Source organism: Leopardus geoffroyi, chromosome A2 (assembly GCF_018350155.1).
Source record: "Leopardus geoffroyi isolate Oge1 chromosome A2, O.geoffroyi_Oge1_pat1.0, whole genome shotgun sequence".
In the NCBI taxonomy this organism is placed as follows: Eukaryota; Metazoa; Chordata; class Mammalia; order Carnivora; family Felidae; genus Leopardus; species Leopardus geoffroyi.
The window spans coordinates 166,690,394-166,759,575 of record NC_059331.1 but is presented as its reverse complement, the minus strand read 5'-3'; the positions used below and the strand labels follow the sequence as shown (position 1 = coordinate 166,759,575).

The 69,182-nt window shown below is 58.0% G+C and overlaps 1 protein-coding gene and 2 long non-coding RNA genes across 4 annotated transcripts; 2 read left to right on the top strand and 1 right to left on the bottom strand.

The window, feature by feature from the left end:
* The first annotated feature begins 19,320 nt into the window (after positions 1 to 19,320).
* On the top strand, positions 19,321 to 22,451 carry LOC123607719. The gene is made up of 4 exons (XR_006716867.1): positions 19,321 to 19,660; positions 19,744 to 19,915; positions 20,173 to 20,433; positions 20,724 to 22,451. It is a non-coding gene; the product is annotated as an uncharacterized LOC123607719 (long non-coding RNA).
* Positions 22,452 to 27,275: 4,824 nt separating this feature from the next.
* On the top strand, positions 27,276 to 29,594 carry LOC123607718. 2 transcript variants are annotated; one of them, XR_006716866.1, is made up of 3 exons: positions 27,276 to 27,979; positions 28,287 to 28,468; positions 28,920 to 29,594. It is a non-coding gene; the product is annotated as an uncharacterized LOC123607718 (long non-coding RNA). The 2 variants fall into 2 exon arrangements; XR_006716865.1 differs by having other exon boundaries at positions 28,891 to 29,594.
* Positions 29,595 to 40,288: 10,694 nt separating this feature from the next.
* INSIG1 (insulin induced gene 1) lies at positions 40,289 to 52,943 on the bottom strand. Its single transcript, XM_045496278.1, has 6 exons — positions 52,808 to 52,943; positions 51,991 to 52,419; positions 49,533 to 49,657; positions 47,934 to 48,100; positions 47,485 to 47,584; positions 40,289 to 42,114 (listed from the first exon to the last, which is right to left on the bottom strand). The coding sequence occupies exons 2-6, from the start codon at positions 52,391 to 52,393 to the stop codon at positions 42,085 to 42,087; spliced, it is 825 nt and encodes a 274-aa protein (XP_045352234.1). The 5' UTR covers positions 52,394 to 52,419; positions 52,808 to 52,943; the 3' UTR covers positions 40,289 to 42,084.
* Between the last annotated feature and the right edge of the window lie 16,239 nt (positions 52,944 to 69,182).

The window sequence follows — 69,182 nt, the reverse complement described above, 5'->3', positions numbered from 1 at the left end:
TATTGTAAATTCGGAACGGCAGCCAGGAGAACAAAGGGGTTCACGCACGCGGGCTGCGCGGCGTTTGGGGAGAGAGGGGAGCTGGGGTAAGCGTCCGTGTCCTCGGGCGAGGCTGCGGCCGTGCCGTCCTGTCCTCCTTGGCCACACCGCGGGGGAGCGCTCCTCCGAGCTGGCTTTCTGAGGCGTCAAGTGCTCACACGCCCGACTTACTGGAACCGAAACGTTGTGGGCAGGAAATAGCACTTGCGGAGGGTGCTGCCTGGGGCCTGCCGGAACCTCCCCTGCGGGGATGCCCTTCCCAGAGTGTGAGTAGGGAGCCGTGCCATTGTCTCTGGAAAGACAACCGTGGGCGCCCCAACAAGGGTGGGTGCTAAGGCGTCCCCCGCGGCCTGCACCCAGGCCAACAGCCTCGCCCGCCTTGGGGCTCCTCAGCCCCTCCATGGTCTCCCCGTTTCCTCCCCACGGTCCCTGTGGTCCTCGAGGGGCGGAGAGTTGATAACAGAGCAGACTCGGTCTCGAGCGGCTGTGTGTGGTGGGCGGGAGGCCAGTGCACCCCCTGACCACGGGCCGGCTTCCATCGAGGGACGGGAGAAGCGGGCAGCCCTCCCTCCCGGCGGCCAGGATCTCTGCCCCCTGGAAGAGACCACCAGGGGTCCCTTCAGGGCAGTGATCTCGACATCGCCTGGATGGCGTCCAAAGACCAAACGGCGCCTTTCCAGAAGCAAGTCTGGAAAAGGCATTTCAAACCCAGTTTGTACAACAGTCGCATTTCCCTCATTGTTTCAGACACAGTCCCCAAGGCCAGGACCGCGGGAGGCGCCAGCTCTCGGGTCGCAGGTGAAACGGGGGAGGGGCGGCCCCTCCGTCCCTCCTGGGTGACTGCGGGGCTTCTCAGCAAAGCAACTAATTTGGTATCTAAGGAAAGTGTGGTCTGTGCTGCTAGGGCGATGGGCCCAGAATGGAGATTCTCAAGGAAGCGTCCTTCATTTAAAATTAAATTTTAAATGATTTTTTTCCCCGGCTTTCAGAGCCCGGGGCCGATTCCTAGAGCAACGCAGAGCTGTTTTTTTCATACTTTCTATGGAAAACAAACACATTCATTTCACTCTCACTTCTGACGGGTGGTGGATGCTTTTTTTTCTTTTTTACTTTCTACACTTGTTTATTTTTTGCACGTGTTCGTATTTTTACACGTCTTCCCAACGTTGGGAATGGAAATTCTACAGACCGTACAGAATCGCATAGGGCCCTGGTTCCTGATTTTGAGAGCCCCGTTCAAAGAAGACGAGCCTCTAAACCCAGTGGTCCACAAGCACCTTGACTCTGGGCTGTTCCGCCCCGTCGTCGGGGGATCTCCTGGCTGTCCGCCCCTTCCCTCCCTCCAGAGGAGCCCTGCCCTCCCTCCCGGCCGCAGGGGCCACGGGTGGAAGGTCGCGGCCACCAGCCAGGGGAGCGTCTGGGCCGGGGTCCCCAGGGCTCCCTAGAGCTCAGCCTGTGAGCAGACGTGTCGGTCCTACCCCAAAACACCACGCGTCTCCCACCGCATCACTTTGCTGCCGGGCCTGGCGTGGAAATGAAGCCGCAGACAGACTCGGGGTTTGCACACGACTCTACACACCGCACCCCTCCTGCCCGGGGTTGGAAAGCGCGTGACTTCAGGCCGCAGCCTTGCGGGCTTCCCCGGCCTCAGCGGCTGCGTTTTGTCGGCACGACCCGCGACCGTGAAGGAGGATGCTTTATTAAGCCCGCGTCCCAGGCCGTGCATATTGAGAGTGGCTCTCCGACATTTTAAACACTCGGGCAGCCTTGGGCCCGGCACGCGGGCAGGGTTCTGAGCACTGGGCGGGGACCGTGAACTCTCAGCCCAGCCAGCGGCAGTCGGCCCGCTACGCTCCCACGTGGCGGGGCGGTGGCGGCGGGGGGGGGGGGGGGGGTCACACTCATATTTTAATGAAATGGGAAAATACAGGCTTTATGCTTTTCATTTTGCAGTATTTTTCAAGAGACACCATACTGTGAGTTTTTATAGTTAACGACTTCCCACTCAAACATACATGACCTGCGATCATCCGCTCACTGTTCTCCAGACAGAAGGTGAATAATGTTAATTTGAATGTCACTGCCATTTAGTCACTTGCCTTGATTAAGACCGCCCCCACCCCACCACCGCCCTGCCTTCCCCCCGTCCTGGGTGCATGGAGTTGGCGAGAAGTTTGTCGGTGTCCCTGTGTCCCTCGGGCTCCGTACCTCGGCGTCTCTCACGAAGCCGGGTAGCGCTGAGGAACGTGTGCGCCCACACCTGGGCCCTAAGCTTCCAGCCACGGCCTTTCTGGATTTCCCTTTACTTCGCAGCCAGAACGCAAGGAAGGGACCCACCGGAGAGCCTGGGTCTCCCTTGCTTCGTTCAGAGAGCGTATCACTCAGCGGCTGACATGGGAAGGGGGGGGACCGCACAGGTGACGGTCCCGGGACACACGTGGTACCTCCTACTCCACGGCACCCACCCCGGCCGCTGACGAAAGTTAGTGGCCTGGGCCGTTTGGGATCTGGCGGGAGGCCCGGCGCGATTCTGGGTCACGCGCCTCCGCAGGCTGGCCCCACCGCACCCTGCACGACGTGCCTGTGACGGGGGCAATGAGGGCAGTGACGTGCCAAACGGGGAGCGTGAACGGAGCCCTGTGGGTGGACAGAGGCCCCTCGACACGGGCCAGAGCTCCCGCTGGTTGGTTTTCTCTGAATAAATCACCGGAGGGCTGTTTATGCCGGACCAGGGTGGGGGGGCCCTCCGGGACTCATCTCTATTCATGAACCGGGGACGGAGGGGTGGTAGGCGCGGGGGCTTCCCCGTCACAGAGCGGGGGCCACCTGGTCCTACGGCCTCTGGGCCGGGTCGTCCCCACCTGCCTGCCCTTCTCCAGCGGCTCTGCGCCGGGAGGAGCTAACTGGGCAAACCCAGCAGCTGCCTTGGCCTTTGGCTCCAGTTGGGTTTGAGCGGTGGGAGGTCAGCAGGAAATCAGAGGTGTGCGTCCCCTGCTCCTTGTCTGTCCCCTCTCCTCTAGCATGAGGTGACTGCCCCTAAGCCACAGGGTGGGGGCTGCTGCCTGCCATCACCGGCCCAGGCGTCCACACCCGTGTCCCCTTCCACGGGCCACCTCTCTCCCCTTGGGGACTCGACTGACGCTCGCTGCAAGCTGACCGTGAACTTCAAGCCGTTCCCAGACAACCCGCTGTGTTCGGGATCAGGGTCCAGATCCGTCACCGGCCCTCTTCTTGCTTTTCCAAGCGGCCTTCACTGCCCACCAGTCCCTTAGCCCCAAGCTGGAGGAGGCGTCCTCTAGGTGGCCCCACGGGCCAGCCCTGTCTTCTCCGGCCCGCGCCAGCGCTCTTCTGCTGGACTGCCCCCTGAGCCCCCACATAGCTCCTTTAAGGGCCCGAGTCTCAGCTCACTGGCGTTCCGGCCAGACCCCCCCGCCCCGCCCCCTGCCTGATCTCAGACCAGGCAGGTGCTCGCCAGGCTCACACTGGCCTGAAGTCCACACCCTGGAGGCAAGCCCTTGCATGGTGCGCCCGGCAGCCGCATTCTCTTGCTTCTGGAGACCCCTCTGCATCAGGGCTGGCTTGTCTACTAAGGAGAAGGGGTGTCTCAGAGGCGCCCACACCAGGCATTACACCTGCACCGGAGGCTGATGTGGCCTAGGGGTGGAGCGCTGGCAGGCTTTGGCCTCAAGAAGCCAGATTTAAATTCCGGCTCCGTGCCTTACTGGCTGGTGACCTCCAACCCATGATCTGCCCTCCTGGGCCTCAGTTTCCCTGCGGTGAAACGGGACAAGAGCTACCCTACAGTGCTGTGGGGGTCCCAGCGGCTCCCACCCAGCCCCCTCGGCCCAGCCAGGAGGCAACGTGGCCTCGGGGCCCGGGATGCAGCTCACTGCCAGCCCCCCGCCCCGAGACCTGGCCAGCTCCTCAGCCTCCGGGTCAGCACCGCCCCTCCCACGGGAGCAGCTCTTGCAAAGTGGTAAAGTCAATCTATAGCCGGGAAATGTTGGGGGGCTCTGCATAACAGGGGTGATCTCTCCCACCCTGGCCGCTGACCGTGTTTGGCCTCCTCGAGTCCCCAAGATGAGAGCGGCCAAATGTCGGGTTCGGGGAAACCCCTGGGACACCCGTGCTGGGGACCGTGTGAGAGAGGACAGCGCAGGCTGGGAGGGAGGGGTGCAGAGAGCCCGTGTGCAGGCTTCCCAGGGACACTCAGCAGGTGCCCGACAGGGCAGGCCTGGCTGTCTGGAGCAGGGGGACCGGCACGCGCTCCTGGAGACGGTCAAGGCCTGGTGTCCTGCAAACCCTGAGAAGGCCCCGCCTCCCCAGAACTCCCGCTGCACCGGCACCGACCACGAGGACAGGGCACAGCTACTCACTGGCCCCCAGCCTTCCGTCACTGTGACCTGAGCGCTGGTGGCGCTCTCCTAACGAGACCGCCACATTTGGGGCAGGACTCGTTAGCCCAAACGCGCGCGTTGGTGAAATGAGTAAGAGTGGGACAGACAGACTGAGAGTGTAGTCTGGGGTCTCGGGTAACTCACCGGACCACTGAGAACCCCGGTTTATTCTTTCCGACGCTACGGGGCGGGAGGCGAGTCTGCTGTTTCTCCCCGCGAACAGTGGGGGGCACACCCCCCCTGGTGCCGGGGCACCTGTTCCCCCGCTTTGGTGGGAGTGTTGCCCCCCTAGGCCTGGCCGTCCCTTCCTATCTGGCCCTGTCTCACAGAGGCTCCACCCAGCACCTCCTCACCCAGCAGCCCCCCAGCCCCCGGGCCCCCAGCCCCAAGGCCTCTCCAAGGCCACGACCGCACCCCCGAGGAGAACACGCTGGTCTGCAGGTGCACGGGCCGCGACCGTGAGCGGGGGACTCGGCGGAGAAAGCCGAGGACCCCCTCTCTGAGGGAGGAACAGCCTCCTACTCAAATACGAAACATCAAAGGTTTTGAGCGAAGGGGACCTTAAAATAAGCTGAGTTTGTAACACACCCTTTGACGAAGCAGAACACTTAAAAGGCTTTGACAGGCTAAAACCCAAATGGGCTGACTCCTGGCCAGTTCTCTTTTCTCCGCGCCGGGACGAAGGGCTTTGTTTTGGTCTAAGCGACCAGAACCTTCTGCCCCAGGTTTACTTGTGTTGTGAGGGTGTCCTCGAAGGGGGCTCACTTTCACGACAGCAGATGGCGGCCTTTGTGCATTGCCCGGCACTTTTCAAGGGAGCTTCCATTGTCCCCGTTTGGATGGTCCCCATGGCCCCACAGAGTTGACTTGCAGTGGCTTCCTTGTACAGATGAGAGAGCAGCCTGCGTGGGAGCTGACACCCAGAGAGATGAGTTGCCCCAAGCCTCCCCTACCTAGATGAGGGGCCAGATGCCGCGGGCCTTAGTCCTGGGCTCCTTCTGACACGGCGCCCCAAGTTCTGCACGATGCCCCTGTGCCGATGGGGCCGGGTGGGCCTTGATCCGCACACAATGTGCAGGACGCCCTCCAAACGACCTACAGCTCACCGTCTCGGGGAGCGGAGGGCGCGTAGAGGTGTTCACAGAGGGGCAAGCTGAGTGGTCTGCCCAAGGACGGAGGCTTGGCCCCTCCTCCCCAGTGGCCGAGCAGACGCTGACCCCCCCATCTGCTCCGTCCTGCAGAGAGTGGGGATGACGAAAGCGCCACCCTTGCAGATTCGACGTGAGGATTGGCCGGGTGCGTCCCGTGAACCACCGCGCCTGGCACACGGTACCTGCCGCCCGAGGGCCTGAATTCCTGTGGTGCCGATCATTTCTTCAGACACGCGTCCACTCAGCGTCACGTGGTGCACAAACCAGCCTCACCATTCCTGCAACTAAATTGACGCAAAGGTCAAGGAAACCGGGGGCCTTAAGGTGCTGGCGGGAAAGGCGGGAGCGCCGGCTCCCTGCTGAGGCTGAGGGGGCAGCAAACCCTCTGGGAGGTGCAGATGCCTGGTGTGACATGGGAACATGCCCGCGGCCTGGGGCTCCGGGCAGACCAGCAGGAGCACTTCCGGTCTGCAGCCCCACCCCACCCACGGCGGGATACGGGCCCCGGCGACCACACGCGGGAATCCCGAATTCTCTGCTTGGGGGTCTTGGCTGAGTTTTAATCCACACGGCTTCCTTCCCTTTCCCCCTGTAGACGAAGTTTGGGTAGAACGAGGGACGCGTGGATCGTCGCCACAAGTCCTGTCTTCTCGGAACACAACTTGCAGGAAAAGGGGCTTAAGTCAGGGGAGTGCTCCCTTTATCCCCATCCAGGGAGCGGTGGCCAGAGACGCGTTCACTTGCATTAATTAAGTACCTACTGCACACGGGCCCGTGAAAGTCCCGGTCACCCAGGGACACAGACACAAAGGCATCGCGTCGGGATTTCACACGTGTTAGCATGGAGCGGGCAGATTGGAACTGGTGTGGTGACAGACCTCGGGCCTGGTGTCACAGGATCCAGATGAGGGACACACTTCCTGGCCTGGAATTAGGAGGAGGTGGGGAAATAGTGCAGGGAAGGGCATCCTGGGGGAGGAGGCGAGCTTTAGCCTGTAACAGGTTCCAAGGTCTTAGAGCTGAAAGGGACCGACAAGGTTGCAAGCACAGTGACTGCCCCTTCCCTGGCCTGAGATCCCAGCCATACGCGAGACCCACTCACAGCCCGAGGGCTCGGTGGAGCTGAGGTTTTCCAGGGGCCCTGGAACCCTTCACTCTGGAGGGCGCCACAGAGCCCCAAGCCTCCTGGGGATGCGCTGTTCTGTCACAACCCCTTTGGGGAACTGCCAACGTCAGCCACCACTCTCAGTCCCCGCTCCATCAAGCCTCTAGCCCCGAAGGGAAGGGAGGAGGGGATGGGGTGAGGTCAAGAGGGGGAAGGACCCTGATCCCGGGGCGACACGGCGATCTGCTGGGAGGAAAGAGCCAGCCAAGATGCCCACCTTGCTCTTGTTCCTCAGGAACAGAGAGGGGACGTGCAAGGCTCCCCGGGCGGTGTTGCTATTCTGTTCCCGCTGTCCCCTGGCGGCCTCTTGGGCCGCTGGGACCCATGGTCGTCTCTCAGGGTCCCCCCAAGGCCATCTTCAGGCCTGGTAGGAGCAGAGGCCTCTGCGGGCACTGAGGGAAGATGAGGCCAGGAGGCTCGCAGGGAGAAGAGGGCCATGTGACGATGCGGGCTTGGAATGCTGCAGCGCAGAGCTAAGGAGAACCAAGAATTCTCCAGAAGCTGGGGAGAGGCAACGAAGGCCCTGCCCGCACCTCAATTTCGGACTTCCAGCCTCCAGAATCGGGAGAGAATACATTTGCTGTCTCAAGCCCCCAGCCTGCAGGACCCTGTTATGGCCTCAGGACACTGACAGAGATGGGAGAAGTCACCGTTGGGAGGGCAGGGCTCCAGAGGCGGGGGGACACTGTCCAGTCCACCTTCACTCACCCCACGGCTAGCGAGGGGCTCCTCGGCCTATCTGGGGTGGAAAACAGGCCTCCCAAGCCCCGTCCCGGCCGCGCTCCGCCCGCCGCTCTCCTTCCCCAGACGCCGGGGACGCTGCACACGCCCCTGTGGCTGGAAGACGTCCACCTGCCCACGTTCTGCTGCAGGTGTGTGTGTGGGAGGGCATTCTGCGCTCACGGCCTCCTTCTCCTTCCAGCCCGCCCCCTGCCCGTGCTGAAACTCAACTCCGCGCCCGGCGGAGGAGGGAGGAACAAAACCACGTCCCCGAGTGCACCGTCCTCCCTCCGAAGCCTGCCTCGAGGCCCCGCCCGTCGCCTGAGGTTCCTGCCCGCTCGCCGGGCTCTGCCTGCAGGGCTCCCCGGGCGCGCGGGGCCCCCACCTCCCCTCCCCGCCCCGCCCACGCCGCTGGGCCGCCCTTGACCGTGAACCTGGGGAGCAGCTCTCAGCAGCCGCCAGCTCGCTTCCCCCTCGTCCCGCAGGTGGAGCGGGGCGCCCAGGGGCGGGAGGCCGCGCTCGCTCGGGCTGGGCCAGGGGGTCGGCCGGCCGGCAGCGGTCCCCCACCACCCCCGGAGCCGCCATCGCCCCACCCCCCAAGCCCAGGGCCACCGGAGAGAGATGCCCCCCCGACACTCACCCGCACGCAGTCGGGCGCGCCCGCGTTCTCATCGGTCTTTTCGGAACCGAGCAGGCCTCTTGTCCCTCCTGGAGCCTGGCGCCGGCTCGCCGCCCGCCCCCCCCGCACACTCACGCGCTCGTGCACACTCACACGCTCGCACAGACTCACACGCGCTCCTGCCGCAGGGCCCCCGCGGCCCCAGCCCGGGGAGGTGCGGAGGGAGGGTCTGCAGGTCTGCGCGGGGGGCCTCGGAGAGCAGGGCCCGCCGGACCCGAAGGAAGCGGGGGCGGGCTGGGGGGGCCCCCCAGCTGCTGCGCTGCGGGGAGGGGGCGGGCGCAGAGGGAGCCCCGGGGGCCTGGGGTGATCGCACCGAGGGGGGGGGCGGGGAGCCTGCGCTTGGGCTGCGGGGCGGGGGTGGGGTGGCTGGGACCCCCTCCCCCCCAGGGGGAGCGGGCGGCGCGGCGCTGGACACCCCGGCTGTGCCCAGATGCCCTCCGAGGCGGAGGGTGGAAGTTGGCTTTTGTCTGACCCGGTCAGACAGAGCCGTTTTGTGGGCGAAAAGGCTTAACGCTCGGTGCACACGCAGAAAAAACTCGGCGCTGGCCCTCTGACAATCCCATTGTCTGGGGCCTGAGCCCGCGGTTGGGTCTGAAAGCGCCAAGTTCATGACATTTCAAAGAGAAATGATACTGGGGGGGAGGGGGGCGGGTAGGGAAGGGTGTGCAGGAGAAACAGAATCCTAAACCGCCGGGGCTCCTCAGCAACGCTCAGACCAGGCCCCTTTCTCAGGACAGATCCGGACGGGGGAGCCAGGCTGATGTCAGAGTCCCCAGAAGCCGCTGTTTGCAGGGCCAAGGTGCAGGAAGGCGCCCAAATAAGCAGTGTGGAAGCTTCCAGAACCATTAGCGGAGTGCAGCAGCCATTAGCACAAAGCTCCCATTGTCTGCTTGGCCCTGCCTGATAAGAATTTGCCAAAAGGACTGTAGGGGACAAATTGAGTTTATTTTTTAAAAGATAGGCTGCCATTGTTTTCTTTCATTTTTATTACTGTTATTACCATAGCCTTAAAGAAAAAACAACGACGATGTTCTGAGCCGGGGAGGTTCCGTGTTTAGTGTTTAATTTGTTTAACGTGCCCCCGCAAAAGCAAATAATTCGGGAGAGAAAGCCGAGGAGTCAGGAAATTGAATGTGTTCTGTCTCCAGCCAAGTTTCCCTTGAGTGATTTCGTTTGCTTTCTGCACTCGGACATCCAACCTGCTGGGCCAGGCGGGCAGCCCGCCATCTCCCCCTCCCCACCTTAGGCGGCCCGGGTGTGTGTGGGGGGGTGCTCTGCACCCCTTGGCCCACCGGCCAGGTAAACCATCCTCCCGAAGAACAAAACATGGCCTTGTAGAATCCTTCTCCTGCGAGGAGGAAATAGGATTAGGCCAAAGTATCAGCAAGGTAAGTCGGATTATCAGCAATGTTCAATACAGTCTGGCATTCTTGCGTGATTTTTAATTGTGCGAGGGTATACGTTTCCCTTCCCTGGTTTCATTTAAAGAGGATGTTTGTTTGTGCCCAAGAGGTAAATGATGAGCGATAAGGCTCTGTGTGGAATTGGAAACGTATAACCTTGCAAAATGACATTTCGCCCTGGAAAGTGACACGCACGGGCAGATAAAGGCAGCGCGTCTACGCCCGTTCTTTGTTAACGCCTCTTGCCCCCTGGCGTCCCTTTGATGGAAGGACACCCCACGCGCTGCAGACAGGCTCCTTCCCCACAGGCAGCGACAGCAATCGATTCATTTTTTAAATACCCAGACAGATTCGGTGTTTAAAAGCAGAGAAACGCAGACACTGCAGAACTCCATGGCAAAGCCTGTTGTTTCTACTATTGAGAAAAATGCGTAGATCTTTATTGCATTTCGCCACATGCAGATTTAGTCTCGATTTGTTAATCGGGCTCCCGTGTGTCATACATTAACACGATTTCTTTGGGGCAAAGCAAGGGAACGTTTCTAATTGTTTCAGTGTGTACAGCGCTGAGCCGTGAACTTTGGGGGCCCCGGGGTGCGTTTCCCGAGGTAGCCACGGTCAGTTCATGAACCACTGGGAAGTCATTGAATCTGACTTGTCTGTGGCATTTCTGAGAGCGCTTTTCAGGATGAGCTGCAGACAGAAAGCCAGAGGGGACAGAATTAATCCAAAAGGCTTCTGAGGTTCTGGCATCCGTCGAAGGAAGCTCGGGGGGCCAAAGGAAAAGAAAAGTTCTGCTTGATCAAAGTTTCCCCCTTGAGGGGAGGGCGGGGAGAGAGGCCGGCCAGGGGGTTCTTTCGGCTTCCCTTGCAGACGGCACGCGGTAAGCCGGGGAGGGCACAGATCTGGAACGTCAGTTTCTATAGGGAGAGACAGGTGTCCCCAGAAGAACTGTGCAGGGCCAGAACGCTGGGTAGATGTCTGCCCATGTCTGCTCACAGAGGCAGATTGGCTGTGTCCTGTCCGGGGGAATGGAAAGAGAAGTTTGCTTCGTCTGAGCCCTGGCCTCGCCTACCTTGGGTAACTGCTATCTGAGAGCTTCCCCGTGGGCAGGCTGGCGAAGTCCTGGGTGGCGCGTTTTCATAGTTTTCTTGGGTGATGCGTTTAGGTGAATCCAAGAGGTCTGTGGTTCCCTTTTGATCAATCTGGTGGGAGTGCAGTCAGGGATTTGTTTATTTTTAAAATGTTTCCTGTTTCCCATATGTAAGGTAGTGTGTGTGTGTGTGTGTGTGTGTGTGTGCATTAGCAGTAACAAAGCCCTTTTGCAAGGCCGCATCTCACTGATTCCATGTTTTAATGGCTTGCTTTGCGAATTCATGCACGGGTGCCCCTTTAAAAACTAATCAATAATCTCACTTATTGCTAAGGCTTCAGGACCCCAGGGCCCGTTATTTTCTCATAGGTGGGGTAAGACCCACGACCTCGTTGGTCTGAACTCTGGTCTGGTTCCTCTAGTGAACACATTAGACACATGAGACAGTTGACGGTCCTAAAGGCCCAAAGAATCGGACCCTTTTTGCCTCTTCTCCCCATCTTTATCACATTTGGGGGTTTTCCTTTACTCAGGTCTGTATCTCTTAGCGAGGTTTTCATTCTCCCAGACGTCTGCCATCGTTACCCGACCCCCCTACCACCATCCCCCCCCCCCAGGTGCTGCATGACGGGAGGACGTGGGGCACACCCCTACCCTGCCCTTCTCTGGCTCATTCTGCTGAACCCCAAGCTTAAAGTGACACAGAGGCGTCCCCAGACCGGGCCAGGCTAAACAATTGTCAACATGGAGGACAGGGACAGCGGGGGGGGGGGGGGGGGGGGGAGAGTTCCACAGCAGCTGCGTGTTGACCGAAGATGTAGAAAACATCAGAACGTCCCTTCACTCGCACACCTTTGTTTGGGCCTGGGATGTACACCCTCTGCTGATTTTCCCAAGCTTGTGCCTAACCAGCAGGTGTATGTGTTAGAGGGAGACTGTCTTTATCCGGATGAATTATAACATTTGTTGTTTAGCCAGAAATTACAAGTAGGGGTGAACCCTCCTCTCAGGTGAAAGAGGAAAGAGCTTAGGTGTGGGGGCGGCTCTCCTCTCCAGGGTATCCCTAGGAGGGGGCAGGGCGGCCTTTCCTTTTGTGCCTGCAGGGGCCCTGGAGAAACCCAGAGACCGGCCTCTTCCTTCAAGCCATTTAGTCTGCACCCCTGCCCACCCCACCCCCGCCTCCCCATCTCCGACCCACAGACACCACGAATAATAACCACTACAGACGTGAGTGGGCTCTCACTGTATTTGTGCCTTTGTCGGCCTTGGGACTGGCAGCCTCCAGCTCGAAGGATGGCGGTCTGCACCGGTGAACGAACGGAGCTCAAAGGATCTGGGGCCCAGGGGCGGGACATGAGCTGGGGTCGCACCGAGGCGGGGGAAGGGCGAGCTGCTCCCTGGTTCCAGGAGCGCCGCTTACCGGGGGCCGGGGCCCCACGGCCCAGGGAGCTCTGCCAAGGCCCCAGCCCCAGCAGAGCCCTGGTCAGGCCGGAGCCCGAGCTCCTGGCTCGAGGGCTCTCATGTTTTTGTGCGTGTTGGGAGAGGGGTTTGGAGTGCACATATTAGGATGTTTCTGGCCAGAACTCAGCGCTCGAACCACGGAGGCCAGCTAAGCTACGTTTTAGGGAGGCCTAGCCAGGTGTGTGCTGGGACCAGAAGGGACATCGTGTTAGGGCTTCGGGGCGGCCCCCACGTTAGAAACCTCCTTCCTTTGCTCACTTGGAGGGGCTCGGAGCACACAAGAGGCCGTCCAGCGAGCCGCGAGGTTCCAGTTCTTGCTCCCCACTGGTGACCTGTGTAGGGGAAAGGAGATAAACCCACGCACAATCACAGAACACTCGGGGGGAGGGGGAGCGTGAGCCCCAAACAGAAAGGGAGCAATGGAGACCGGAGAAGGGCAAGTGCATCCCCAACAGACCGTAAAGTCGGCGTGGAAGAGAACAAAGCGGGAACGGTTAATGTTTGTAAGTGTACGTATTTATTCAATATTTGTCTTCTCTAAATATAGCATCTAATAAAAGACGTCTTAAAACCCCTGAATTGGGCAGAGTCCAAAAGCTGTCTCTTGGCCAAGTTCGCACACATCAGCTCCCTCCCCGGGCATCGTCACACGTTTTATTTATCCTTCAGTTTATTCAAACTTATTTTTGAGCCACACGAAGGCCGTTTTATTTGGCTAGTAAAGATTGTGTTTAACTCATTGAGTATGCATTGTAAAAGTTTTGCAGTCAAATGCCAACCCGAATTCCAAATTGGGAAGTTAAATATTTGTTTTTAATTTTCTGGCTTAAAAATGTTAACTAACAGAAATGATTCTTTCTGCTCTGATGTGCTTGCATAAATGGGGTTGTTATTGGAATCTTCCCCTCAAACAACATTTGCTTCCTGTCCTGACACATCGTGTGCGGAAAGTCCACTCTTAGGAGCAATTTTAATATGTAGAAATAAAAAGCAAGTGCTTGACCTTACAGTATTTTGGCTCAGAGGCTTAGAGGAGGCCGACACGATGAGGACACAGCATTCATATGATTATTCGAGAAGCTCCATGATAGACAAGTTTAAGTAAAAGAATGTATTCTGTGGGAATTTGTAAAAGAGCTTGCTTTCCAAAAAATATTGGCACCAAAGGTCCCTTTGTCCTTTTAATAGGATCTATGTTTGTCCTTTTAATAGGATAACTGAAGATTGAATAAATAACTTAAGATCCAGAATTTGGTAAAAAAAAAAAAAAAAAAAAGTCAGATTTAATTGGCCAAAGATTTTAGCTGTGTTGCCTTAGCCTGCGTTTACCTATTCGTACAGGTTACTTCCTTCAATTGAGCAAAGTGCTCTAGCCTTCCCTGGGCACAGGTACCTGATGGGGAGGACAAGGAGGTTTGGAAGTAGCCTCACAGGCAGCCGCTCGTGGGGGGAACGGAGCTGGAGGAGGGAAGTGCGTTTCCAGGTAAATCAAAGTGCAAACAGGTTTAACCCCCCTGCTGCAAAGAGACCCGCAGACGATGGTGGAAACGAACCATCTGACCATAAGCCAAGACGGGATGCATTGTGGACAGTCAGCACTGCCACAGTCCTCACATCTGAGTTTCTTTAAAAGCATGCTTTCCGGGGGAATAGATAGGGCTGAAGCCTGGGGAGGTGAGAAACGCATTAGCAGCCACGACAAGCAGGTGGTGGCCGCGTCTTAACTCAGAGCCATTCACCTCCACTCCGCTCCACCTCCTCACATCCAAAGGGAGCGGAGATGCCTTCTTGTCCCTGCCTTTGGGTCCCCGCCAGCCACCAGCCACAAGGGAGAGAGCAGCGGAAGCTCACTGGGTTTTCTGTGGGTCGCTCACCAAGGACCCTCTCTTCCCCTGACCTTGGCCTTGACGCCCGTAAGTAAGCGCACGCTGCACCTCCTACCGCGACTCGAACCCCTTCCATCTCCTTTCAGCCAAGCAGGGTTTGTGCAAAGTCTGCCTTCTATGGCATCCACAAGGCTCCCGCGAGAGACACATGTCCGGGGGACGGCCATGTATATACCCAGAGCGTCACAGGTTTCTGAGGGTCAGATACAACCATTCGATGTCCCCCCCCAAGTGTGAACCCCATGACCTTCCTCCTCCTCCTCCTCCTCGCCGTGGGAACCCCAGGAAGACAAGGGAAGAGAGGTGAAGTTCTCTGGTTGCTGCGGTGGGCAGGGATGGAGGAGTTTCCAGGAGGCAAATTTTTACTTCCCTTCACCAAACTCAGGGAATTCGTTCCACCCTGTAATCTGGAGCCAGCCCCGTCTGACATTTCCCCGGGAGAAACTTTTGGGTGACCTTCTGGGTGTCCTTCCCTGCTCTGAGCTCCAGGACCCCTTCGGGGAAGCCCTCAAGGCCACCCAGCTGAGGCAGGCTTTCCTCTCTGGGCATTGCCTCTCCTGGATCATTTTGAAATCTCCTCCCGTGGAAGGAGTGGGCTTTGCCTGCCCCAGCCCTCTCCTGTCCTGGCGGTCCCGCGGGAAGGGACAAGGAGATGGTCCCTTTTTCATTGTACTCAATGCTTCCTCTGAAAAACAGCGGGAGGAGAGACCGCGGTCTCGCCTGTTGGCTTGCCACCCTGTCGCCCTCCCCTTAGCCAGAAGAGCCCCTGTCCTTGCAAAAGCGACCTACAACCCCCTCCACCCCCGGAAGACCCCCGGTTCTCCACCGCCAGGGTGGAGGAGGTCGCGCGGGGGGGGGGGGGGGGGGGAACCGGTCAGAGGGGGGAGAGGAGAGACAGTTAGGACTTGTCGGGGGCCTGCCCTTTCCCACCTTCCCTAAGTGACCTTTAGGCCCGTGGCGGCGAGGAAGTGAACACTATTGATTGGGTTCCACGGCGCCGCGCTCCGCTGTGCAAAATGAACCATTAGTGGACGCTATTGACCCGGCGCGCCAGCGGCCTCTCCCCATTCACGTGTCCCCCGCGTAATGAATTCGTCCATTTAGAAACATTACAAGGAATATTGGAGATTGACTGCCAGAGGAAGTGACACTTGACCCTTGCATCCTGCGCCCCGGAGGGCACAGCCGCCGATTTCAAAATAGGAGTCCTGGAAGCAGCGCCGCCGCGCTCCCGGGCTTCTCCGGGGGCCCCTTCCCCGCCCGGGTCCCCTTCCCTCTCGGCGGCCTCGCCCCGCCCGCCCCGCGCGCCGCGCGCCGCGTTCCCTGCTCGACACCTTCTCGCAGCCGCGTTTCAATCAAACGCACTGGGACGGCACCGAGCAGGCGCCAGGGACAAGGAACACGGCGCGGGCGACAACGCGCGAACAAGCCGAGCCGCGCGCTCCAGCGCCCCCACTGACGCGCGCTCCGCCCCGGGGACCCCCATCCGGGCCGCGCCGGGGGCCGGAAGGAGCTGGGGCCCCCGCACGGTGGCTGCCCCTGGGCGGGGGGAGGGGGACGAAGGGACGGCGTTCCCCGACCGCCCCGCTCCCCGCTCCGCTCCCCGTGGGGCCCGGCGCCAAGAGCGGCCGGGGAGGCAGAGAGGAGGCGAGGAGGGCAGGAGGGCCCGGACGCCCGGCGGGGTGGGCGAGGCCGGGGCGGCTCGGGGGCCGCGGGGCGACGCTCTGGGGCGCGGGAGGGGGGGTGGGGGAAGCTCGCGGCCACAACCGGGGCCCCCGATTTCGAGGTCGGGGCGGCGTGGCTGGGGCGCGCGGAGCCCGGGCCTCGGCTCGCTTGGCGCCGGCGCCGACCCGCCGCGGCCGCTGGGCCTGCGGGTGCGGCTGCGCCCTTTGTTCCGGCCGCCGGTGTCATTTCACGTAAAATGCCCGTTAGAACCACCGCGGCGGCGACACGACTTTCCCCTTGTTTGGCCGCCAACTAACAGGATTAGCCAACAAGAGCGAGATTTCAAATTAACCATAAAAACTACAAATTGCAATTCATTTAGCTGCCCGTTGACGACATTAAAACACATAAATAAATGAAGCTGCGCTTTCGGAGGGTTGAAGCGCCCGCCAGAGGCTGCGCGGCGGGGCTCGGGCCCGGAGACCGGAGCGCCCGGGCCTTGGCGCCGGGATTCGCACTGCGCTCCCGGGACCCGAGAGGCGCCGCGCCCCCTAGCAGCTCGCTCAGCGCACTCGGACGAGGACCGAGCCTGCCGGGCCCGGCGCGTTTGGCGTCTGCGCTGTTCCCTAGGGCTGCGCGGGGGGAGCAGTGGGGCGAGGAGGCGAGAGGGCTGGCCGGAAACCAAGCCTCTCGGGAGGGAAGCCGCGGAAAACCAGCAAAAGAGATTTGAAAAAATCCGGGGTCGGAGCGGTTCTCGTTCGGTGCCTGGAGCCCAAGGAAGGAGACCGAGCGCGTTTGGGCTGCGGGCGGGAGCGGCCGCGGCCAAGTCATTCCCTCAGTCCCTTCCCACCCCGGGCCACTTTTAGGGAGCAGGCCTTCCTCTGGCCTTGCGGGTGCACGTGGACCCGCAGATGCCTAGGACCCTGGATTCTGTCTAAACGGGAGACCCATTGGGAGACCTGATTTCTGGGGTCGCCCGCGGTCGAGGCGGGTCAGCAAAGGGGGAGGCGGCCTGGGCAGGGGACTCTCTTCCCCACCGTGGCCATATACCAGTCAGAGGGAACGCTGACCAACGCTTGCGTCCCGCCAGGCTGGTTTTTGTTTCGTTCTGGAGATTTCGTTCCGAAACCAGGCGTCTTTGGCCAGGGACACATGCCTTTCTCCTCTCCGCCTTCTGAAACGGGGCCTCCCCAGGGAGGTGGCATTGCCCCCGCCCCGCGCAATCAGCAGGGGGCGCGCTGAGCCGCCCCGTGGCGCCAGCCTCCAGCTCTGGGGGCAGCCGCGGGTGGGGAGCCCCGAGTTTCTCCCCACAGGAAGAAGGGACCCCGCAGGTCTTGGGCTCTGCCGGCTGTTCCCCTACCTCAGGAGCACCTGCCCTCGAGCACTTCCCTGATGGGGGAGGGCGCGCCAGGGCGGGCGGAGGCAGGGGCCGCCCGGAGGGAGCCACGGGCGGGACCCGGAGGCCAGGTCCGGAGCCCGGCGTCTTGCGCGGGACGGGCTCGGCTCCAGGGCTCCGTCCCAGGATCAGAAGGAGTGCGGCTTCCGTCTGCTCGCTGCCAAGGCGCGCACCCTAGTCCTTTCAGACCGTCTTCGCCACTCCTGCCCTAAACTCTTGGCCCGGTCCAGAGAAATGTGGTTTCTCCCTTGAACCTTCTCGAATAAATGCAGAACAAGTAGTCCGAGCCCACCAGTGCATAGGCCTCCACGATGAGGCCGGAGTAAGGTCAGACGTGGAAGGATTCGAGTGGAGGCAGGGGCTCGGGTCTGCTTAGGAGACCTTCCTTGGTGCCGGCGCGCCGCTGTCCCACCCGGTATGATCTCTCTCCCCAACGGAACCTGCTCAAGGGGTGGGTGGGGCCCACAGAAAGGGCTCCTCCGGCTCAGAGAGGCCAGGATGCAGGGCCATAGACTTTTCCAGAAGCTCTTGGGAGCTGTGGGACCATGGGCATCACCTCAGACAAGGCTTTGGCGCTTTCGATGGCTCCCAGGATAGGGCGGGCCTGGCCTCCGGGCTGCGCCCCATACGGCGGAGCGACGCTCCCCGGGCCCCCAGATCCCGCCCCGCCCCTACCCGCAGCGCTGCGCCCTGGCGGCCTCCACGCCCCAGGGGAGAAGGGCGCACCCAGCCCACGCCCGGCAGCTCGTGCTGGAAAAGGGAGCTAGGCGACAGAGCGAGTCAAGAAATTGTTTTCCTGTTCCCCTGGCTGGCTTTATCACTCTCCTGCACGGAGCCAGAAGACACAAAGGGGAGTTTGTTCTTGAACTCTCCGCCAACAACCGCAGCCAGATTATGTTTCCTTTTCCTCCGCTCACGGTGGTCTAGTTCCCGGGTGCAGGGAGCGGGGAGACGCGCCTTTGTTCGGCTGACAAAGACCGGAAATCTAGCCAGGGACTGTCACAGGTTGGATGGGGTCCCCACATTCTTCTGCACGTTTCAGGGCTGCCGGCGGAACCCTGCGGAGAGCTTAGGGGGCAGCTCCTCGGATCCTGACGCTTTTCTCTTGGGGCCCTAGACGCTTCCCTGGAGCCTGCCTGGATGCTTGCAGAATCTTAGCAAAAAAGACCCAGCTGCGTGCAAAACAGGACCTTCGGCGAGAGTTGAGGGGCCCGGGAATAATGCCTGTGACCATGGGAGTCGGCCTCAGGGCCCCCAGGCGGAGGGCGGGCCGTGGCCGGGCGGTGTAGCCAGGGCCTCCTTTGTAACAATAACCACGAGACGGGACGGGCCAGGTGGCTTTGAGCGCTCTTCGTGGATTATTGTGGCTAATCTTTTCCAACGAGTCAGTGAGGCAGGTCCGTTTATCCCATCCAGTGAGGAAACTGAGGCACAAACAGGGCAACAACTTTTTCAAGGCCACACAGCTAGTAAGTTGGTCAGAATTTGACCAAGATCTGCCTTGAGAACTGACATATTCTGCCGACCACTTCAGTGTGCCCGTGGGGAGCCCGCTCTGCGCAGGATTTGGGGAGGTGGGGGGTCTCAGATGACTGGCCTGTAAAGTGATGATTAGCCGACCTTACTCCCTTCACCCTGGAGCGAAGAAGCCTAGACTAAAAAGGGATGAGCAAATACTCATTTATACGTTTCTTCAGAAATGCGTAAATATCTCAACGCATGACGTTTGCTCTTAGTGGTGTGGGGCGGGACATGTTTTGCTTCCTTGTGGCCCAAATGGCCAAGCGCGTGTTGGATTCTGCCCCGAGCACTTGCTGTGGCCGTGCCCTTCGGAGCAGGGGGGCCGTTGTCAGATAAGAGAGCGCTTTGCGCTGGGATGAATTTTAACCTGCTGAAGTGATCAGAGACCGTGTTTCAAATTTCCGATGTGAGTGAATGAGTCACGGAGCTGACTAGGAGGAGGTGGGGTCGAGTCCTTTGGGAGAGACAATGCTGGAATCCAAGATCTCTGGACAGCAGTGCTCAGCAAATTTTATCAAGCGCCTGCTATGAGCCAAACATGGTTTTAAGTGTGCCGAGGGATATGCAGGTGCATGGGCCCTGTAGCCCCCCAGAGCTTGCCCCACTATGTGTGGTGGTCTTTAATGTTTTTATTTTATTTTGAGAGACAGAGACAGAGCACAAGTGGGGGAGGGGCAGAGAGAGAGAGAGAGGGAGACCCAGAATCCAAAGCGGGCTCCAGGCTCTGAGCTCTCAGCACAGAACCTGACGTGGGGCTCGAACCCACGAACCGTGAGATCACGACCTGAGCCGAAGTCGGACGCTCAACGGACTGAGCCATCCAGGCACCCCACGATCTGTGTGCTTTAACTCAAGGAAGGCGGCCTCCAGCATAGTTTCCTAGTTACTGCTTGGATAAATGGGGCACCGATAGGCCTATCTAGAACCTTCCACACTATGGCAAAAAAGCCGCTCAACTCACTCCCCCATGTTTACTGTCCACTTCCTGTGGACGGCTTCCCTCAGCTTCGAGCCTGGATCCAGTGCCCAGCATGTGAAGACGCCTCCTCACCTGTGCTGAGCTGGGCCAGTGAGAGAACGACAGGTGAGGGAGATGTATCTAAACGCACATGCACAGGACAATCATGCTCTAGAACATCCCGTGGAAGGCCCTTTTTATACTTGCAGGGGTCTGAGCAGACCGTGCTGCCTCGCGCAAGCCTCTGCCGTTCTCACCACCTCTGCACCTGCTCTCCTGACCCCTTAGGACCACATCCTCCGGGGGGCAGAGAGGGGCTCCGGCCGGGGCACGAGTCCCACCTCCCACCACCTCCGGTCCAAAGGTGCATCACCTTTGCAGGTAAGAAGCCTCGGGAGGGCAGGTGCAAGGTGGGGGCGGGGTTTCCCCAGGGCCTTGCCAGATGAAATGATCGACCGACCATCCACCATCGGAGGTCAGCCACGGGCGGGCCGGGAAGAGGGGAGCCCCGGCAGCTGATATCAGGTGTACTTGGGGAGCACTCCCTGAGCAGCGATCACCGTGCCTGCCGCTTCAGGAATGCAGCCTCCCAGCGAGCCTGAGGGATAGGCTCCAGCCTCATTCTTCCCATTTCACAGAGGAGAAAGCCGAGGCACCGTGAGGTTTGGTGACCTGCCCCAGTGACGCGCCCCCAGGTAAGCGATGGGGGCTTTGTCTCCAGACGGTCTGGCCCTGCACAGCGTCACCTTCACAAAGAGAGGCCCGTCCTGCCCACCATCCACTGTCGTGAGAGGACAACGGACGGACGGGGAAGGAGGAGGCAACGGAGGTCCGGCCACCCACCTGGCTGCTGGGACCCGGCCTTTCATACTCGGAGCCTCCTGGTCCCCGCCCTGAGGGTGAGCTGGAGGAAGCCTCCAATGTTCCCAAATCAAAGAGCGCAGCTGGCCCCACATGCCATTTGTCCCGTAACCCCTGCCGGGAGAGATTCCCGATGCTGACCCTGGGCCCCACCCCCCCGTCCTTAGCTTTGATCTAATGAGACTTAATCCCCGCTGGCGACCTGGCCTCCGTCCATCTGCTTCTGTCCACCATCCGGGCAGCAACGCCAGCCTCTTTGGGATTCTTCGGCCTAAACACCTGTTCCCACTGGCGACCCTTGTCCCCCGAACCTCCTGTCTTCCCACAGGGCGGCAGAAACACAGCTGGACTGAAGCTGTCACCGGCCCCGTAAGTGAATGTCCCCCAGCCCATCCAGAAACAGCCACGCCTGTTTAATACACTGCGACGAAAGCTCGGGAAGTGTGTTTAGTAACGGATCAGACGATTCCCTCCAAAGTAGGGAAAATAATATTAAAGTGGAGAGGCTTTCTTATTAAGGGAGCCTACCTCACCTGCCCGGCTTGAAACCGTGCCCCTGTTGTCTCTGGAACAAAACCACACTCACGTCGGGGTTCCCGGCTTCCACATTTCAGGGGCTGGGGGCACGGACAGCCTGATGGAGTTTGGGGAAATTACCCGCTTCCTGCGAGTTTTCCTTTACCCCAGACCCCATAAACGGATGGATGCTGCAGGTGTTTGTGTTAACCAGACCATCTGAGACCTGAAGACACACGGGCAGGTCTGGGTTTCACTGTCATGAGCCTTTTTTGCAGACTCCTCTGAGGAGGGGCACAGCCGCTCCCGGGTGAAGCAGGGGCTGGGGGTCTCTGAACCCCAAGATGGCGTGGCCCCCGAGTAGCGGCTGTTACTCGCCCGCGGCCCCCGTGTGGTCTGTGCTCTACAGGAAACGAGCACTCGTGAGCATCTCTCCCAGCCGTCCTGCTTCTGGGGTCACATTCACCCAGCCTCCAACGACCTGGCCTCAAAAACAGCCCTCCTGACATTGGCCTCATCCACAGCTGCTGCAAAATTGAAGTTGAAACGAAAGGGGAAGGACACCTGCAGGGCTGGGGGCCGGGGAGCCTTTGAAGTGTGGGTGCCGAGCGCTTTGCCACCTTTCAGGTGGCAAATGGATTTTCCTTCAGAGAAAATCAAATCCTTTGAGAGGGTGCCTGACCGGAGAAGTTGGGGACCGAGGTGTGGGCCGCCGTTCCAGACGGGAACCAGCTCCCCGGGTAGTGACGCTCGGCCGAGGAAGCACTACCCAGCCCTGCCCGCCTCTGCTGACCCCCTCCCCCATGACCGTCCCCACACCGAGTGGATGGCTTTGCTGCAGAGCTGGCTAAATGCACCCTCCTTGCAGCGTCCAAATCGGAACGTGGCCTATAGATGCAGTGTTTGCCCGGGTCCCGGAGGCGCCCCACAGGGTCTCCGTGGCACCTGGAGGCTGCGTGTCCGGCAGGCTTTTCCCATACAGCCGGCCCCGTTCCGATGACCCCCCGGGAGCGGGGCATCCTGAGGGCAGGCCCGCCCTCGGTCACGTGTCACGAGTGGCCGGACGAGGGGTAGAGAAACACCCACAGCCGTGGGGTGAGAGCACCCGATCTGTGTTATCACCTGTGCCAGCCACGCGTGGGTCTCTTTTCCCCTGGTGGCCCCTGGGGCGGACCCAGGATGAGCCGGTGTCCCCGCTCCTCCCCGGGAGCACCTGCGGCCTCAGCTGCAGACTCTCAGCAACCCCCCCCACCACCTTGGCGTCCGCACTTCCTGAAGGGCCCGAAGAGCCTGAAGGGCTGCGGGGAGGCTGCGTTCTGCAGTAACCCTGGAGCGTCTGACTTCATCTGACTCTCAGGACTCGCGATGAGCGGTCCCCACCCCTGGGTGGTCTGAGCGGTGTGCCGAGAACCCGGGGTCTGGAGGGGACGCACTCGCTTCAGCGTGTCGCGTCCCAGACCAGGCACCGAGAAGAGAGCGGGACGGGCCTCCCCGGCTTGTGGCTTGGCTCCCGCTGGCTCCGGCCCCAGAGGACACAGCCTTGCCCCATGTCACACTTTGGGGTCTCTAGCCTGCCCCTCCCTTAGAGGAGGGGAGAGGACTGTGGTGGTGGGGGGGGGGCTTGAACAGACAACGGTTGTACTGGGGCGACAGGGTCCCGCCCCGTCACGTCCTTCCCAGACCCTCAGGGGTCTTTGCACCTGTCGTTAGTCATCCTGGAGCAGGGTGGCCCTGTAGACGTTGACTGGAGGACAGGAGGACACAGAGACATCCAGAGAGGAAGGCCACATAATGACGGAGGTGGAGGCCGGGCCGAGCGTCCGCAAGCGGGGACCAGGGAGGCCCGCAGGCTCCCCCAGAGGCCCGACGAGGCAGGGGGCCTCCCCTGCAGGTGCCAGCTTAGCCTGGATCTAAGGCTGGGAGAGGGTCCACTTCCGCCGCTCAAGCCCCCGGCCTGTGGGACCCTGTTTCTGCAGACTCCGCAGGAGGAGGGGGGTGGGGTGTGGCAGGCCGGGCGGCAGCCAGGCCGGGGACACAGGAGCCCCCTCCCACTGCGGTGCTGTTCCCGATGCCTGTGTGTCCTCGTCCGTCTGCCCTGACGAGGGGGGCCGGCAGGGCCCACGCGGGACCAGGGTGTGCTGGGCTGTGAGGGTGCGGGAAACTCCCTCCGCCCTTTCCTTCCGTCTGGTCCCAGCCCCCACCCAAGAACATCCGCCTGGGCTGCTGCGTGTTCCAGAAGCTTCCGTGTGGGCTGGGGTGTGGCGAAGGCCGAGGGAGGGGATGAGAGCCAGGCCTGGAAAGAAGCCGCCACCCTGAGGGGTGGCCACGTGCCTCGCGGGGCCACGGGGGACGCAGGGGCGGGGCGGGGCGGGTGGGCAGAGGGGCAGGAGGGAGGCAGGGCCGAAGCGTTCCAGTGGGTTCCAAGCGCTGGGGTGATGACGGCAGAAGAGGGTCGCCTCCGGGGGCTCGCAGGCCAGACAGGGGCGTGTGGCTCTGTGGCCGTGGAGTGGCTGGTTTGCGATGGCTGCCCCGGGGCAGAAAGAACACACGCTGTACGGAAAACAGCACGGACCCGCTCCCGCAACGCTCGTCTGTCCTTCCTCTTGACAAGCCCCACATCCGAGCAGGGACGACGCGGGATTGCCCGCCAGCCGCCTGGGTCACCCAGCCACGCAGGTGTGCCTGCCTCCCCAGGGAGGGAGGGGGTCCGAGGCCCGGAAGAGCTGGCTCCGGGGAGGGGGGGGGACCCGAGGTCAGGTGGAGGGATCGCAGGGAAGAGGCCAGGCGTGTGAGCTCTGTCTGAGGCTTGTGCTTTATCTGCAAAGCTCCGCCTGCAGGGGAGCGTCAGAGCTCCACGGGGGCGCTCCGTGCCCACGGTTCAGAGACCACGGGGGTCCTTGCGTGTCACCGGGCGCCCGAGGACAGGACACTGCTACCCATCTGCCGTTGCCTGCTGCCCAGCCCTCCCCCCAGCCGTCCGTAGGTGTTTGCTTAGAGCAGGAAGGAGCTGGGGCCCGTGACCTTGAAGGGGGGAACACAGCTTTACAACGTGCCGGGCTCCCTTCCGGGGGGCCACGCGGGGCCCGGCCGCACATCTGCCCGGAAACCCGTGGTGGAAAAGGGCTTCTGTCCGTGCAGTGACAGCACAGCCCTGAGGCCAGGAGGACAGGGCTGTGCACGCCGCGTCCAGCCCCGGTCCCTCCTGGTCCCTCCTGGTCCCTCCGTGGCCCGGCTGCCGCGGGAGGGGCAGGGGGAGGGGGTCCGCTGAGAGCTGCAGAGGGCGCAGAGCGGTGCCACCCCCGCACCAGCCTCCCTGTCCCCTCCCCGTCTTCCTTTCCCTCCCCCTAGACCACTCGTCTGTTCCCCTTTCTCTCTTCCTCTTGGAAGGCAGGAGCTGTGGGCAGAGGTAAGTGAGGCAGAGTGTGGCCCTTCTTTAGCTTTTGTGGACCAGGGCCCGGAGCCTCTTTATAAAAACGACGGGGACCGTCACTCGGAGCCAGGCTACGCGTAGGTGTCCCTGTGCCTGATTGCCTCCGGAAGTGACATGCCTCCTGGGAGTACCAGGCAGAACTTCCCGCATGGTCCGAACCTCGGGGTCTGTGTTTCCCAAATGGTGTTCCTGGGAATGTCAGTCTCTCTAGGTGTCGATATCCTGTGCCTTGCAGAACGGACGAGGGGGTTCCGTGAAGAAACAGTCGGGAATACCACCATCTGGAGCCTCCTCCCAGAGCTGAAGATCCTCGTGTAAGCATAATAAAGGCTCTGACAAGTCCTGAAATGATAAACCTGTGTGGTGTCATTTAACCAGGCATTTCCCCCGGAATCTCTCCCTACGTAGCTCCTACTGATTCCTCGGCGTCTGGTGTTCTGGAACACTTTGGGAGGGTCCAGTTTTACAGCATCGGGGGGAAATGGTCTGGGAGCAAATCAACAGTGCCCATGGTTTCCATTTTTGTGACCTAATAACCGAGGGGCTTTGCCCACTGACAGGTTTGAGAGTGGTTGTCTGGGCCAACTCCTGGGGAAGACGGGACGGTTTGTCTTCAGTGTCCTTGGCCTCCCCTTCTCGTCCGCTTCTTCCCTGTCAGCGTCCCCTCTCCTTGACCTGCTCACATACCCAGTGTTCTGATTCTGCCTTTCTTTTCTGTCCTTGAAATGTCCTTCCATGACTACGACAGAAAGCTTGTTTATACTAATGTGTAAATGGCTACCCGGCTGATATCACTTACATTCCTTCGGGCAGGAAGCTTTGTGTGCGCTGCCCACGTGCCTGGGGCGTTTGCCTTCTAGCCGAGGACCATCTCCCTATTTGCTTCAAGTTGAAGGTGTCCTCTCTAACCGTAGAATTTCAAAGACGGCAGAGTTGCTTAGAGTATCTATTTACGGAAGCCTTCATCCATTCAACAAGTATTAATGACACTGTTATGAGAAACCCGGTCCTGTTCTGCACGTAGATGCAGAAACTACCCCACAGGTTGGCAAGAGGGATAAGACCCCTGGGGCTTAGCTTCCGTCAGCAGAGACAGAGAAGACCAAGGTAAAGAGGTGAAGTACGTTTCATTGTAACCGAGTTGCTCTAGGCTAAGTGAGGAGGGATGGAGGCTGTCACTGGGAGCCAGTCTACACCGTCCAGGAACTAGCAGCTGCCAGAGCGCGTTCCGCGGAGGCAGGAAATTAGAGATGCTTAGATCCGGGTGGGCGAACGCGTTCTACAAAGGGCCTGATAATAAACAGTGAATTCGGCTTTGAGGCCACGCAGGGTCTCTGCTCGCGTGCTTTCTTTGTGTTTTTTTTTTTTTTAATTTTTTTTTCAACGTTTATTTATTTTTGGGACAGAGAGAGACAGAGCATGAACAGGGGAGGGGCAGAGAGAGAGGGAGACACAGAATCGGAAACAGGCTCCAGGCTCTGAGCCATCAGCCCAGAGCCCGACGCGGGGCTCGAACTCACGGACCGCGAGATCGTGACCTGGCTGAAGTCGGACGCTTGACCGACTGCGCCACCCAGGCGCCCCGCTTTCTTTGTGTTTTGAAAACCCTTCAGAGACGGGAGAACCACAGTCACTCACCCCGGGGCCAACCTGGTCCAGATCCCCGGCTCAGTGATGGAGTTTTGCCCACCGGAGGGCCCTGTTTTTAGAGAAGCGTTCTGGGTTCCTTCAAAACAAAGCAGAGTAAAACTGTAACGAGCATTTGTGTAAGTCTGGGGGATAGAGGAGGAAAGTGCCTGAGGTTACGGTTGTCAGTGGTCTGTGTCCTCGGGGCCAGCCTCTGGCGCCCCAGCATTGAGTCCGACACCAGCCTGGATGCTGCTGTGACGGTATTTTGTAGCTGTGATTAACATTTAATCAGTAGACTTTGGGGAAGGAAATTACCCCCCAGAACATGGGTGGGCCTTATCCAATCAGTTGAAGGCCTTACGCGCAAAGACGGCTTTCCTGGCGAAGAGGGAATTCTGCCTCGAGACTAACATACTCGTCCTGTTTCCAAGCCTGCCGCCTTTCAGAACTTGGCCTCGAGATGGGGACACCAAATCTCACCTGAACTTACAGCCCCTACAGTCAAGTGAGCCCATTTCTTTCCTATTTTTTTTTTTTAATGTTTATTTATTTTTGAGAGAGACAAGAGTGTGAGCGGGGGAGGGGCAGAGAGAGAGGGAGACACAGAATCCGAAGCAGGCTCCAGGGTCTGGGCTGTCAGCACAGAGCCCGACGTGGGGCTCGAACTCACCACCTGCGAGATCGTGACCTGAGCTGAAGTCAGACGTTTAACCGACTGAGCCACCCAGGCGCCCCAAACGAGCCCATTTCTTAAGTAAAGGTCCCTCCTTACACACCTTCTTGGTCCTGATTCTCTGGAGAACCCAGATGCAGCAGCTTCGAAAATAGTTGTTAATCCGAATCACCTCTTGGTAAATCACCCCGGGCCCTTGAACCTTCCCTGGACGGCTGCAAATGGCCTGTGGCGTCTCTGGCCCCACCCTTCCCAGGAGGGAAGAAAGAAAAGACTTCTCTGGAAAGGCATGGGGCCAGGCAGCTGCAGCGTCCTGAGCGAGGGGTGCATGGACCTCTGTTGAAAATCAACAGCCAGGGGCGCCTGGGTGGCGCAGTCGGTTAAGCGTCCGACTTCAGCCAGGTCACGATCTCGCGGTCCCTGAGTTCGAGCCCCGCGTCGGGCTCTGGGCTGATGGCTCGGAGCCTGGAGCCTGTTTCCGATTCTGTGTCTCCCTCTCTCTCTGCCCCTCCCCCGTTCATGCTCTGTCTCTCTCTGTCCCAAAAATAAATAAACGTTGAAAAAAAATTAAAAAAAAAAAAAAAGAAAATCAACAGCCACTGTGAAGACATCCCCCCCGCTCCTCTCTTTCTTGCCCCCTGTCCCTCAGGGCCACCCAAGGGTGTCTGGACCGGCCCAGGAGCACGGCCACCTGCCTCTCAGGGTCATGTGTCTCAGGTGTCGGGAGGGGGGCTGGGGGCTGGGCCCCTGTGCCTCCACCTACAAGGTCCCTTCCCTTTCCTGGGCTGTCCTTGAGGTCTGACCCCAATGCTGACCCCCTCATTTGGCGTATGGAGGTCCTGAAGGCTTTCCCTTTCCGAGTCCCGGGTTCAAGTGCAGATAGGCCCTAGCGTTTCTTTTCTCAACTGTGTCTTATGGCGTAGGATCAACCACGAAGAAGGGCTCCAGAGGTTCTGGCTCGGCGCGGTAGAGACGGTTAACCGTCCCTCCGGACACAGGAAGAGTTCCCGGTCTCCTCTGGATTAGGTGAGGTCGGGGAGGGTGGGACGGGGGTAGTAAGTGGAAGGGGTCCTGCCCTCTTTCCATTGCCCTGTGGCTGGTGGTAGGCCACTCGCCCCGGAGGACAAAGTGACCGCTAGGACGCGCAGCGAGGCGGCACGCGGGAGGCGCCTGGGCCCCGGGCAGCCTTGGGGAGCAGATCCGCCAGACCTCAGTCTCCACCAGCCCCGACTCCTCCTTGGGAGACGAGTGCATCTTCGCCGGAACCTTCCTCCGTTCTTGAGAACCCTGCCTGAATCAGCATCGGCTCACGTCCTAGGCACCTGCCCACACCTCGGTAGGGACCCTGTTGGCCAGCTGCGGGGGGAGTGGCATCTAGGAGGTTTGCAGGGGGAGGGCGAGGGTGTGGGAAGAGCCCCGTCAGGTGACGGTGGGTTGATGGGGGGCCCATCCCGGGGGTCCCATACTCCTATAACCCGTCTTCGCCTCTGTGGCCACGGGTGGTCGCTAATGGGGGCATCGGAGGCCCTGCCTACCCAGCAGGAGAGGCGGAGCTGGGGCTGTCCTGGGTCCCCAGACCAGGAGGGGGAGTCCCCAGACCTTGGATTCTTGCCTTTCTGTGCTATTGGTCTCCCCGGAGGCAGCACGGGCTCAGAGGAAGGGCCTGAACGTGCGTGTGCGTGCGCGTGCGCGTGTCGGTGCGCGTGCGCTCCGACTGGGCCTTCCCAAGCCAAAGGGGCGGACCCGTTCAACGCGGCCAGAGGACGGATCCGTGGAGTGCGCACAGAACAAGTCAGACCTTTCTGAAACATGTGTTGCCTTGCTGGTGGGTCCAATGGTGTTACCTTCTGTAAACAGAGCTGCGATGGGCGATTGGGATGGGGGTCCTGGGGCCGGAGGGACGGGAGTAATTGGCCACGTGAGAGACACTCTCCTCATGGCACAGCAGCAGCGAGAGCCTCTCGGAATTATTATATACCGGGAATGAATTTTAAAAATTCATGCTTCCCCGTCTTTTTCTCTTCATCACATGGTTCTTTAAGAATATCATCCTCAAAAGGCAATCTTAAATATTTAACAGGATCATTCTTGATTAAAATCTAGTAAAAGGCGGGGGCTGCCTTCCACACAAAATGCACGCGCGCAACCCAAGGAGGGGGGAGGTAGTGCTCCAGGTGGGGTCCCCCTTCTGTTCCAGGTCTCCGAGGGGCTCATGTCGCGGGTCTTGCTTCCGTCCCGCGAAGGCAGGACCCCTGCTACTTCCCTGCACTTGGCAGGTCTACACCCGCCTCCAAGGATGGGGATCTGATTCCTGGGTTCTTATCCCGACTCCCCTGTGAGCAGCTGAGGAGACCACATCTACCCAATGGCTCGCCTAGCACGAGCGATGTGGCCCGTCGTGCCCAGCCCTGGGCTGACCCGGCGCCCAGCCAGCCACGCAGAAACTCAGCAGGGTGTCCTGGGGGGGGGGTGGGGACGAACATGCCGCCGCTCCTGGTCGTTTCCAAAAGTCGAGGACTCGTTTACGCCTGGACATCGTCTGTGCGTCTCCGGGCGAGAGGGTTTTTGGTCTGGAGAAAGACAGAATCTGCATTTGAGTGTCGAGAAAGCACCATTTAAGTGACACTCCGTGATGCCTTGTCCCGTGAGTGAAATGCACTCATGCTTCGCCGGTGGCTGGTTTCTGCCCCCCTTCGTCGCTTTCAAATTGTTAAAAGCATTAGAATGACTGGTAGCTCGGAGGCTTCAAACCCGTTCCCCCCAGGGCCCGGGAGAGTCCTTGCAGCCTAAGAAACGGGATGGGGACAAATTAAATGATAATTGTGCACCTGCTCTGGTCTGTAATTCCGGCTCCTGTCATGAAAAAACCATGGATAGCTTGGCCTTTCTTCTGTGTCGAAAGCTTTCATCGCAGTTGTTCAGGTTACAAATAAAAAGCCACAGGCCCCCCACCAGCAGATCTCTTCTTTCTGCCCCCGGGGCTGCTGTGGGTAGACACGGAGTGCGTTTTCCGAGCCGGAGCCCCTCTTCTCCTCCGGAGGTTGGACGGGCTCCCTGCTCCCCTTGAAAGGCTCCCTCCATGGTGCAGGGTGATGACACTTCATGCCGGTCGGGGTTTGGCCTGCACGGTGAGATCCACCCTCCCCCCCCCCCGGCCCCCGTCACGTCTGTGTCCCTGTGTCCCTGCAGGATGATGTCCTGTAAACAACCTGGCCCAGAAGCTTCTCAAGTCACTGCGCTGGCCCATGTAGTGCTCACATGGCTCCCTGTGGCTGCGAGGGAGGCTGGGAAGTGAGGTCTTCTGCAGGGAGTTCTGGTGCAGCCTGGGTGTTCTGGAAGGTTCTGAAAGGAAGAGAGGCTCCCGGGGACAAAGTGTGGTGTCTGCCATGGCCACGGGCACGGAGCAGGCACAGAGAGGAGCCGCGTGTCCACCTGTGAGGGGACGCCTGTGTCCTATGATCACTCCTTGGCACTGAGCTTCCCTCTGACCCCAGGGCTGGTGTCGGGACGGACGAGAGAGAGCTCGTCCCTTCCACTGGGGTGCGAGGGAGAGGCCCCCGCCGCAGGCTGTCCCCCGGGCCCCCTGGCCACCCCACCTGCATCTCAGGCACCGGGCCTCCCTGCCCCGCCCCCCACATGGTGTGGGGCTCACACACCAGCACATTCCCGAGGGTGTGTGAGGATCAAGACGGACGAGCGGATGCCCAGCTGGGGGTAAGGCCGCCAGATCACAAACCAGGGGCTTAAGCAGCAGAAATGCATCGTCTCTCAGGCCTCCTCGCGGCCCGAGATCCGCTGCAGTTGCCGGAAAACACGTGCTCAAGCCACCGCCCCCCCCCCCCCACCCGAGTGTGGTGGCCCCTGGTCCCCGGGCTTGTGGCAGAGAACGCCCCCGCCCCCCACCCCCCTTCCTGTCGGTGTCCACACTCCCCTTCTTATGAGGACGCCAGTCACACGGGATTAGGGCCACCCTGCTCCCGTGTGACCTCGTCTTAACTTTCCAAGGAAGGTCACATTCGCAGGCACTGGGGGTTAGGAGTCCAACAGATCTTTTTTGGGGGGGACACAGTTCGACCCACAGGAAGGGTTCTGTCCAAGTTGAGGGGAGCTGGGGAGAGGCGAGCAGGAGGGGGAATCCACGGGAGGTTAACTGTTGCAAGCTTTTATCTTTTAATAGGGTGGGGACAACAAGTGCCTTTTTATCATTCTTTGCAGTTTTCACTTGTGGTAGAAAAGGAGTAAACCCACAACAATAGAGCAGGGGAGGAAATGACGCCAGAGGGCCATGGAGGGGTGTCCCAGGGAGGACGGAGTGGGGGAGGAGGAGGGCCGCCCAGGATGGGGGCGGGGTGCCCGGAGGAAAGACAACCAGTGCCGGCTGGGGGTGGGGGGGGATTTTGTAGTCCCCACAGGTACCGCGGGGGCAAACAAGCCCTGTAGAAGCTAACTTAGAGGGGAAAGACCGTCATCAACATCAGGGAAAGTAACACTTGGCACCAGGGGCGCCTGGGAGGCTCAGTCGATTAAGCGTCTGACTCTTGCTTTCCGCGCCTGGTTCTCGAGTTCCAGCCCTGCATCGGGCTCTACGCTGACAGTGTAGCACCTGCTTGGGATTCTCTCTCTCCCTCTCTCTGCCCCCTCCCCGGCTCGCTCTCTCTGTCTCTCAAAATAAATAAAAGTAAACTTAAAAAAAATTGCACCAGCAAATAAACAGCTTACCGCATAAGGGAGCGAGCTATGAACAATATTAACACAACCATATGCTATCGCAAGCATCCGGGATCAGTGTGGGGGGGGCATGTATGACAGGGTTAAACCACGGTTCCCCATAGGAACCAACGAGGTAGCTATTCACAGTATTCATCCGCATGACGAAGGCTCTAGAAACAACAGCCAGAAGAGATGGCTGTGGATGGCTGTGTCAGCACAGAAATTCCAAGTGGTGGGGGTGGGGTGGAGGGCTGCTATTCTGTTATAAGCTGCCCAACGCATTACTTTTTTTTTTTTAAGGTTTATTCATTTTTGAGAGCGAGAGAGCGAGAGAGAGGACGAGCTGGGGAAGGGCAGAGAGAGAGGGAGACACAGAATCCGAAGCAGGCTTCAGGCTCCGAGCTGTCAGTACGGAGCCCAGCGTGGGGCTCGAACTCACAAACCGCGAGATATGACCTGAGCCAAAGTCGGACGCTCAACCGACTGAGCCACCCAGGCACCGCCCCCCGCCTTTGACATCTTTAAAAAGGTATACGTGTCAGAACATGGCACCAGTGGGTGAAACTCAGTGTGGGAACCCCAGGGACGCAGGCACGGAGGGCTGGATGGGCTCCTGGCCGCACATAGGGGCCAGTCGGGGGCGAGTCATCCCTTGTGCTGGGGACCGTCAGGCTTTGTGGGAGGCTGTCCCTCCAGCTGCCAGCAGCGTGTCCCTGGGGGGTGGGCGACAGTCGGAGCAGCTGTCCGGGGCGCCTGAGGTCCCCGCAGGCCCTGTGCCCGCGCTCGAGACCCCGGCTGGATGCCTGGCTCAGCTGGCAGTGTGCTCCGGAGGGAGACAGCACCTGGGGAAGAAGGCAGGGCCGCCGGCCTGGTGGGGCCGGAAGGGGACATGTTCGGGCTGGGGAGATGCCCTAAGGCAGCCCCCGGACCAGCTCCCCCTCTTCTGCATCTCAGCTCCGGTCTCCATCCGGCCACAGACTGCTGGGGCTCTGGGCCTCGAGGGGCGGCCCACACAGCCGTGCCTCTGGCCAGAAGCCCACTCTGGACCTTTCGGGATGCACATCTGCAGAGACAGTCTCTCTGGTACCCGGTTATACCTGCAGCAAGGGACACGGGGGACAGCAGGGCCTGCCTGGGGCGACGCGGCTTGCAGGGGCCTCGGGCTGCCCTCTGCGGCCTGAGGGCCTGGGGGCAGCATCGCGGGACCCCCATTCCTTCTCTCAGAGAGCCCTTCCTGTTCTCAGCGGCGTCTGTGGCCCCCAAACGGCTAAGGGCCACCCCCTTCGAGTGGGGCTCGGCCGGGCTCTGTCGGCCTCTCCAGCCCACAGATCTGTCCTCGGCCACAAAGGGCAAAGCTGTGGGGTGACAAGCCAGGCTGGTGCCGGAGGGCAGAGCGGTGTCATCACGTCCCTCAGGCATCGAGGGACGACGTCTCCTGGACGTCTGTGCGTGGAAAGAATTCCCCACCTCTCCTCTGTGCCTTCCCCCCACTGATCTGGCTTCCAGCCGTTTATGCCCATGAATGAGGGGGAAAAGGGTATTTTTCTTCAGTAATGTGCCTGCGACCAAAGCGCCTCATTTAAAAATTCATTTCGGCAGAGGCCGTGGCCTCTGTTACCGTTTTGCCTGGGCCCCGGGGGTGAAGGCTCTCACCTTGCTGGCTTCAGACGGTCCTGCTCGAGCGTCCCGTTCCGCTGCCAGGTCTCAACAGCAGGCAGGAGCAGCCGGGGGTCACCGGAGGCCCCAGTTCCCCGCCGGGTCAGACAGACGGGTTTGGGAGCCAGAGACGGGAAGGCAGGTGTGCGCACCCGGCCGGAGCCCTGCTGCCCCTTCCTCCCGTGCCCGAGCCCTGACAATGCCCGCTGCACTGATCCACCGGGGGATCCAGACCCATTTTCCTCCCCGAGCACTGGGGGGCGGGGGAGACTGAGTCCCGGAAACCCCTGATGAGGCAGTTTGTAAACGGGCCGTGAGCCGCCAGTTAAACCACCAGCCGACCAGAAGGTGACTGGGGAGGGGTCCGGGGGGGGCCCGGTGGCTGCTTCCACAGCATCAGGGACTCTACCTTCTGGTTGTCGACGTTTTGGCCACCGACGTGGCACCCTTCCCACACTGTCATTTTCAGCAATCTGGAGAACTGGCCCCACATCCCAGTCCCCCGTGACCCCAGCGAACAGATTGTCTAAAGCTCTGTCGTGTTTGTCTGTTTAACAAAGAGAACACGGTACCGACAGCCAAACTGCCACCGGGTTGGCCTGGCGGGACACACCCCCGGCCCCCTTGGCCGCTGAGGAGGGCGCGCGCCCGGGAGGACGCAGGTGCCGCAGTGGCCACCAGGGGGCGCGGGCGCCACTTGGAGAACGTGACCAGGCGCCACCGGGAACCAAGGCGGGCACACAAAGGGCCTCCCCATCCCAGCCCCAGCAGGGACGGCGCCCCCAAGTGTAGGGAGCATGTGTCTGTGGAAGGTGTGGCCCGGGCCACAGCGGTTCATTCTAGAAGGGGGGGTGGGGGGTGGGAGTGGCGTGGAACCTGGGGACAGAAGCAGCCCTCGCCACAAGCACAGCCACGTCTGTTCCAGGAAAGGCCCCACGTGCAGGACACGCTGGCCACAAGCCCACATCAGGAGGAAACGTCTGGCGACCGTGGGAAGGTCTTTGAACCAAGGTGGGGTGCTTTCCCGACGGGGGTCCCCATGGTAGCCAGAAGTGGTTTCCAGAAGGCTGATCTTTGGTCAAGCAGGCTCCCCTCCGCTCCCCCGGTGTCTAGGGGGGCAGGCAGGTGAGGCCCAGGCTCAGGCTATTGTTGGGGTTCGGGCACTGGCTGTGGAGGGGGCTGTGCCAGGCAGGGACGGCGAGTGAGGTCGGCACCCCGCGCTTCAGTCCCTGCGACTTTGATGTGGGGACATGTTTGGAAAGGGGGGAAGGCGTCACTGGCGTTTAGTGGGGAGGGGCCTCCGTGCCCCGTTTCCTCCTCCGGCTGTGGGAACAACCCCAGTTCATCGGCTGTGGGACAACAGTGGGCTGACACAGGAAGCCTCAATGGGTCAATGGATAACGGCCGTGCTGTGATGCTCACCACCCTTAGGAGGAGGGGACCGGGAAGGCCATCAGATGGTGCCACGCGCTGGTTGATTCCAGGCTCTCGGCTCAGATCGAATTTCTCCCGGGTCTGTTTCCACCATTTCACCTTCAACAAAATACCTGATCCAACAGGAACATCCGATTGCTCGGTTCTCCCAGTCATTTGTTCGCTGGCTCAGGAAACTTTATTGATTTCTGGGCTAAGTGACAGAATAATGTGTTGCGTTCACACAGCGGAAGGGTCCATCCTGGGGATTGCTCTAAAAACTGAGAACAGCCTCTTTTGGAGGACATCGGACAGGGCCCGGCCGCTTCAGGCAACTTTCACACAACCTATTCTGGCCCATCTTTACCATACTTGACCTTTGTAAAAAAAGACTCAGGAACCCAGAGAGGGCGCCACACTGGATACGACTTGTCACTCCAACCCAGATACTGCAGGGTGAGGAGGGCTATTACTAGCATGGGTTGCGCAGAAAAGACAAAGACCTCACTTTCCTCACATACAAAGAGGCCCTGGAAGTGAGAAAGCGGTAACAATTAAAAAACAAAAACCTTGGGAGCGCCTGGGGGGGCTCAGTCGGTTAAGCGTCGGACTTCAGCTCAGGTCACGATCTCGTGGTCGGTGAGTTCGGGCCCCGTGTCGGGCTCCGTGCTGACAGCTCGGAGCCTGGAGCCTGCTTCGGATTGTGTCTCCCTCTCTCTCCCTGCTCCTCCCCCAATCGCGCTCTCTCTCTGTCTCTCAAAAATAAATCAATGTCGGGGCGCATGGGTGGCTCAGTTGGTTAAGCGTCCAACTCTAGCTTTCGGCTCCCGTCATGATCTCACGGTTCATGAGTTCAAGCCCTGCATGGAGCTCTGCACTGACAGTGCCTGTTTGGGCTTCTCTCTCTCTCTCTCTCCGTCTCTCTTCCCCTCCCCAGCTCTCTCTCTCTCTCTCTCTCTCTCTCTTTCTTTCTTTTTTTTTTTTTTTTAATTTTTTTTCAACGTTTTTATTTATTTTTTTTGGGGGGGGACAGAGAGAGACAGAGCATGAACGGGGGAGGGGCAGAGAGAGAGGGAGACACAGAATCGGAAACAGGCTCCAGGCTCTGAGCCGTCAGCCCAGAGCCCGACGCAGGGCTCGAACTCACGAACCGCGAGATCACGACCTGAGGCAAAGGCGGATGGATGCTTAGCTGACCGAGCCACCCAGGCGCCCCAGTAGCTTAAAATCTTTTCGATAAAAGGGCGTGTGGCCATTAAAAAGAGAGAGAGTGCTCTAAGGGGAATGCGGTAAATCGTCTGCATCAGACGGGACTCCGTCAACCTCGCCTTCTCTCAGATCCCTTACCCGGCTTCTGAAATGGCCAGGGGGTCCCCCCACTGCCTGAGGTTGGCCAGCTACGCCTTGAGTCTCCGGTTCCCACCGCCCTTTCTGGGCTCGGATGAAGCACCAAGTTCAAGGACATGGGACCTGGTTCCCGCCGCAGCTGACAAGGTAGCTAAGGGACACAGCCCGGAGACAGGGGGATAGCTGCAAACTTCAGTTAATGGAGGAGGCGGAGAGCAGGCAGCTGGGTGTGTCGTGTGTGCTGTCTCCAGTGCCCGGTCGTCCAGGCGTGGCTTTTCCATCCAACCTGCCCGGAGGTCTCCCCCGTGGCTAAAAACCCAGTGTTCCTCTCCACGGCCTGTGACAAAGCCTCAGCAGCCCCGGGGCGGCTTGGTTAGCTCTCCGGGAGCCCACACCCACCTCTCCACCCTTCCTGTCCTCGCTACTGTTGCCCAGGGGTTACACCTCCAGGAAGGTGCTAGCACTTATGCCTCTCCCTGGCTTTTGTTTTCTAGGGAGCGTGAGCTAAGCCAGCTTCCAAGTGAGGCGTGTGTCTGTTTGTTTGCTTTCAGAGCTTATTTATTTATTTTGAGGGGGGAGGGGCAGAGAGAGGGCGAGAGAGAAGCCCAAGGAGGCTCTGCACCATCAGCACGGAACCTGACACGGGGTCCGATCTCGCGAGCCGTGAGGTCGTGACCTGGATGCTTAACCGACTGAGCCACCCAGGTGCCCCCACGGTGAGGTTTTTATTTCAGACATCCTACTCAAAATTGCAACCTCACTCACTTCCAGCCTCACTCCTAATCCTCTTTACTTTGGGGGGATTTCTTCCCCATAGCACTTGCCATCTTCTAGCATACTGTATCATTTGTTTGCTTACTAGTTTGGTGCTCAGTGTCTGTTGTCCCCAGCTGGAAAGGACACTTGACGGAGGGTGGGGGGGGGGGGGGGGCTTTGTTTTGCTCAAGTGCCTGGAACAGTTCCTGGGACACGAAAGGCACTTACAAAACACTCGATGGATGAATGGATGAATGATTTGTATAACTGATATCAAAATACATTCCTGATATCCCGTTGGGTAAAAAGCATAGTTTTCAACATCCTGTGTTCAGGGATTGGCAGACGTAAGGTGTCAGTACCACCTAGAGTGATCTACAGACTCGACCCAATCTCTATGAAAACACAATGGCATTTTTTGGTGTTTTTTTGCAGAGATTGAAAAAAGTCATCCTAAAATCCAAGTGGAATCTCAAGGGACCCCAGAGAGGAAAAATGATTTGGAAGGAAGGAAGAACAAAGTTGGAGGACCCAAAGTTGGGTGTTTAACAACCTCCCTCCCTCTTTCACTCTTATGAAAACACCTACCGTCATTGTCATTCCTGATGGTTTTCAATGACCAACGGTACACCTGCAAATGCCTGTATGTGCCTCTTAAAAGATGCAACAATTTCAATGAGAAGCCCCCAGACGGGGCTGCTTTGTGTGCCCAGATTTTTAAAAGGACTGGAAGCTTGCTGCTAACCCCATTATGGGAAATAACCTGCAGACTCTCCCTCCTTTGGACGCGTGAAACTCTGAAATGATCTTTCCCGTGACTTGTTGGCATGCTGACCTTTTTCCAGACGGCTCGGCCAGCTGGCGGGGCGTCCGAGGGAGACGGATAGTGACGTGTGATGGAGCGGGAGGACGCAAACCCCAGAACCGGCCCGACAGGCCGGACTTGTGGAGGGCTATTGATTCCAGCAGGCTGTCTGAGCAGGGCTCGCACCCCTCCCTCCGCACCCCACCACCCCACCCCCCCCCAGGCCGGCTGCAGGAACCAGGAGTCAGGGAGGAAGCCGCTCATTAGGGGCACAGCCGCTCTCCTCACCCAGAGAGCTTTCTCCCAGCTCAGCCCCACACCTGCCCTGCCCTCGTTGGGTCTTTGCAACAAAGGTGACTGACAGGAAACTCGGGGGCTGGTGATGCCAGCTGCTCAGGCTGGCAGGGGGCACCGGGCCCACGTGTGGGAGAACGAGGCCAGGCACGAAAGCAGGCAGATGGCCCACGAGGCACGACGTGAAGGGCAGCCTCAGGCCTCCCGGGAGCCAAAGCTCACAGCATGGAGCCCAGAAAAGGCCAGTCGTGAGGGTTTCCGTGTGCACGGGGGACGGGCAGGGGTGCGGTTAGCGGAGGGAAGGGGGGCTCCGGGCTCTAACGACTTTGAGTCAGCAGCCACAGCTGCCCCGCATTCGATCCGGCCAGCGCAGCCGGCTGTGGCTGGCGGAGGCCGGCGGCGCGGACGGCCCAGCGCAGCCCGGCCCGGTGCCGGGAAGAATCACCCGCGGTGCCACCACCCTCGCTGACGTGGGGCGTGTGGCAACACGGCGGCCCAGGGCAGCGAGCCAACGTTTCGTCACGCGGACGTGACCGCTTGCCTCGGCGGAGCCCTCGTGGAAGCGCCACCGAGACCCTCGCGAGTTCAGGATGGCGTTGGCAGGTTGGCGAGCCCCCGCGGGAAGGGCCGGGCACGGCGGCGCGTGGGCTGACGGGGGTCCGAGCGAATGAATGAATTCGTTTACTCGGCATTCCTCCGGCCGAGTGTCCGAGGCCAGGCCAGGCACGGAACAGGACGGCGGGGCAGCCTCCCCCTGGCGGGCTCACGGCTGGCGAGGACAGGGCCCTGCGGCCCCAGGAGCTCCAGGGAAGGATGTGCTGCGGGAAGAGGGCGACGCTGGCCGAGGTCTGAAGGATGAAAACGCTAAACCGCACGATCGCAAACGGACGGCTTCTCAGAGACACAGCGAGAAGACTCCTTGAGTGGACTGAGCGCGTGTCTTCCCCGTGCCCCTGAACTTGAGAACGTGCATCGGAAGGAACGAGGCGCCGTGGCGAACTAGGAAAACAGGTGCCAAAACACTTTGCCAAGTTCAGTGTCCAATAAACGGACATGGTAAAGAAATACCACTTGTCGGGGCGCCTGGGCAGCTCAGTCGGTTGAGCATCTGACTTGGGCTCAGGTCATGATCTCACGGTCCGTGAATTCAAGCCCCGCGTCGGGCTCTGTGCGGACAGCTCGGAGCCTGGAGCCTGCTTGGGATTCCGTGTCTCCCTCGCTCTCTGCCCCTCCCCCGCTCACACACACACACACACACACACACACACACACACTCTCTCTCTCTCTCTCTCAAAAATAAACATTAAAAAAAAAAAAGAAATACCCTTTGTCACGTGGGCCATTTTGTCTTCAAAATCAGGAGTCCGGCAGGACCCCGCCCCCGCAGCACTCTGCCCACTTGTTCTTTCCAGCCGACCTCATGCCCAGCACTCGCAGGTGTTTCTAGAAATGCTCGGGTAAATCTCTCCGGCGTGAATCTCATGAAGAAAATCCACAGAGCACCAGGATTAGGGGTTGGGATTGGATACGTTTCATGTGTCTTTCTCTACATATTTTGGCCGTACTCAGGGATCAACAGGAAATCCCTCCTGTGGCCAATTTATTGAGCATCAACCCACCTCCTTGTCAAGGGCAAGCCTGACGGTAGCTTCGTGGGGAGTGGGCCAGAGACTTGGCGCATAATATATATTGGAGCCGAATTGTAATGTCCGTATTAACAGTTCACAATATAAAGACAAAAGCTGAAACTCTCGTACAGCGAGTGTTGTTAGGTCTATCTTAACACACAAAAGAGAAAAGACAGGTTTAGATTTAAGTGGGTCCCCTTCCCTTTTTACCAGCACGGTGGTGGGGGTGCCTGGAATTCAAGGCCACGGGCAGTGCCGGGACACTGGGCGACTTGAGTCGGGTGCCGGTCTTCAATCTCCAGAAACACTCTTTACGTGAGGTTATAGGGGACTCTGAAAACCAGCTGAGTAAACACAGCACCTTCGTGCCCGTCCCGGGTTCCCGCACTCAGCCTTGCTCGGGCCTCCGACAGTGGGGACGAGGAATCTGCGTGACTGGGTGCCCGGCCCGTAATGAAATGGGACGACAGGATTCCTCCCTTGTTGACCAGATAGATGGTCCAGGAAGCGCCCCACTCCCCGGACTTCCCCTCAAACACAGGTATGGACGGGGTCGGTGTGGCCGATCCCATGTTGGAGCCACATGAATTGGACTCAGGCAGCATTTTGAGTCTCTGTGGGGAGGGACAGGCCTGCCATGCTGGCGGGCACTCAGCACGTTCCCCTTCTTCCCGGGCTCTGTCTGCTGGGAGCCCAGAGGCCCTTGGACACCCATCTGAATGGGGAGAAGGGGCCCTGTCACCCCAGGACCGTGCACAGCGCTCCTGGGAGAGGGCAGAGGAGGGCACAGCAGGTGCCTGGCTTTCCCCGAGTCAGGGAGGAGGGCAAGGGGCGGGGGGCGGGGGGTGTGAACACGGCCACTACTGCCCGTCGCCTTCCACCGTGACAGAAAACACACTCAAGCGGGGTTTTCCCAAGAGGCTGTACAGAAACGTAGTCAAATTTGAAGAGCTATAAAACAGTTCTCCATTTCACCTTCTAACATCCTACAGAGAGGCCCCCCTCGCCTTTAAAGAAAAACTCATAAATATGATGGTTGGTTTTGAACCTTTAATAAAAGTAACAAACGAATGGAAAAAGAACACAACGCTGAAAACTTAGCGTGAATGTGAACCTCACTAGATGTCCATATCTCAGATAGTGCAAATTTTGTTCATAGTATTTTACATTTTTACAAACTCAAATCACTTTGGTTCATATACTTGCTATAAAGTATTGGCAAAAAAATTCTTCGGATTCACATTTTTTTGGCTACATTATTTCTAGCAGAGATTTACTTCCAGTTTAAGAGGAAAAAAAATACTTATTGTTTGTACATGATCAAGTATATTTTAAAGATTCAATTACTGCTTTCACCTAATAACTTCTGGTTTTTCAGAAAACGCGTAGGGGTCATTTCGAGGTGCGGAATGACCCCGTTTTCTTTTAGACAAAATTCCTTGAAAACAAATCAGCTACACAGCCACCTAAAATTTACTCCAAGGCTTTTTTCGCAGAACAAAGGAACCACAAACCCATCGCGCGGACGAGGCCAAGCACACGTGGCCACAGGCGCCAGGGGCGCCGACCCCCGTCCCGCCGACTGCCTGCGTCTAGTCAAAAGGAGTCTCTTCATGAAATCGCTTCACAAAAAATTTAAAACAAAAACATTTAAATCGCAAAATACAAAAAAGGTAAATTTGTCAGTAAAAATTACAAGTCTACTAAACCCACAAAACTGGAGTATTTCAAAGGACCAGGGCTCAGTGGAGGGCACAACAGAGTAACTTCGTAACTGAAAGAAATTATTGCTGAATTTTGCCTCCATGCAGCACTGAAATGAATGGAGAATCCCTCTTCAACATCTCATACGTTAAAAAAAAGAAAATAAATATTTAAGAGAATACAAGGCTCAGATTGGTTTTCAGATACATTGCACTTGAAGTGTGAGACCCAACCCTCGCCAAGCGGGTCTACTATGGTCGATGCCATTAAGTGAATACATTGTGCTCACCGAGATCTTTGAGTATTTAGAAACACCAAATGTTCAACGTGGTGATATGTGCACGGTTCTTTTTACAAGGCAATCACAGATTGCAAATTCCATAGGGCTGCGGAAAAATCGTCATCTCTGCTCTGGAGGATTAAAGAAACGACAGACAATTCTGGCTAAGAATACACGGCAGACAGGCGTTCCCTCTTAGAGGATTGTGGATTTGGGATGAAACTTCGCAAATATGGAGGTGAGAATTCCAGCAGGTCACAGTGGAGAGCCGCGGCCTTCGCTGCCTTCTGTGCTCGGTGAGATTGTCTACACAGGGCTCCGCGGGGGGGAACGAGGGCGCGAAGGGTCTCCGCGCCGCGACCGCAGGAGCGGGCCTCCCGGGGCTCCCGGCCGCTTCTCTTTTTACACAACCCTATTTAAAAAAAAATCTCTTGGATAAATACGGTTCCTATTAGACCACACTTCACCTTTGTTAAAGCACCATCAAGCTATCCCTTGTGGGCACGGATACGAAACCAAGAGCTGGTAATTAGGCTTTAGTTCAAGGCTTTGAAATATGGCAACTTGCTTTTAATAACATAAATGAGATCGAATACTCGGGAAGCCGTGCCTGCCTGAACCCCCGCCCCGTCGGAGCGGACGCAGGCACGGGCGTGTGGCGCAGGTCCGCTTGGACATCGGCGGTTCCCCTCGCTTGCCGCTCTGGAACAGGGGACTTCTTTTTCCGGGAGTCACGGGGACAGTCACCCAATCTAAACAGATCACGGAGGAGAAGGATCATCTTTGTCACAATCCAAGGTCACAGGTTTTCTTCCCAAATCGTGCTTTCCTTCAGTGGCTTTTGAGACTCAATCGCTGTGTGGCTTCTCGGGAACACCCTGTGTGGAGAAAGAGTGGCCGCTGGTCAGCACCGCGTGGACCCTGAGAGGCCAAGAGACACCGCCTTGACGCAGGAGGTGATGGCGACGGAAGTGCGGGAGACAGCGGCCCAGGCCCTCCTCACTGCCCCCGGCCGGGAGCTACCTGTCCCACCTGGTGGATCAGGGACTGTCAGGTGACACGGGCGTGGACAGCCCTCAGTGAAGCTGCTGTGCGGGTGGAGACCAAACCCACACCCGCAGGGAGGCAGCCGGCGGTGGGACGGGGCCCGGGGGCTGTGGCTCCCTGAGGTCTAAGGGAGCATGCTGTTCTGTGCAGGATGGGTCTGCTCCCGTGAGGGAGTCTCTGCCCCCCACCTGCACGGACCCCCGCTTCTCCGCTGCTCCTCTCCCCTCCGCCGCCTGGGGAGACAGGGGCCCGCAACAGGTGTTGCTTTAGGACGCAGAGTGACGACTCTGCCTCCCTCGACACAGAAACACTCTGCACCCCACTTCCTCACGGGACCCTCACCCGCAGGTGCCCACCGCCCCCCCAGGCCCTGCCAGGGACTCCTCCCTGGAGGACGGGCGTCCCGCTGATGGACGAGCAGGGCCGATGCTGTTCCTGAGGCCACAAAGCGATCGACGGGCATGGGAACACCCGCAGGGAACGCTGCTTGCCCTGAGTGTGGGGTGCCCGCCGGCCTCCCCGTCTGGCAACCAGACCGCAGGGCTGACCATTACGAGTCAACTACAAAAGGTTGAGACCTTGCGTGTATCCGGACCCGTGGGGAGTGCCGTGGGGGTGTGGAGGCCGCCAGGGGTTCTGGGGTGCTCATTCCTCCCCCAGGGAAGCACGACTTCCGTTCACAACTGGTCACCCGAAAGCATCACGAATTGACAACCACAGACACGAGGACGGTCCCGGACAAACGTCACCCATGGGAACCCGGGGGCTGACCCACCACGCGCTGGGAGGAGGCCCATGCTCCTGCCGAGACACACAGAGAACAGGCCTGGAGTCCACGGCCCACGGGAGACTCAAATTAGGTCTGGCGTTTCTGTACGAACCCAAGTGACCGCTGGCGAGAGGTAACGGGTCAGCCTGGGCCGGGCACCGCACTCGCGCAACCCGAGAGCAGCGTGTCCAGGGGCGGGAGGGGCCCCGCCCCACGGAAGAGCCACGGGGAGGGCTGCCGGCTGCCGGCAGAGGCGAGCAGCGCGCAAGAAGCAAGAAGGGCGGTGTGGCGCGTACTCCCGCCCAGCCCGCCTCACACCCCTGCGCCCACCGGGCGAGCTGTTAACCTTCCCAAGCCTCCGTTTCCCCATCTTTAAAATGGGCTAACACCAGGTCCTGCTTCAAACCGTTGTTATAAAAGGTGAAATCAGCCGACAACGAAAGTGCACACCCGCGCACAGCGAGTGCTAATTCACCCTCGAACAGAACACCCGCGTGATCCGTGTTGCAGCTGATCGGGTCAATCACAAACAGGAAAGGCAAGTTCAACGCCCGCGGCCGGGGCAGCCCGGCGGCAAGCAGGCATCTACTGGAAGCAGTCTGAAGCCTTAGCTTTTTAAAAAACCTGAAGCTACGAATAGCGATGACTAGAAATTTCTATAAAATTATGCTACAGACTCATCATTTCCTTTTCAACGCCGGGCTGACAACAAATACCACGTAGAAAATGCCACGCGAACCACTGAACCGCAAGCGAAGCCCACCCGTGGCTTGTGGATGTGGCCATCCTAGTGGTAATTACGTTTCTTCCTCAGGGAGGGGGCCGCGGAGAAGGACAGAAGAGAATTCTAGAACCCAGATGGAGTCGGGGCAGGGATGCACAGGGCAGGCGCCCCCGGTGACACTGGGTCAGGTGTGGGCAGCGCTGGCCTGAGCACGGCCCCCGTCTTCATGTTCCTCACTCGAGGCACATCCGTCACAAAAGCCCCACTTGGTGGAGTTCCTTCTTAGATGCCGCCCCTAAAATACCAAGCCGGGTTCATTTTTCATGCAAACAGCTCGAGTGCCAAGGCCTGTGGGAAAGAGACAGCTCGACCGAGCTGCGGGCGGGGCCCAAGGACGGGGCCGGGCCGGTCCCACCCCTGACACATCGAGCAGCTTCCTGGGTTTGAAGGGCGGAAACGAGTTTTCGAATTTTGAGCAAAGAGTAGGCCTGTTTTTACAGAAAGCTGTTACTTTTTCATTTCTTTGAAGAGAGAATAATTAAGGTTGTAGGTGCAAGTATCCTCTCTCTTTAAAGCACCTCTTTTAACTTGTCCTTTTAAAGGTAGTTGTGTCCTCGATGACGAAGTTTCCGGCAAGGGCCCACCCTGTCACAGCGTCGCCTTTCAAGACGCCACAAGAGCGGTAAGAGCAAAGCTCCAAGGTTCACCACTCTGGGACCCCAACACACAGACCTGCAGAACGGGGCCGTCTCCCCCAGGCTGTTGGGGTGCGCGGGCCTCAGCGCTGCCCTGGGGGCGGCCGGGGGGCTCACTCGACAGAGCGCACTGCCCTGGGCGCCGCAGAATCGGGGCCGGGCCGCGGGAGGCACCTGCAGGCCCTCGACGCCTCCAGCCCATGGGGACCACCTCCTGCCAGAGCCAGGGGGTGGGTGGGGGTCGGGGGGAGAAGCCCCCCGAAAAAGGAGGCCCCGTGAAAACACGGCGAGGCAGGGAAACGTTTATTCGGAGCGCGCACCTCACCCTTTGGTCCTGACGCAGCCTGAGACCATTCGATTTCTGACACCCCCGATTCCATTCCCACAAAGAACACAATTTTGGCCCCACGCGCTTCTCTTGTTGATGCTGTGGCAGCGTGAGCTCAACAGGCCGTCTGTGTGCCCCCCAAGAGGGCACAGAGGGCAGCGCCCTGGTGCAGAGTGGACGGGGCGGGCTGCCGGGCTCAGGGGCGCATGGCACCGGCCGCTGGAGAGCGGAGGCCCTTCCCCGAGCACCGACGTAGGAGATGCACTGCTTTCGGGAGGGGCTGGCACACACACCTCCGGGGATGGAGGCCAAGAGGATCGGAACGCAGGGACCCGCCGACAGACCCGCGGCGGTGGGGGGAGGACCCCGCCTGCCACGTCCACGGCGGCCTCACGCCACGGTCGTGCCCCAAGTAAGCCGACCGGTCTCCAGGAGCTGCCGTGACCAGGCTTCCCCGCGACCGCACGCACGGCGTGCTCCACAGACCGTGGGACGGGTCCCTGCACACCTCGCCCGGGGCCGACCACGACAGTCACGTTCGCGTCGTAACTTTCACGACCAGAAAAATCGCACTGTAAAGGCCGTGCGCGGGTCTCTCCAGAAGCCGCCACGTCTAACCGTCCGCACACCCTGCTCTCCCCATCCCCCAACTCCAGGGTGGGGGGTGCTGCCCCCCAGGGTAGAGGGCCCACGGTTCCGGCCCCCTGCTCTCTGAAAACCCACAGGACGAGGACCAGGCAGGCTGAGCCCCTGCCCTGGAGCCGTATCAGCGGGTGGCGGCCGGGGTGCCACTGGTCCCGGGGAAGGGAGCCCCGGGCTCCCGAGGTCTCGGCTCACCCTCCTTGCGGGCGGGACCCAGCGGGAAGGACTTACGTTCTCACGGGTGGAAAAAACAGTGAGCGAGCGGGGTGGGCGCGGAGGTTTGATGACCCGGGAGGGAAGGGATCGTGGCCCTTCCTCGTTTCGACCGACGTACGACAGGAACACGTCTTACGCTCATCCCGACAACCTGTACTTGATTTCCAAATTTGCACCAAAACGACTGCAGGGGCCCACCCAGGATCGTTTACTGAGACAGTCTCCAAGCGGTAGTATTTTCAAAGGTAACGATTTGCGCAACTCCTTTGAAAGAAGTTTCCTCCCACCGTTTCCAGCCGCTTGCAACTCGCGCATGTGTGAAGCCTCCGCCTCTACCGAAGACGTGCTCACGTCCTGAACCTGGTTCAAAAACGTCTTCGCGCACACGGAACACCGTCGGCCCGTCGGCCTCAAATAACGACAGTTCGCTGAATGTTATTAAATTTTAATTTTGTGAAGGGTTACCCTGGCTGAGGACGGTTTTGTCCTGGGAGCCCTATTAGGGGTTCTCTATGGAAGCTACCGGACTAAGAACCAGCACAAGCACCAGTGGACCTGCCCGGGTCTCCTGGGGAGAGCAGCCAGGGGGGCTGGGAGGGGAGGGAGGGAGCCAGGGCACAGGTCTGATGTGGGGCTGCGGCCAGTGTTAACAGGACCCAGTCAAGGGGCACCTGGCTGGCCCAGTAGGTGGAGCGCGGGACTCTTGATCTCGGGGTTGTGAGTTCGAGCCCCATGTTGAGTACCGAAATCACTCAAAAATCTAGATGTAAGTCTATAGGTACATCTACACACACACACACACACACACACACACACACACACACACACACACGTCAAATCCTCTGATCCTCGCTGCGAGTGCCAGAAACGGTATTTTAATCGAGTTCTCATTCTGGGGCGGGATCCACAGAACCTCCAGGGGTAGAGGGCGGAACAATGGACTCAGGAACCAGTGGGACATGCTACACATTCTATCTTTTTGAAATTAGTTCTATTTTTGTGAAACAGCCTAGTAGCCTTTAGACTCAGCTCCCACTGGTGAGTATCAGCACTAATAAATGCCTTGTTTTAAAAATAGCATGCGAGGGACCGAGATACGTTTTCTGAGCAAGCCCCAGGGTTTATCTCTGAGGGCAATGGCCCTCAGAAGTCTCCGTGGTTTCCTTCAGTTCATTCTATTTAAGCCCCAGAGTCTAAGTCAACGCCAAGGAACGCTTACGTGTCCAAAGTTGATTTCCTCTTATTAAAGTGTTCAAACGCAAACTTTTAACTACGGAATAGAACTGCCATAATTATTCCCGACTTCATTTGCCTTTCCGGCTCTCAGGACACGGCTCCGTGCTGGGGGAGTCCATCTACCCGGTGGTGGGGGGAGGGGGGAGGTCTCCGGCGACGCGGAGCACCCCCACACGCCGCCCCGGGGCCACCTGTCCCGGGAAGGGCAGTGTTTGCTGGGCCAGGCCCCGACCCGGGCGCGGGGGTCTCCGCGGTGTCAGCGAGGGGCTCATTTCCAACCACTCACGTTACCATCTCAGTAACTTTCCTCTGCCAGCTTTCCATGGAGAGTTCAGAACTGTCACTGAACAGCCCTGTAACAGGACGGGCTGCCCGGGAACCCTGGTTACTTCCTGGCTCATCACTCGTTTACAAATCCCTGAAGCTTCACATACCGAGGAACTGCCTCGGGACCGTTAGCTACTTTTTTTTGAGTATGCTGTTCTCAGTAACTGTTGTTCTTGAGTCGCAACCAGACATTCGTCAACACAAATCACACTGTATTACACAAAGCGACTGCAGCGGGCGAGCAGAGCTGATTGCTTCACGTACCATAGCCAGCTGGCGTCCTATGTTGCCCACGGTGACGCCTCCTGAGAAAAATATACAGGGCAGCCAGGAGCGGATGTAGAGGAAATCCGGGGACGTGTACCTGCAGGAAGAACAGAGGAGGAGACCTGTCTCCGGGCACTCGGCCTCCCCGAGTCGGGCTCGCCTCCGGGTGGACTGTCTTCACCGGGGAGGCACACGACGCGCCGCGCCACGCCGCGGGAGGGCCACGTCGGAATGCTGCGCTTGCCATGACTGCTGCGTGTCCCCCCAGGTTAGACGGCACGTTTTTAACACGTGCATCAACAGCAGCGGCATTTTTGAGACGCTCCTGCCTAAATCGACGCCACGTGTGTGTGCGTACAACCGGACCGCCCCGCCTGGCGGGTGTTTTTCATGGGAGTCAGGGGACAGCTCGAGGACAAAGGCGGGAGTCGGGAGCCCGTGCTTACTGATAGACGCCGTTATACACTAGCAGCTGAGTGATCAGCGTGGCCAGGAAGGCGATGGTGATCCCAAGCCCGAGGCCGCTTCTCGACCGGTCGAACGTCCACCACAGGCCCAGAGACAGGGCTGCTAACGTCAAGGAGAGCTGCACGTTATTGGCAAAATCCAGTTTCTGGAGGCGCGAGGCTAAGGAAACTTCAGCGACGTTTAAGGCCGTCAAATACAAGCCAACAACAACAACCCCCTCCAGATCCCACACGCGTTTGTGTCTTCATTATGTAGCATGAGATTCTCCATCCGACAGTCCTGCCCAGGCTGTGTCCAGATCTGCTGGATACAAGAGGACGGACCTTCTCTGATCACTGGGTTAAACCCATAATTCTACCCGGAAACTTTCTGAACGCCGCGGCTGCCGTCACTCTGAGCACAAAACAACGTATTGTGCTGGTAAGCCACCTGGAGGCGCTATCCTGTTTTTCGTTTTTATTAGCAATTTGAACGGAGCAAACACTCTTCTCTCGTGGCGCCTCAAAGACACCTCATCAGTTGGCAGCAGAATCACACTTCCGCCTGATGGAGACACAGCTAGCTGCCTTTCATCACAACACTGCTGATCAAGTGGTGAGAACACAGATTTGTCAGAGCTAAGCTAGCCTGTAACACCCCTTCCTGAGACTTGTTTCAAGAAAATACAGGTAGAGCAGATTTAAGAATCAGTAACTCTAAAGTACCTTTCCCTAAAATTTCAAGATAGGACCTAGGCTTCCTAAAGAAACCCCAAATTTCTGAGACCTGGTACTCGATGGCCTATCTTCCTGAAAAATGCACTTAACAACAGACACGTAACACAAGTCTGTGCAACATACTCCACCCGTGGACTCTGGAAGTTTGGGGACCTTCCATTAGGAACCCTACTCCGGGGGCACCCGGGGGGCTCGGTCGGTAAAGCGTCCGACTTTGATTTCAGCTAAGTCCTGATCTCACGGTGTGTGAGACTGAGCCTCGTGCGACAGCACAGAGCCCGCCTGGGATTCTCTCTCTGCCCCTCCTCCGCTCCCACATGCACACACACTCTTTCAAAATAAGTAAATAAACTTAAAAAAAAAAAAAAAAAAAAAGGCTCCTACTCCAGAGAACACCACTTCGGTCCCTGAAACTTCATGGTCACGGCCAGGGAGGGGGCAGAGAAGCAGAGATGGGGTTCTCCCCAACCTCTAGAAGCAGTGGCCCCAAGAAGAGGAACCCCCAGCCACCGGTCACTGGGCCACAGAAACCAGATCTTCACAAGGGAAGATGCGAGGTGGGAACCTACGAGGGAATTTACAAAACCAACTGCAAGGAACCAGGAGATTGTGTCTGACAGAAGGCAGAACAAAGAAGTCCACTCTGCTTCTGGTACTATTTTGACAGTTTCCCTGCACCATTTCGAAAACTCGGAAAACTCTCGCTAAGTATAAACCAAGCGGCATGCTTTAAAACAAAATAGCTGGAAGGAGACCATTCAAGTGACCTATAAAGTAAGATACGCTCGCTGAAAGTCACAAAATGCTGCAACGTGGAACCCACGAGAATGCTCTGGACCCGGCACACCCACTGAAGGATACAGCACTGGCGTGGTTGATGCCAACGAAAACCGCTACGCAGCGCATGACGCTGGCCCACTCTCTCTTGAACTTGTGGGGTTCCCCAAGGTGACTGTCGATGCAGGGGTACAGCAGGCCGACAACAGCTGTTAAAACGAAACAAAACGAAACAGTATCAGACTGTGCCAGCTTCGAGGTGATAGGATTTCCACGCGGCAATTGTTACCATATTACTCAAACCAGTTCTTTCCCTAGAAAACGTATGTGCTACAGAATACGGTATTTTCATTAAGATTAACTTTACATTTTTCTTTTCCTTGAGAACAAAAGGATCACACTGGCTCTGACGGGACCCGGATCCTCATGTTTGTTTTCTCATGTGTAAAGTGATAAGGGTTATGTAACTACAAGAGCTTACTGTGGTCGGGAGGAGTTAGGGAGTTTTTACAGGAGTTAGGGAATTTTAAAGCATGGGATCGGATAAAGAGAATTTAGACGGGGGAAGAGTGTGGGGTTCCAGGCCAGAAGCAAAGCGGGCTGGTGGGGATCCAGGCCCACGGGAGCGACCGTGGGGCACGAAGTTCAGCTGGTCAAGTCACTGAAACGCTGAGGCTTGGAAGCCAGGGAGCACATCCGCCTGGCGTTCTATGAAAGAGGCAAGTATTTCAGGCTCTTGAACGGAGAAACAAGAGGCTCGGTTCTAGAAACTCGGTTTCAATTTCATTCGACATTTTCTCAAGGTCTAGTTTCGGAGATTTGAAAACTGGAATGCAAATGATTCTGTAACTTATTTCGCTACAATGTAATCTCACTTTTGAAGGTTAAAAGCGAAATAGGTACAAACATATGAGGGGAGGGGTAGTAAGAGAAATTGTGTTTCAGGTAGTCCTGGAATTCCTTGAGGCTGCAATTGCAAAGAAAGCCTAAACTAAACTATTTCACTTTTAGAATCAAATTTTTCATTCAAACCAAACTGCTGTACCAAATGTGCATGAAAAATGCAATCTGCATCTAGGTAAGTATCTCAAAAAGGATATTTAATAGTATAGCTGTGGGGGCGCCTGGGTGGCTCAGTCAGTTAAGCGTCCGACTTAGGCTCAGGTCATGATCTCACGGCTTGTGAGTTCGAGCCCCGCGTCGGGCTCTGTGCTGACGGCTCAGAGCCTGGAGACTGGTTCAGATTCTGTGTCTCCCTCTCTCTCTCTGACCCTCCCCTGTTCATGCTCTGTCTCTCTCTGTCTCAAAAGTAAATAAGCGTTAAAAAAAAAAAAAATTAATAGTATAGCTGTGTTACTTAAAGGTTTAGAAAGGCAAAGTAGGATCCTAAGTTTCTTTTTTTGGTTTGTTTCTTAACGTTTATTTTTGAGAGAGAGAGTGTAAGCAGGGTAGGGGCAGAGACAGAGGGAGACACAGAATCAGAAGCAGGCTGCAGGCTCCGAGCTGTCAGTGCAGGGCCGGACGCCGGGCTCGAAGTCACAAACCTCGAGATCATAACCTGAGCGCAAGTCCCAGGACCCTACCTTTCTAAGAACAAAGATGAAGACATTCTGCCCGCGGAGTAAGTGCACTACCCCCCAGGGATGTGTCCTCGCTAGAACACAGCTCCCCATTCCCAGTCCTGGGCCCTCCGGCGGTTTTCAGGGAGCGTGCTGAGAAGGTGCTGCGTTTCCTCAGTGCGCCGCACACACACCCCGACTGCGGGGAGGCAGTACGCAGAGGTGTGAGCGGTGGCCCTGCTCTGTACTGTAGGCCCTTAGACCCGGTCGCTTAGCCTCTCTGTGACTCAGTTTTCACATCTGTAAAATGGAGCACCGGCAGAGAGCGCTGTTGTCAGGCGCGAAGGAAGCAAAGCGCAGAAGATACAAAGTAATAAGCTGACCGCGAACGCCGGCCCGGCCGCAAAGCAAGCAGCAGGGCGCCCCCGTCGCCGCACCTGCGCGGCCCTGCCCCACGTAGACGCACCTTTGCTCTGCGCACCAGAGCCGGCCGCGCCGAGGGCAGGGGCGCGTACAGCGGAGGCCGCGGCCCGCACCCGGCGAGTGTCTGCCGGCCGACGGGCGCCGCGTGACTACAGAAGCACCAAGCGCTCTTCTGGGCCCGGATCGGCCGTGTCTTTCTACGCGCGCGGCCGGGGGAGCGCACCGGGCGCGCGCGCCCGCCCGCAGCTGACAGCGGCCGGGCGCCCCCGCACCTGACCCGCGCCCCGCCCCGCCCGCCGGCCCACGTGACGGTTTGTTTTCGGCGGCCCGCGGGTAGCGTGTTGGCGCGCGCGGCCAATGGCAGCCCGGCCGCGCCGCTCACCAGTTCCGCGGCGGCCAATCCCCGGCGGGCGGCGGGCTCCGCGCGCGGCCCCGGGGCCAGGTCGGCGGGAGGCCGGCCCGGCGCCCCGGCGCCCCCGCGGCCCCCGCCCCTGCGCGCCCACCTCCCCCCCCACCCCCCCCAACCCCGGACCTCCCCCCTCCCACCCCGCTCCACTCACCGGCCGCCGTCCCACAGCAGGGGGGCACCCACCAGGCGGAGGAGAAGATGGTGGCGATGACCTCCTCGGGGAACAGGGTGACGTTCCGCTGCACCTGCAGCAAGTTGAGCACCAGGGCCAGCACGACCCCCACTGAGAACAGCACCAGGCTTCTCTGCACCAGGTGGTGGTGCCAGCTGCCGGGGGGGCCGCCGCCGGGGCCGCGCACCCCCGGCCCGGGGCTCCGAGGCCCGCGAGCGGGCGCGGGGTCTGGGTCCGGGCCGCGGCGGGCCGCCAGCGCCGCGGGGCCGAGCATGTCCCCCACTTTGGCCGCCAGCCCTCCGGGCCCGGCTCGCGGGAGGCTCCGGTGCCTGGCGCCCTGAGCACAGGAACAGCTCCAGCAGTGGTCGTCCAGCCTGGGCATCGGTCCCCGGGCGCCGGCCGGCGTTCCTGCAGGGGGAGGGGGGCGGGACCCCGTCAAGTTCACGGCCGCCGGGTGGGGACGCTACCCCCCACCCCCCTCAGCCCACCTGGCCGGTGCGCGGACGGGGGAGGGGGGCGGCCAGGTGTCCGGCGCAGCTGCGCCGCTCTGCGCGGAAGCAGGGCACGCACCTCTACTGCCGGCCCGCCCAGTCCGAAAGTTTCCCGGACCCCGCCCGCGAGCTGCGCCAAGTTCCCGGGGCCGGCGGACGGAGGGGGGCACTGAGCCGGCCCGCAGGGGTCAGGGGTGCAGCCCCGCCCCGGGGTCGGGCCGGGGGCGCCCGGATCCCCGGCTCCCGACCCGAGCTCGGCGCCGGCCCGCATCGACCCCGGGGCATCCCCAGCGCGCCCCACCTACCTGTCCGAGGGGCGCCCGCGCGCGGACTCGCTGTGGAAAGTGGTCACGGCCCGGACCGCTTGGAGTTGGGCCCTGGGCGCGGGGCGCGCGGTGTAGCTTTTAAGGCGGGCGACGGTGGCGGGGCCGCGGGTCACGTGACCCTGCCCGGCCCGCCGCTTGGGGGCGTGGCCTCCGCGCGCCCCGCCCCGCCCGCGCGCCCGTCCGCTCGGGGTCTGGTGAGGCGGCCGCGGCCAATCGGGGGCGGGCGGCCCATATGACGTCAGCACACGCCACCGCCGCCTCGCGCCCGGCGCTGGCTCGGGAGCGCGGACGGCGGGCGGATGGACCGACGGACCGAGGGGCTTCGGGGACTCGCCGGCCGGGCCTGGGTGGGAAGAGCGAGGCTGGCCCGGAGCGGGTGGGCGGCATCCCTCGGTTGAACAACCTGGGCCCTCGATCGTCACGTAGACGTGGCCCACTGATGAGCTTCCCCTGCTGACCTGGCCCCTCCACTGGGCGGGCAACAGGTGATCGCTATGCACCTGCCGAGTCACCTGACGATGCTCCGACCTCTGTCGTGTGGCCGGCTTCCGTGGCGCCGGCTGGTCACCACACCTGCTAGTTTACGGCGAGTGCACGGGTGCGTGCAGTGCCCCGGGGCTCGGAGGCGCGCTGCTCCGGTGTGTGTGTGTGTGTGTGTGTGTGTGTGTGTGCGCAGGCGTGCGTGCTGTTAAAGGTGCATCGCCGCTTCCCCGCGGCAGAGCGGTCCACAAACCTCTGGTCCACGTGACGTCTGTTACGAAAATGCAAATGGTAAAAATCTCATTCGTCTTTCCTTACCCGGCGAAAGCAAGCCACCACCATTCAAGAAAAAAAGGAAATCTGAACTCTTGACTCTCCTCTTGAAGAGTAGATTACTTTACCGCGTTGGTGCGTACGTGTTTGTGTCCTGCTTGCCAACGTGTGTCACATCAGGCCCCACAAAACCCACATCTTGTTGAGCGAGGTCCTGTTGTTCCGCGGGATCTTCAGCAACCGTAGGGGAAGAGCCGGGTCTGCGGCACTGTCCGCGGAGGAGCAGAGATTGAGAACTCGGACCTTGAGAGCAAGTCTGATGGCCACGACGTCGCACAGGCTCAGGCGGTGTGAGGTTCCACTGTGTGGCATCTCCAGTATCGGGGCTTGTGGCCATCTGCCAGAATCTTTAAAAAAAAAACAAAAAACAAAAACAACAACAAAACAAAAAACCAGAAACAGCCTCCTGAGATATTGATGTTTCTCAAAGTTCCTGGTTTTGGTGGTGGGGGGTGGAGGCAGGATTTGCATGCATTTTTTTTTTTTATTTTTTTTTTCAACGTTTATTTATTTTTGGGACAGAGAGAGACAGAGCATGAACGGGGGAGGGGCAGAGAGAGAGGGAGACACAGAATCGGAAACAGGCTCCAGGCTCTGAGCCATCAGCCCAGAGCCCGACGCGGGGCTCGAACTCCCGGACCGCGAGATCGTGACCTGGCTGAAGTCGGACGCTTAACCGACTGCGCCACCCAGGCGCCCCTTGCATGCATTTTTAATGATTTAAACAGGAGACTTCAAGGAAAAGCAGTGCTTGCAGTGCTGGGGTCACACTCCCCGACTTTAAGGGGTGTTGCCCTGGGAGAATTTTGAGGAGCGCTGTGTGAAGACATTTGCCCCCCCCCCCCCCCCCCCCCCCGGCCAGTAGTGGGTTTTCGGCCTCGGCTCACTTGCAGGCCAGACACAGCCTGGTCGTGGTGTAGGTATCCCACACCCAGTCCAACATACCACGCTGCTGTGACCTCTTAACCTAATCTACGTCCGCGAGAGCATACATTTTTAAGAAGTGTCATCATCACACGTTATGACAAAGTGGCTTTCAAACCGTCGTGCACAATCCGGACGTGGCACTTGTGAGGGATGTGACTTGTTTTCATTTCTCGAGCATGACCCAGACAAAGTGGGGGTGGGAACGGGGGGGGGGGTTCCGTGGTCACGTCTTCTCGTGGGAAGGGCAGGAGGCTCTCACCCTCTCTCCGTCTGCCCTGGCCCCCACTATAAACTCGGTTTCCGGAGGTTCGCAGCACTTTTGACCTCATGGCGCGCTGTGATCTGGGTCCCGGCGGTTTTCTCCAGCGCGCCTTGTGTAAGTGCGTCCTGTCGTAGGAGCCTTGGGACTTTGTCAAAGCAAGAAAAGCAGAGGCTGCTCTGCTGCCCACCGGCAGGACGTCAGATGGATCAGTGGGGGCACACCTATCCAACCAGACGCCGAATAGTCGCGTCCTTCTTCAGTCCGTCCTCAGAAGCCTGCGCGTCTCTCCCCTCCCCGCCCCGCCCCCATCAGCCTCAAGCGCTGGGTAGAAACAGGACAGAAACACATCACACATCACACAGGCACCTTGAGAAGCACCGATACACTCAACGTGTGGACCTCACAGAGCTGTGTCTCTCCCACCGTCTTGACCCTGAAATGTGGGCATGTCACGGACTCCGATAGGAAACGCCGGTAACTGCACGGAGCTTCTCGCCAGCTTTCAGAAACTGGCTTATTCGGGTCTATAAGGCCCAAGAGGCAGAAGCGACAGCTCTTTGCTTCCCAGTGGAGCTGCTGTATATGCGGATTCCTTACAGCACAGAACTCAGTGTATCTGTCCTCCAGGGTGTAAGGTGCCCTCGGTTTTCTTTACGTTTTCCCTCTTGCCACTCGGCCTGGCCGTGCAGACCTTCCCAGTGTCATTTTGAGTTGTCATCCTCCTTCCGGACAGATACAAACCTTATGAAAGTATTTTATGGCTTCCTGTGTGGAAAGGGACTCTCCGTCCCACGAGCTTATTGGCGTGTTGAAGTCTGTTCACTTGGCCCACCTTTCTGTCCACCTGAGCCGCTGTCAGCACAGCCCAGCCTCTGACTCTGTGTTCCCTCCCATCTCTACTGGGTCCTTGTGAATCAGGGGGCCTCCCGGAGCCACGCAGAGGCCCACAGACCACGTGGGAGGGTGCTTGGGGGCTGCGTTCTGTTGGGTCCCTCCTGAGGGCTGTCGGTGTGGCCTCCATCCCACAAAGGGTTTGTCGCTGCATCCCCAGGGTATGTATCATGGGAGTCTGGTCCCACGAATGAAGTTAGTCTAGGGGAACGGCATCGGAGGAATGTGAATTTGCAGTCCCGGAAACCACAGCCTTGGTATCGGAAACCATATTCAAGTACTTTGAGAATTTGCAACTCAATCAGCCCCGGCGAGGGACGGACGTTGTTATTGTTGTCCTTTCTCTAATAAATAAGGGCTGTGTCTCAACCATGACGGGATCTGCTCTCCCTAACCCCAGCTACTCTGACTTAAGTATTTAGGGAAATGTGTTCAGGAGGGTAACATTTGGTTCTTAACGGCATCCCATCCCTGGAGGGTAATCCGTGTAGATGTGCCATCACGTGAGGAGAGTTTAGTCCTCACTTATGTCGCTTATGGACTAAAGGTAGCACAGTGCCTTCTTCCCAAATCGCTGCCCCAGGACACAAGACGTCTGTAGCTCTTCTGGACACAGAAGACTCATGGGAAGAAAGGGAGGACAGGGTGTCTCAGATCTTTGAGAGGTCGTGCAGTGAGCAATCTGCTGCCTTTTTCTTTAAAGAAAAAAACACATTAGTAACCATTTATAATAAATACTCTTAAAAAATCGGGTAGATGACTAAGTATATTACTATTTTTTTTTTTAATTTTTTTTTTCAACGTTTATTTATTTTTGGGACAGTTAGAGACAGAGCATGAACGGGGGAGGGGCAGAGAGAGAGGGAGACACAGAATCGGAAACAGGCTCCAGGCTCTGAGCCATCAGCCCAGAGCCCGACGCGGGGCTCGAACTCACGGACCGCGAGATCGTGACCTGGCTGAAGTCGGACGCCCAACCGACTGCGCCACCCAGGCGCCCCAGTATATTATTTTTAATGGAAAAATATCACATGCTCCCTGCAAAACATTCAGAAAGTATGCCAGAATATATTTAAAAACCTCATAATCCCAGTGACTAAACATAATGTAACATTTGGGGGTGTGAATTTCCACATTTTTTTCTCTATGCATAAATTGTGTGTGTGTGTGTGTGTGTATGTGTGTGTTTCAAAAAAAACCAAACACGAGTAAGATCACACTTCGCATATAATGGAACCAGAACTTTGGAGATAATGAGTATCTTTCAGAGTCGATCAGTGTAGACTGTGTTATCATTTTTATACAGCTTTATTAAGATAGAATTCACGAACCACGCAATGTACCCACGTGAAGTGTACAATTCGAAGGCTTTTAGTATATTCACGGATCTGTGCGACCATCACCACCGTCCATTCTAGAACATTTTCATCAACCCGAAAAGAAACTCAGGCTGTAGCTCACATCTCCGCTACCCCCCTCCTCCCCACCTCCCAGCCTCCTCTCCTCAGCCCTCGGCAACCAGTAATGTACTTTCCGTCTCTGTCTATAGCTTTTCCTGTTCTGGAAGTTTATTTGAATGGGATTATATAACATGTGGTCTTGGGGGACTGGTTTCTTGTACTCAGCATAATGTTTCCAGGTTCACCCATGCTGTATCATGTGTTAGTACTTTACTCCTTTTTATGGCTGAAGAATATCCTGTTATGAGGAAATGCCCGTTTTGTTTATCCATTTGCCAGTTGACGGATAATTGCGTTGTTTTCACTTTGAGGCTCTGATGAACAATGCCCCTGCGACCATGGGCATGACCGTCTCTGTGGGGGGCGGGGGGGGCACGCTTCCCTTCTCCCAGGTGAGGCTGCCCGCAGTGCAGGTGCTGCGTCCAGTGGTGGCTCTGTCTTTAATCATTAGCGGAACTGCTAGACTCTTTTCCAAAGCAGCTGCCCAGTTCACGTTCCCGCCAGAGTATGAGGGTTGTGATTTCTGCACATCCTCTCTATTCATTTTATTTATTTATTAAACATTTTTTTTCACATTTTATTTTATTTTTTGAGAGACAGAATGAGAACAGGGGAGGGGCAGAGAGAAGGGGAGACAGACAGTATGAAGCAGGCTCCAGGCTCTGAGCCGTCAACACAGAGCCCGACGCGGGGCTCGAACTCATAGACCGTGAGATCATGAGCCGAGCCGAAGCCAGACGCTTCACCGCCTGAGCCACCGGGCACCCCACCCCGTTCTGCACATCCTTTATCAACACCTGTCACTACTCGCCTGTTTGAGTCTCATCATCCCAGGGGGTGTGAAGGGGTTCGGTCCCGATTCCGAGAGCAGGACGGTGTTCTTGGATGTCGAGGGACATCTTGGCTTGCGCGCTAAGACTTTATTGGTGAGTGTCACCCCCACAAGAGTGGGGGGAAGAAGCGAGTACACACATCCAGGGGCCACACGGGCGTCCTCTGCTCTGCGGGACCGGTCCTGTGGGGGAAGAAGTGTGGCTGTTCGCTCTCTGCTCCTGTCTCCAGCGGGCCCAGGTTTGCTCCAGCGTTGTTCACCCCTCTGCTCTCCTTGTTCTAACACTCTGCGCCCCGGGGCCTCTGCCTGTGCGGAAAGGTCACTCAGACCCTCCTCTGTCCCCCCGCAAGCGGGAAACAAATCTCCCATGTGAAAGGTGCCCTCCCTGTCCCCGGAGGTGAAGAGGCACCCTTATGACCGGCGATGGGAGATTTAGGGCCGAGAAGGCTGTAGAGACAACCCTTGTTACTTTCTACTAATCTACTCCCCAGCCGAAAACTGTTTAGAATCCCTCACCAGCACCGGAAGCTCCCAAAGTTAAGCTTTTCTGGTCTCGTCAATTCCTCACGGATCCGTTGTCTCTTTGTCTAAAAAGCGGAAAAACTGCCCGCCTCGGTCATCTCTCTGGGTCTCCATTTCATTCGCGGGCCACCGCGAGCACGTAATAAAACGCTGGTTTTCTGTCCTGTCGATCTGTCTCACATAAATTTAATTATTACTCCAGGGGCAAGACTTCGAAGGATAGAGAAGGATGCTTCCGTCCTTCCCAGACCACCTTCTTGGCTGCGGCAGGTTACGGGCGCATCCATCAGAGACCATCCGTAGGGCGGCCGGAGCCATTGGACGAGGGACCAAGGCAGACTGTGTAGGATGAGAAACCAAACGAGCCTCCGACCGCCCTGGGAAGGGAGAGGAGGAAAAGAGGCGGCAAAGCGTGTGGGGGTGGGAGGTCCAAAGGGGCGGGAAGAAGATATGAGCTCCAGAAGTCCAGGGGCGTGAGCTCCAGGAAGGAGGGCCAGCCGTGGCAAAGAAGGCAGGCCACTCCCGACTGCCCCACGGAAGTGTGCGGCGATGTGGGGCCGCTGGGAACCCCGAGGAGAGCTGGAGCCCAGGAAGGTGATGCAGCAAGTGTAGACAAGATGGCGAGAGACTGGGAGCTGCACAAGAACGTGAGGCGGGGGGAGCCTTCTTCTGTTTCAAAAATGGGGAAGCCGGGAGCAAATTTAAATGCTGCTGGAAGGTTCCAGCAGAGACGGATAAAGGGGCAGGACGTGGGGGCGATTCCCGGGAAGAGTCCTGCGGAGGCTGGGGAGGCATTTCCTGTAATTACCCAGAGGCCACCTGTAGGGTAGAAAGGGCTGGAGTCCTGGGTGGGCTGTGGGCGTGGGGGGGGTGGGCTGCAGGGCGTCGCCCTCAGGCAGTTCCGGATTTTGCCCGAGGAGGAGGAGTGGTTCCAGGGAGGGAGGGGCTGGTTCGAAGAGACTGCAGTCTGGGTTTCGGTGTGGACGGCCTGGCCGAGGTTTCTGCCAGGATCCCACAGGGGCCTCGGGGCGGTGTGACTATTGTGAGCCACACCCTGGGCCGGCGGGGAAGAGAAGGCCCGCCCTCTGAAACATCTAGAACTGGCCTCTTCTGGGACAAAGTGGCAAGGAAGTCCCGGACCCTGACTAGTGGTTGAAGGGGGCCCTGGGGCCCAAGCAGGGCAGAAGGAAGTAGGGTGGGGGGAGGGGGGGGTGGAGTGCAGCAGGGAAGGTGGGGGGCCGCCTCTCCTGGAGGTCGGCTCCACGCCGGCGGGGTCATCGTTCCGCCCACTGATGGAAACCAAGCAGTCACAAATTTGTTACTGGAGGTGGCACCTGGTGGGGAAGAGGCCACGGGAAGCTTTATGAATGCGTGGTTTCAGAGGGAGACAGCAGCTGCAGACGATGACAACGTCTGTGCCGTGGCCCCAGGATTGGGTGGCTGCGGTGGTGTGGAGTGAGTCACTGGGGCCGGCGAGGCCGGGGCGCAGAGAGGCCGGGGTTTGGATGGGTCATGTTTGTGGAGGACGAAGTTGCTTAAGCCAGTGGCACACCTGCCATGTGAAGGTGGGCCGTGTGGCTGGGGCCTGAGGTCCTGGGGAGCGAAGGCAGTTGCCCGGGAGGGCGGGACACGGCCGTGGCACGCCCGTGGCACACCGGCGCGCCGGGCTGGCTAGCGTCCCCCCGCATCCTGTCCTTTCTGGGACCACAGAATACCCCCTTGTTTGGAAATTTGGTCCTTGTGCAGGTGACTGGTCAAGATGAACTCATCTGGGACCTACTGGAGTAGGTTTGGCTCTTAATCCAACAGGCCCGATGTCCTTAGAAGGAGAGGGGAGCCACAGAGGAGACACGGGCGAAGGCCACGAAGCCGCAGAGGCGGAGGTCACAGGGATGCGGCTCCCAGCCCCGGGGAGGCCGAGGGCTGCCAGGAGCAGGAGGGGCAAGGACAGTCCTGCCCCCAGAGGCTGCGGAGGCGTGAGCGTGCCCAAACCTTGACCGTGGGCTCCGTCCTGGCCGGCGGGCCTGGGAGGGGTTGGAGGTCTCTGCTGAGTCCCCTCCTGCCCCGTGCGGGGCTTTCCCAGCTGCAGGGGGCTGGCAGGAGGGGAGGCACCCCCACTCGGGGTGGGGGGGGGGGGTGGCTACAGGGCAGGGGTCCCGGGAGAGCGGGCTGGCGCGGGTGGGATTCCCGCGCGGGGGACGGTCCGGAGGAGGAGCACAGCCGGGTGGCGGGGACGGAGGCGTGTGCGGGGCGTGTGCGAGCTCGCGAGCTCATCCGTCGTGCCTCACGGCCCTGTTTTCTGTTTTCCTTGGTCACCGTCCAAAATGCAAACGCCCGATATCACCTCTGTTGTTTAGTCCTCGCACACACCTGCCAGACCGTCATCGGGGACGTCAGGTGAAGCAACGGGGTCCTGAATGAAACTTGCTCAGAGCTACCGCGCACCGTGAGTGGCAGAGCGGGGTTCAAATCCGGGTCCTTCCGAGTCGCGAGCGGCTGCTCCCCCGACCCCTCGACCTGCCCCTCCACCTCCAGCCCCCTCCCCTTCCCCCCACCCCCCCACCCCCCACCGCTGTCACTCACAACCCCTCTCGGGGCCTCTGCTGTATATGCCGTGCTGGGCACACTGGGGGCTCAGCCCCTGCACGTGACCTGGAGGAACCCACAGGAGACAACGGCATTGTGTGACTTTCCCAGGGGCCGCGGTGGCAGGTTGTCCCCAACTTAGTGGCTTCGAATAACAGAGATGTGTTATCTTAGCGTTCTGGAGGTCGGACGCGGGAAACGGGTGTCAGTGAGTGGAAATCAAGGCGTCCCCGCGTGCGGCTCCTTCCGGAGGCTCCACGGGAGAATCCATTTCCCTGCCTTTCCCACTTCTGGAGACCACCTACTGTTCTTGGCTCTCCGCCCCGTCCAAGTGTCAGTCCAGCCTCTGCCTCCTGCCTTACGTCTCCTCGTCTGACTCCGCTCCCCCAGCCTCAGTCACGTCTCAGGACCCTCGCACCCACATAGGACCCACCGGACGATCGCCCGGTCTCGAGACCTCCAAGATCCTTAATGACATGTGCAAAGGCCCGTTGCCGTGGAAGGTGACACAGGCTCTGGGGTTGGAACGTGAACAGAAGGGGAGAGGCTGTTGCTCCCCGTGCCCGAGGGGAGGACAGAGTTTCCAGGCGCCGCGGCAGGCTTTCTCACGGAGTTTCACACAGAATGCTAGGGAACAGAGGTGCGACGATGAGAAAAAGCTCCTCAGGAGGTGGGATGTTTGCACTGGGTCTGGAAGGACGAGTCTGTGCTGAGGAGAAGCGGAAACACGGCAGGAGGCAGAGGGAATAATGCACAGTGGTGCGACGTGCCAGAACTTTCCGGGCAGGGCTGAGCGTGCTGGGAGCGCGCCTGGAGAATTTGGGAGAGATGAGCTGGGCCACGTCCTGCGGGAGGGACAGGCTGAGAAGCTTGGCCTTTATCCTGTGGGTTCGTGTCTCCAAACCTTGTTCGGTCGTGTGTTCCTTTTGGCTGAGCCGATCTTAGCTTGCACCCCCAAGTATATTGGTGTGTTTATGAATTACACGGGTATCGCTGTGCTGATATCTGGTGTACGTCGTAACACGTGTAAGGCAGAGAAACCTAACAGAGCGCCTGAACCTTGGCTGGCTGCCTGGCCACCAGGTAGAGACCGCAGTTCTCAGGCTCCCTTCCAGCAAGGTGTGGTCCCATGCCTGAACTTGGGCTGATAGGATGTGTACAGACGTGCCACGGGCAACTCCCGGCCCGTGTCTCTAAACACAAACCGGTTTCCTGGATTCTCTTTGTTCCTGCAGCTGGGAACATAGAGAAGTGAGCCAGCTTCTACTATGCAGGCAAGATGATACAGGGCCGTAGGGCCCTGGGGTGACCCGGGAAGTCAACCCACTCACCTCCAGGTGGCTGGGGGAGACAGGGCTCAGCTCCCGTCTGAGTCACCTTGTTTTTGGACTCCTATATAGCGGTTCTGTTTACCCCTAATACACATGAGGGGTTCACGTTTACGCTCAAGCTGTTTTATTTCCTCTTATTTTATTTTATTTTATTTTATTTTGAGAGAGAGAGAGCAAGGGAGAAGGGCAAAGAGAAAGAGAGAGAAAGAGAGAGCGCGAATATCCCAAGCAGGCTCTGTGCTCAGCACGGAGCCCAGTGTGGGACCCCAGCCCATGACCCTGGGATCTAGACCTGAGCTGAAATTAAGAGTCGGACGTTCAACGGACTGAGGCACCGGGCGCCCTAGTTTTTTTGTTTTGTTTTTTTTCATACTTCTCCCTGATAGACAACAAGGCTGTGCATGCAAGAAAATACTTTCATGGTCACTTCCCCTTCCTCATAGAGAATTATAAAGATTTTGTTAGAATTACATAGAGCGTAAGCCGTATCTCTGTTAAGACGGCCTCTAGGCCAGCTCTGGGCTTCGGCGGGGAAGCGGGCCACAGAGTGACAGTGGCTTGAGTTGGTAGGATGGGAGGGGGCTTTGATCTGGGGGCTCTGGGGTGGAGAGCGGTGGCCGGCCGTGCCTTCTGTCACCTCAGTCCCTGGGACGAAAGGTGCCTTGCTGGCAGGGGCTGAGCCCCGCTGGGGTGGGCCCTGTGGCCTGGAGAGTCTGACCGAGCACAGAGCCCACGTCCCCCCTGCGTGGCCCTTCAGGCCCGGGACCTGTCAGGGGGAAACAGCTTATCAAGCAGCTCATCGTGTCTTGTACTTGGCTGAGCCCAGGAGATGGGGGTGGGGACAGAGAAGCCAGTTCTCAGAACAGAAGGTGGAAAGCCCTGGCTGGACCTGGCTGGAAGGACCTTCAGAAGGGAGCCGAGGGCTGTGGGCAGGGGCCAGTGGCTCCTGCACGACTGGGGGATGTTTGTCACTTCCCCTGGTTTGTTGGTTTTTATCCCTTGTCAGCTTCCCTGCGGTTGTTGGCAACCAAACCTTTGAGACGGAAAAGGGGCATTCGTTGTGCGCCCTTGTTCAAGATTGACAGGAGACAGGGAGGGAGAGGAAACCACTGCTGTTTGGCAACCAGGCTTGGGGTGGGGTGGAGGGACCCGGGGACAGGACCCTAAGGGACAAAGTGCGTGATGGCAGCAGAGAGAGGGCAGAGGGCTGGGATCCCAGACCCGGCAGTTGCCTGAGGGCACAGGTGCCCGGAGCCCCTCAGAGTCGGCTGATGGGCAAAGAGATTGTGGCGTGTGCACGCAGAGCGGTATCGCTCGGCCACAAACGAGAACGAAACGCGTCCACCGGGACAGCGTGGGTGGATGGACTTCGAGGGCACTGCGCACGACAGAAGCCAGTCTCAGAGACACTAGCACTGTGCCCGTCACTCCGTCACAGGTCCCTAGAGGCGCCGAGTTCACAGGGACGGAAAGCAGAAGGGTGGGCACCGGGGGTGGGGGGAGGGGGACGGGGGTTAGTGTGGAACGGGGACAGAGTTACAATCCGGGATGACGGAAAGTTCTGGAGATGGGCGACGGCGGTAGTTACACAAGTGCGTGTACAGATAACCGCACAATGGCGTCCTTAAAACGGTTAAGGTGGTAAATTGCATGTTTTGTGGCTTTTGCCCCAACTAAAAACTGTGAGAGAGGGGCGCCTGGGGGGCTCAGTCGGTTGGGCGTCCGACTTCGGCTCAGGTCACGATCTCACGGTCTGTGGGTTCGAGCCCCGCGTCGGGCTCTGTGCTGACAGCTCGGAGCCTGGAGCCTGCTTCGGATACTGTGCCTCCCTCTCTCTCTGCCCCTCCCCTGCTCATGCTCTGTCACTCTCTCTCTCTCTCTCTCTCAAATAAATAAACACTAAAAAAAAAAAAAAAAATTAAAAAACAAACAAACAAAAAAACCGTGAGAGGAAAGACGGAAAGACGTAGAAATGACCGTGGCCTGGTTCTCCCGTGTGCGGGTGGTCACGTCGGGCCTGTGTTGCGCGGCCTCGGGCTGGCGAGCCAAAGCAGAGAAGAGAGAGACCCGGGAGGAAGAGGGGCCTGTCGCCTGGTGCCGTGCCGTCCGTGTCCTCCGCAGCCGGGGACCGCAGAGCGTCAGAGATGACAGAAGGCCTTTGTCAGGCTTCTTTCTGTCTTTCAAGTGTCTTTTCTGAATATTCACTGTCCTTTCCCCCACGCGCTCCCCACACTTGACTTCTAGTGTCACTTAGCTCTGCACACTGAATAGTCACAGTTGCTAAAAGGCACGAGCTGCGTGACGAGAACGTTCTTGGATGACCTGGGGTTTCCGCGGCTCCCTCGGGCCATCCGCTAGGTTGGGCTCTTTCAGAAAGATTCCTCTGGGGTCGTCGTCATCCTCGGCCCCCTGGACCCATCTCTGCCCTGCCCGGCCACCACCTGGCCGCTACGTGTCCTGTGCCCGCTGTGGGAGACTCCTTTGGGGAGGAGGGCTTGCCCTCCGGAGGCCCCTCCAGCCCCCCTCCCAGCTGCATCGACCCCACGGTGGGCATGACCTTCCCCTTGGTTCATCTGTAGACACCCAGCTGTGCCTGGTTCGTTCCCTTCCCCGTGGCCTCCTTCCTAAGTCTTTCCTTAACAATCCGGGGGAGTTCGATCTCCCACGCAGGCCTGGTGGAATCACTGTTACCTCCTCTTGTGCTTCTCCCAGCAAGAAGCTTCCAGAAATTTCTGAGGGCAGCAAGCCCGGTGGCCGTTCACGAGGTTATCGGAAAGACACCGAAGGTTCTGAAAATGTCCCCAGGGCCTAGTGGCGTTGCCGCTGCCGTGGGAGTGCGGGCTTCCCTGGAGAGCCAGGCGACGTGGCCACTGCATTCAGTATCGCTAGGGGCCGTCACCGTGAGTGAGGGGCTTAGGACGCACTGAATCTGAGCCATCCACGGATATTGGGAAAACTCTGGGCCTGATAAAAGCCGCATTTGTCTTGTTACTGCGCTGGTATTAGGTACGATGGGATTGTGGAGAGTAGAACTGATAGAAATCAAGGTACCAGTGGGGCCACACTAGCTCCAAAGACTTTTAGTGGAGAATCCGTCCTTGCCTGTCTGGGTTCTGGCCAGCCACCTCTGGCAGCCCCCTCCCTCCAGTCTCTGTCCCGGTCGTCACATGCCCGTCTCCCATCTGGTGTGTTCTTTCCATGTTTCTCCCCTCTTCTCATAACACACCGGTCCGACTCCAGCAGGACCTCATATTTATTTTATTTCTTTTTAGGTTTATTATTTATTTATTTTAGTTTTTTTTTTTTTTTTTTTAATGTTTATTTTTGAGACAGAGAGAGACAGAGCATGGACGAGGGAGGGTCAGAGAGAGAGGGGAGACACAGAATCTGAAACAGGCTCCGGGCTCCGAGCTGTCAGCACAGAGCCCGACTTGGCGCTTGAACTTACAGACCATGTGATCATGACCTGAGCCGAAGTCGGAAGCTCAACCAACTGAGCCACCCCACTATTCATTTATTTTAAGGGAGAGAGAGCATGTGAGCAGGGGAGGGCAGAGACAGAGGGAGGGAGAGAAAGAGAGAATCCCAACAGGCTTTGTGCTGTCAGCGCGGAGCCCGACCTGGGGCTGGAACTCACGAACCATGAGATCGCGACCTGAGCCATTATCAAGAGTCGGACACTTCACCGACAGACCCACCCGCGTGCCCCAGGACCTCATCTTTATTTATTTTTTTTTCAACGTTTATTTATTTTTGGGACAGAGAGAGACAGAGCATGAACGGGGGAGGGGCAGAGAGAGAGGGAGACATAGAATCGGAAACAGGCTCCAGGCTCTGAGCCAGCAGCCCAGAGCCCGACGCGGGGCTCGAACTCACAGACTGCGAGATCGTGACCTGGCTGAAGTCGGACGCTTAACCGACTGCGCCACCCAGGCGCCCCGGACCTCATCTTTATTAATTCCACCTGCAACAACCCTATTTCCAGAGAAGGTCGCGTTCACGGGTCCCGGGGGTTAGGACTTGAACACATCCTCTAGGGGACACAATTCAACCCTTCAGAGTACCGCTTGGTTGAAAGCAGGGATCTCAGGTAGACCCAACTGTAACCAGAAGGTCATGTAGGCAAGTCAGAAGAAGCAAAAACAAGAAAATAAAAATGACCTATGGTTCCCAGACTCGGAGATGATCATGGTATGTGGACACGACCAGATCTTTTACCCATGTAATGACACTTGTCAACCCATGGACAAGTATCATTAGGATTGTACTGTACCTAATACTTTGTTGCTTTGTCACTTTCCTCTTGCCCCCGACGGTTCGATAATCCAGGGTAAACATCAACCTGGGGTAAGAAACATTTGGCCACCGCGATGTTTACTGGCTACATGGTGTGTGTGTGTGTGTGTGTGTGTGTGTGTGTGTGTGTGCGTGTGACAAATTTCTTAGCCTATCCTACCAGTGGACACTCACAGATAGCCTCCTATTTTCCATCATCAGAAACAAAGCTTCAACAAATACCTTCATAGCTAAATACGTACGCACATCTTTCTTCTTTTGCCTTAGGAGAAACTTCAGCACTGTCTTTTGAAGTTCATCTTCTGTGCCTCATGGGTCACGTGGTTCCTGTTCTGCTTTTCGTTCACAATCATTTCCTGTTTCCCTATTTTTTTTGTTTTAAATCAGAGCTGAGCTTAAATCTGTGGTTGAACAAGAAACCCTTAAATTGCTTATAATCTGAAATATTTACTGGCACTTTGAAGACAAAACAGTGTATGAAGTTCATTAATGAACGGGATAGCTGTGTTTCATCAGTGCAAGATTTAGCTTCTGTTGCTCTGTATGCAATTTTGCGGTACGACAAACAATTGTATCTAGCTAATGGAATTCTTTTCCCTTTTTGCAAGAAGTAGAATTCCATGAATTGTAATTTATTAATTATTTTTAAGTATTGGACTAATTTCCTTCTTGCTGCAAGGCATTGCGATGTAAAATTTCTACATATTAAGAGTTGAGAAAAGAGATAAGCCTCCCCCTTCCCCACACTCAGGGCCACACCCACTGAAAACAGAGCCACTAGGTATTTGGGTGTGTGGGTGCCCTGTGACCTCACCGCAGATGACCCCGACCTCTAAAGGAGACAAGACTGCCTTCAGAGTGACCTGGGCTATGCCTGGGCTCGGTGTCAGTTTACTCACGTGACCCACTCAGCAGCAAAAAACAATAAAATGTTTTGCAACTAAATGTGCGTGGCTAAGATCCCTGCAAGGTTTTGCATCTGGTGAGAACAGAGTGAGATGGAAAGCTTCCTCTGATTTTCTGAGTTTGCCTGATCTGCTCAGGATCTCTGGTTTTTCTCCGGATTTGGGGCAATTAAGTACAGGATGTGTGCAGGGGCTGCGTGTTTGCACGCCAACTGCAGGGTGTGTGGTGTGAGTCGAGAAAAGTGTCTTCTGTCCTGAGCCCTGCCATGTGTATTTTGAAGCTCTGTTATTAGGTGCATATGCCTTTATGATTGTTACAGCTTGATGATAAATAGACTCTTATTATTATGAAATGTTCCCCTTTTTCTGGTGATTTTCTGCTCCCTCCGCATCTTTGAGATGATGTCAGTACAGGGACTGTAGCCTTACCCATCGTGTCTGGGCCTTCTCCACCTTTTTGTTTCCAGCCTATCTGTGTGTTCACATTTAAAACACATCTTTTGTACCCAGCTTATCATTGGGTCTCCCTTTTTAAAATCCACTCTGCAGGTCTCTGCCTTTTCGTTGGGGAGTTTAATCCTCTATATTTATTGTAATTATTGATATGACTTGTGATCTATCATTTTGCTATTTGCCGTGTGTTTGTTTTTCTTAATTTTTTTTTAGCTGGTATTGTTCCTCTTTTCTTCCTTTCTTGTCTTTAGAGTTGCTTGATTTTTAACATTCCATTTTATTTTTAATTTTTTAATTCTTTATTTTTTTTAAGTTTATTTATTTATTTTGAGAGAGGGAGAGAGTACAAGCAGGGGAGGAGCAGAGAGAGAGGGAAGAGAGAGAATCCCAAGTAGCCTCCATGCTCAACACAGAGCCCAAAGTGGGCCCGATACCACGAATTGTGAGGTTATGACCTGAGCTGAAATCAAGTGTTGGATGCTTAACTGACTGAGCCACCCAGGCACCCCTATACCACATCTTCTTAATCCATTCATGAGTCAATGGACACTCGGGCTGTTTCTATAGTTTCGCTCTTGTAAACAATGCTGCTGTTAACATTGGGGTGCATGTACCCCTTTGAATTAGTGTTTTTGTATTTTTGGGGTAATAATTTTTGTACTCCTCCATGGTGGATTTATTACTATTAACAACAAAATCTCAGGGAGATTTATTAATTTTAATATTATAAGAACTTGAAAATAATGGAAAAGAGGTTTTTTACTGATTTTTTTAAATGAATACCCTTTTAAAAAAAATCTTTTTTTAATGTTTATTTATTTTTGAGAGAGACAGAGAGAGAGAGAGTGAGCAGGGGAGGGGTAGAGAAGGAGACACAGAATCCGAAGCAGGCTCCAGGCTCTGAGCTGTCAGCACAGAAGCTGACACGGGACTCGAACCCACAAACGGCAAGATCATGACCTGAGCCCGAAGTCGGATGCTTGACCGACTGAGCCACCCAGGCGCCCCAAATGAACACTCACAAGTGTATGAGAGGGTTGATGGTCTGATGCATTAAAGGTATTCAGGCAAACAAA

What these genes read in the sequence shown, in the direction of transcription:
- INSIG1 (XM_045496278.1), bottom strand. Translation starts at nt 52,393, where the DNA reads ATGCCCAGGCTGGACGACCACTGCTGGAGCTGTTCCTGTGCTCAGGGC. An exon ending in GCATCAACCACGCCAGTGCT is followed by an intron (nt 48,101 to 49,532) that starts GTATCCTTCAGT and finishes TCGCGCCTCCAG; the next exon opens with AAACTGGATTTTGCCAATAA. An exon ending in GTGTATAACGGCGTCTATCA is followed by an intron (nt 47,585 to 47,933) that starts GTAAGCACGGGC and finishes TTCTTCCTGCAG; the next exon opens with GTACACGTCCCCGGATTTCC.